General features: G+C 51.2%; 1 protein-coding gene across 1 annotated transcript; it reads right to left on the bottom strand.

Moving 5' to 3' along the window:
• Positions 1–3,653: 3,653 nt before the first annotated feature.
• Positions 3,654–46,430, bottom strand: LOC137775880 (collagen alpha-1(I) chain). The gene is made up of 19 exons (XM_068561994.1): positions 46,414–46,430; positions 45,540–45,714; positions 45,243–45,397; positions 41,776–42,771; positions 41,632–41,705; positions 41,457–41,540; positions 41,129–41,252; positions 40,949–41,009; positions 24,093–24,146; positions 23,198–23,420; positions 22,603–22,738; positions 21,986–22,057; positions 20,985–21,046; positions 12,288–12,465; positions 11,917–12,035; positions 11,709–11,856; positions 11,271–11,574; positions 6,345–6,369; positions 3,654–3,778 (listed from the first exon to the last, which is right to left on the bottom strand). The coding sequence occupies exons 1-19, from the start codon at positions 46,428–46,430 to the stop codon at positions 3,654–3,656; spliced, it is 3,132 nt and encodes a 1,043-aa protein (XP_068418095.1).
• Positions 46,431–61,766: the final 15,336 nt, after the last annotated feature.

Genomic DNA, 61,766 nt, shown 5'->3' with positions numbered 1-61,766 from the left:
GCTGAGTCCTTGCGGCTGGGCCCATTGGTGGGGGTCCTCTAGGACCAGGAGGAGGCTCAGCCTTGTGGGGCACCTGCAGCCCAGCTCCCTCCCCTTGTCCCCCGGTCCCCTGGGGCCTCCTCGAGGTCTGTGCAGCCTTCAGAAGCCACCCCCTGAGGACTCGTTGTGCAGCTGCTCCCGGGGCCCAGGACAGCCCAGGACTCCTCGAGGACCGGCCCTTCAGGGCACTCCTGCCCCACTGCCATCTGCATTCCGCAGACACACATTAATCACCTGCTATGTGAACAGGGCAGAGCGTCTCTGAGCTCTGTTTAGGCCTCCCCGGGATCTGAGAATGTTATTCTGTTACAAGGGCTGTCTACCACCCGACGTGGGTTTCCTGGAACAAACCGTAAAATTGCTCAGGGTCTATTTATAAGGAGGATTATCTTAATTGCAATGCATATGCAGTGATTTTTATTAATAAAAATAAATTTTGCTTAAAAGCAAGAAAATACATTAAACAATATTTAGAATCTTGAATTTATGTGAAGTAGCTGATCTAAAAATAAATGAGAGAAGAAAGTCGGGGTGAATCCTGCAGGGAGGACGGAGTTTTCCCAAGTGGAAAGTTGGGGCGGCCCTCTGCGCCTGGACCCCTCACGTGGGCTGCACACCAGGTGGGCCCTTCTCCTCCCCGGGTCCCTACAGCTTGATCTGACCTAGTGGCCACCTGACCAGGGATCATATCACCTGCTTTCTAGCACGGCTCCCTCGAGGTCCGCTCTGGTCTTCCAGGCCTGGGGAGGGAAGGGGCCCAGAGGCTGTCCAGAGTGGCACTGCCCTCGTCCTTGCCAGGGGCCTCGCTAGGACCTGGGGGCCTTCAGAGGAGGCTTGGGTGGGGGGCCTCGTGTTCAGCAGGACGTGGAGGCGGCCGGTGCCCGTGGCCCTGCCCAAGGAGGACCCAAGACCTCTCCCTTCCAGCCCCTTGGCCTGGGGGTCTCCCAGGCATCCCAGGTCCCTCCCTGCACGCCCAGTGCCTGAGCCTGGGGTCCCGTTCTCCTGGATATGCCCTGGGCCCGCCAGGTTCGGGGGTACAGCAGGGAGGCCGCGTGTGGGCCGGCTGCAGACCGGGCCCCCAGGCCCCTTGGACAGCGTGGTGGGCAGTGGACATTTTCCGCAGCGTCTAAGGCGTCGGTGTTGATTCTCTCGGCCGCTGCCCTGGCGGAGGGGCGCCTGTCTGCGGGGTCGCCGGGTCCCCCATTGCCGGGCGTCCCCAGGTCCCCCGTTGCTGGGAGTCCCCAGCCCTTTCCCTCTGCTGGCGTCATTCCCCATGTGGCCACCGGGTGGCAGGAGCGCTCTTTGCTGGCCGGGCGCCCGGTGCTGTGACCAACCTCAGCCCAAGACTGATTCCTGTGAACCCAAAGTTTGGGAGAAAAGCGTAAAATGCACAACAGGAAAAGTTTCAATAATAATTTTGGTCAGAATTTGGACGTTCCCTTGGATTTTGAAGTGGTGCCCCTTGTTAATTAACGGCGTGTTCAGGAGCAGGAGGGCGGGACCTGGGGCGTCCGGGGCTCTGGGCGGGGGCGGGGGGTGAGGGGGTGCCTCACGGGCTCCGTGGGGTCTTCATACCCGGGGTGGGGGGCGCGTTCCGTGTGTGATTTCTGATCACCCAGGGTGGGCGGGACGCTGTGGACCCGGGAGAGTCCCCGCGCTGGGCCGGTGGGCGGGGCCCAGACCCCAGGGTTGGGGGCCGGCAGGCAGGGCTGCAGAGACTCTGCGGGGCAGTTGGGGGACCCTGGGGGCGGGTGGGTCCTCTGGCCCCCAGGCCCCATCTCTGGAGCCCACCGAGTCGGGCTGAGAAGGCGCGGATGCGGGGCTGAGGGCACAGGGCTCCCCGCCCTGGACCTGGGCGGCAGGAGGCTGACCGCCGGCCCCTCACCACAGCCCCTGGGAAGCCCCCTGCCCCACCCGAGCAACTTCGGGGCCCATCTCAGGGGAGGGGGTCACTACCTGGGTGACGGCTTCTCGTCTCTCCTCCCCCCCAGCACATGGCTCAGGGCCCAGGTCAGAGCAGGGGCGTCCCCTGTGCTTGACGGTGACCGCGGGAGGCTGGCGTGGCGTGGCGTGGGGACGGGGGCTGGCGTGGAGGGGCTCACACCGGCGTAGGTGTCTGGGTGCCCGCCGCCGTCGCCCCGAAGGCGGGTGGTGCTGTGGGCTAGTGAAGATGGGGGCTCAGACCCCCTCGTTCACCATGGTAACAAAACAAGGGCGCAAGATGCTGTCTTGTTCATCTTCTCCTTTGAAAGCACATCTGCAGCCTGGTCACTCTTTAGTGGTGGATGAAACCGTGGTGACCTGTGTTTCCCAGACGAGGACCACAAAGCTCCGGAGCTAGAAGTGAATTTCACTCGGATGAGGGGGCGGAGAGGACCGGGACGGAGAGGATGAGGGCGGCAGCGAGGCCTGAGCAGGAGGCTGGAGGGCGTGGCTGGGGGGCAGAGGCCTAGCTCTTTGCCTGTGTCCCTCTGAGGTTACCGGGGCCTCTGAGGGCAGACGGGACCAGCAAGGAGCAGGCCACGGTGGGGAGGGGCAGCCCTGGGTCAGCAGAGGCAGGAGGAGGCAGGAGGGACCCTCCCTGGGGCCCCTGGAGGGGCGCAGCCCAGCCTGCACCCTGATCTCGGACTCCAGCTCCAGGACTGTGACATGGCCGTCCGCGCCGTCTCGAGCCCCTTCCCTGTTTGTGTGTCGTCACAGCAACCCCAGGAAGCCCCTCAGACCCTGAGCCCCTTGTGAGTGAACCACGGGCCCCGCACCTCTCACTGCCACGCGGGGCGGGAAGCGGGGACCAGACTCGGCCGCTCGCAGCCTGTTCCCCTCAGGGCTTCTGCCTCCACCAGCCTGGGCTCCGGGCAGGGTCTGTCCGGCTCCGGGTACAGGGGGTTCCTGGCCATGTGCCTGTGATTCCTCCCCCATCGGGGGGGGTGATGCCAGGTGACACATGACTGTGGCCACAGGCTGTGTCCTTGAAGATAACAAGGCCTGGGGCTGCCCCCCATGACCCCTCACCCTGCGAGCCCAAACGTGGCCCCGGAACACCTGTGTGTGCAAACTCAGGCCCACCCTGGTTCCCTCCAACCTGACGCTGGGCCCCCCTTTGTCCCCTCCTCCATCCCCACCCCTGCGCTTTCTCAGGACACGTCAGAGGGTGCGTCGGTGCTGAAACTCTTCCCTTCAGGGGGTTCCTGGCTCTGACCCCACCCCGCTCTGGAACTGCTTCTATTCCAGACCCTCCGTCCCATTAACTGTTTTTTCTCCCCCTGCTGCTGCTTGGCCGGAAGTGGCCTTGTTGAGATGGAGGACAAGCTGTGCTGGCCTGAGCTGGTCCCAGGGAGCTGTGCCTCCCTGTCCGGGAAGGGCTCTGAGAGCTCCGGGCGCCCTGGCCTTCCCTTGGGCTCCTCCCCTGGGTGCTGGGGGCAGGCCCTGCCCTCCTGGCCCACCTCCCATGGTGGGAGAACCATCCCCCCAGGGCTGTGCTAGGCCCGTCTGGGTGCCCCAGTGCCGTGGGAGCTGCAGGACGTCATGTGTCTGGGGTCCAGGGCTGCTTATTCCCGGCAAACTGACGAAGAAATCGGCAGGGGGGAAGGAGGGACGGAGGAGGCGTCCTGGCCTCACGCGCTCAGCCCCCCGTGCTCCTGTGGAGCCCTTTGGGTGGCCCTGCATTCGGAAGGTGCTGCATTGCCCACTGGCCTCCTGCCTCCGCACCTCTGGCACCGGCTCTGGATGGGTCCTGGGCCTGTGCGGGGGTGGGGGGGGGGTGGGGGTGGGGGCAGCGGGGCCCCGGGGATACCTGGGAACGCAGGTAAGTTTTTGCCCCGGTATCCCTGACCCCTGGGCAGCCTGTCCTGGAGAAGCACCAGCGAAGGGCAGAACCCAAGGGACCTCAGCGATGTCTGGTCCAACTTCAGACGCAGCGCAGGGCCCCTGGGCCTCCGAAGCACGGCCGGGGTTGGGGGCTCTGGCCTCCTGGGACAGCGCTGCCTGGCGGGGCCTGAACTGCTGCTGGAAACCTGCCTTCCGGGCTTAGCTTGGCCCCAGAGGGAGTGCCCTGCTCCCTCGGCCTTTGCCCTCCCTGCCACGGGCTGGGTTTATGATGCCCAGAAAATCTAAGTGCCTCTATGTACACACACAGGCCTGTTTCCTATTCTCACCACAAACCACCCCAAACTCCATAACCTGGTCACAGCGCTTTATTCTCACCCAGGCCCTGTGCATCCGCTGACCTTGGCTGACCTTGGTTTTGGGCCACAGCTGGGGCCTCTCATCCTCCTGCAATCACACCCCCATCTGCCCAGCTGCTCCGGCCAGAGGCCCCGGGGTCTTCACAGCTCCCTGACCAGCACTGCTCACTAGGGCCGGCTCCAAACCATCCAGAAACAGCTCCTTCCCTGCTGCTCGCTACCTCCCAGCTCAAGTGACACTCTGGCGCCCTCCCCGCTTCCATCCTGTCCGTGCAGGACACTCGAGGGGCCTCCCCTCTGCGTGAGTCCTCCGAGACCGCACGCTGCCTGGGACCCTGACGTTCAGACCCCGTGGCCGGCCCTTGACCCCCACCCAGTCCATCCCTGCCTCTCCCTCCCCGTCAGGCCTCGCTGGCCTGTATGTGGGCCCAGCGGGTTCCATGGGTGTATTTCTTCTGTGTCTCCTGTCCTTGGACGGTGTTCCCGGGCTCTCGGCATGGCTAGTTCTCACTGTTCAGACCTCTGCTTGGACTTCGCCCAGAGCGCTTTGTTACACGGCTTTCTTTTCTTTTCTTTTTTGTTTTTTTAACATATATATACGTTCTTTTTTAAAATATTCTTTTCCACGATGGTTTATCCCAGGAGACTGGCTCTGGTCCCCTGTGCTGTACAGTAGGACCTTGCAGTTTATCCATGCTGCATGTAATAGTTTGCACCTGCTGACCCCAAATTCCCGGTCCATCCCCGCCCACCCCCTCCCCCCGCCCCCCAGCAACCACAAGTGTGACCTCTATGTCTCGTTACATGACTTTCTTCAACTCTCTCCCTGCACAGAGGTTGTCCTGTTTCCTTGTACAGGGACTTTGAGCTCCAGGAGGGCTGGACGCCGTCCCTCTGGTTTCCTGCTGCATCCGCAGGACTTAGAATGGCCCGGGCACCAGGTGGTCTTTGATACATGGCAACTCTTAGTGAAGACGTTCTTCCTGCAGACCCCAGAAGACACCCGCCAGCCAGACACCAAACCCAGGCCGCCCCCAGGGCCCTCCTGGCAGCAGCTGGGTGCGGTCAGAGGTGGGTGGAGGGCAGTGTGAGGGCTGCAGACAGCCTGGCAGTCAGCGTTCAGGACGTGTGAGAGGTGCTATGGTGAGTTCTGGGGGGGCAGATGTGGCCCTGGTGCCCTGTTCTCTCCACACAGCCACGCTGCCTCTTTTAGAAAGGAACAGATGTCAGTCATTTACACAATAGTATGAATTTATCACCAGTGATAAGCTTGCATTTCCTTTAAAAAGTTAATGAAATATTTCAGATATATAGAAAAACAGAGAAAATAATCTAATAGACTCACACGTCCACCACCCAGATCGGCAGGTGTTAATGCTTTGTCACGTTGCATCACTTGCCCGCTGCTTCACTTTGACGGAGGTGAGCATTAGAGGCGAGACCACGGCCCGGCCCTTCCTCAGCTGGTTTCTCCTGCGGTAGCTGCTCTCCCGAATGTTTGCCCTGCTGACGTGGGGATCAATCCGTCAACAATACATGATGTCGTTTTGGGTGCTATAAATATTTGCATAAATGGGATCATATTGCGCGATTCCTTTCTCACCTTTTTCCCTACTCAGCATGACGTTTTGGGATTCATTCACGTTAATAAATGCGTCTCTAGTTGATTCATTTAACTGCTGCACGGAAGAGCAAGCTGGTTTACACACTCACTCCTGTGCTGAGGTGATTTACGCCTCCAGCCTCGGCTCCCGGCTGCCTGCGCCCTTGGGGGCTTCTCCTCGGAGGCGGCTGGCACTTTCCCCAGCATTTCTAGGAATTTGAATTTCGAGCTGGGTGTGGCATCCTGTCTACCATCTCACCAGAGTGGGAACTCTCCATCTGACCCGCCAATGTGAAATTTGTTCCAGAATGTTCTAGCTTGAAGGACTTTGCATTGCACTCACCAGATTACGGGAGCTCTGATAAGCTCTGAGCAGATGCAGGCAAGTATCTGGAGGGGGGCTTGCAACCCGTCCACTCCCAGAAGTCGAGGTCAGCCTGGCTTCCTGCAGGAGCTGAGGCAGCAGCTTGGCCTCGGTAAGTAAATACAGGTTAAGTTATTGGACGGAGATAACCTACCGTCCAGCAGCGAGAGGGTGAAGGTCTGACGGGAGGAGGTGGGGAGGGCTGACAGGGGAGGCTGTGGATGGAGCTTGGAAGGACCCAGCAGGGTGTGAGGACAAAGGGGTGCTGAGGACCCCACATTCCAGACGTGGTCCACTTGGTGGGTGGAGGAGGTTTTACAGACAGCGAGCCTGGGCAGAGAGTTATTTGGGGGTTTACATGGATTTCAAAGAACCAAAGGGTGGGGTGTCCAAGAGGCAGCTACGTGTACAGGCGGGTGGTCTGGGCTAGAGACAGGCATTCAAAACGTGACAATAATAGGAGTTCCACTTCCAAGGTGGGAGTTCAAGGAGCGCCACAGACTCATAGACTGCCTCCCAGCAAAGCAAGAAAAGCTTGTAAAAACCATTTAAAGTTTCTTGAAATTGTCCTCAGGGCCTACAGCAAATGAAGAAATATTTATTCAAGAAAATTTACTAAGACTTGGTAAGAATTCCAAGAGCTGTGGCATCTGAGCCGTGACCGCCTCGCTTTCTCCCTCCGCCAGCTCAGTCTGATGGAAGCCCCACTCCAGGCAGGTAAAGCCATTCTACCCTAACCCTTCCCCCAGCCCCCAAAGGTTACAGCATCTCACCAGCCCCCCAGCATTCCTCACCCACTCCAGGTCCAAGAGGTCCTGCACTGCATTCCTGGTGAGTGTGGCCAGGAGGTCGGAGGTCCCCTTCCCCCCTCAGGTGGAGGCTCTACCCAGGTGTGGTGGGCTGACCCACGGGGACCTGACCACCCTGGCCCCAGCTCTTTATCAAGCAGAGATTCCTGACCAGGAGAAGTAAGCCTGACGACCGCAGGCCATGCCTTGCCCAGAGTGGTGGCTCAGAGACTCTGTCCAGGGGGAGAGGTGGTCCCTAGAGAAGAGGGCACCAAAGGCTCCCCTAGGGAACCTACTTCATTTGAAACAGAGTGTGTGGAAGTTCAAGCCTCTGGAAAAAAGCAATAGCTCTTCTTAATTGACAGCACTCGCTACCCCATGGAACACTAGAAAGGACCACGGAAATATACAGCTGAGAAGAGCCCCCCTGGGCCAGAGCAAACCTCAAAGCCTGGCCTCAGCATCAGCCCTGCCTGGATTTAGTTCGTTTACCTGCTGAGTAACTTATGTTCCAGCAGTGAAAATAACGGAATATCAGCTGGTGATCAGTGGAGCCGAACAGGCTGGGTGTGATGCCAAATGAGGCAGAAGCCTGACAGAGAGACAGGGAAAGACGCGGCAGGTGGAAGCCTGTCATCCAGGTGACTGCACGTCCCCAAGGCCGAGCCACCTGACAGTGACACCAAAGGCTTCATCCGGTGGGAAACAGACTTCACTAAAGTAACCCAGCCTGCCCATCTGAAAATCAATAGAATAAAAGACAGAAAGCACATGATCATCTCAATAGATGCAGAAAAACATTTGGCAAAATTCAAACCCCTTCATGATAAAAACAGTTAAACTAGGAATGAAGGGGAAGTCCTTCAACCTGATAAAGGTGTCTATGGAAAAGGCAGAGTTTGTGTAACACCTGATGGTGAGAGACTGAATGCTTTCCCCTAAGACCAGGAAAAAGACAGGGATGTCCACTCATAGCCTTTCCAACATCACACTGGAGGTTCTAGCCAGGGCATTAGGAAAAGAAAAAAAAGAAAAGAAAAGAAAAGAAAGGCATCAGTATTGGAAAGGAAGAAGTAAAACTATTACCATTTGCTGATGACATGATTTTGTATATGAAAATTCAAGGACTCTACTGAAAACTATTGGGGCCCATAAACAAGTTCAGAAAGTTTGCAGGTTACAAGATTCATATACAAAAATAAATTGTATTTCTATACAGTAGCACCGAGCAAACTGAAAATGAAATTAGGAAAATGATTACACTTAACAATAGCGTCAAAATAATAAAATACTTAGGAATAAGTTTAACAAAAGAAGAGCAAACTTGCCCGCTGAAAACTACAAAACATTGTTGAAAGAAATTAAATTAGATCTAAATAAATGGAAAGAAACCCATGTTCATGGATCAGAAGATTTAATATTGTTAAGATGGTAATACTCCCCAAATTGATCTCCAGATTAATTGTTATCCCCATCAAAATCTAAGCTGACTTCTTTGTAGAAATAGGAAAGTCTTTCTAAAATTCATATGGAATCTCAAGGGACTCTGAATAGGGTAAACCAATCTTGAAAAAAGAAGAACGAAGCTGGAGGACGCATACTTCTTGATTTCAAAACTTACTACAAAGCTGCAGTGATGAAGACAGTGTGGTACTGCCATAAGGATAGACACATAGATCAGTGGAGTAGAATAGAAAGCCCCCAAATAAAACCTTACACTGGAAGTCAACTGATTTTTGACGAGGGTGCTAAGACCATTCGTTTTGGGGGAAAAGAATCATTTTTTCAACTAATAGGGTTGGAGCAACTGGATATGCACATGCAAAAGAATAAATTTGGATCCCTACCTCAGACTATATGCAAAAATTAAATCAAATGGATCAAGGATCCAGTTGTAAGAGCTAAAACTATAAAACTCTTAGAAGGAAACATAGGTATAAATCATCATGACCTTGGATTAGGTAATGGTTTCTTAACTATGACACCAAAAGCACAAGCAACAAAGGAAAAAATAAATAAGTCGGACTTCATCAAAACTGAAAAATTTGGGCATCGAAGGACACTGTCAATAAAACAAAAAGACAACCCAGAGAATTAGAGAAAATATTTGCAAATCATATATGTGCTAATGATTTGTATCTAGAATATATAAGAATTATAAAAGGTGCTATTACAACTCAATAATAAATGATAAATTTAATTGACAAATGAGCAAAGGATCTGAAAGACAGTTCTCCAAAGAAGATATATAAATGGCCAATAAGCACATGAAAAGATGCTCAACATCATTAGTCATCAGGAAAATGCAAATCAAAACCACAAATAGATACCACCTCATACCCAATAGGATGGATAGCATCTAAAGGACAGATGATTAAAATTATTGGTGAGGATGTGGTGAAGTTGGAACTCTCATGCCTTGCTGGTCAGAATGACAAATGGTGCAGCCACTTTGGAAAACAGTTTAGCAGTTCCTCAAATGGTTAAACGTAGAGTTACCAGATAACTCAGGAATTCTACTCCTAGGTATATAGTCCAAGAAGAGTGGAAACATATGTCCACACAAAAACTTGTACATAAATGTTTATAGCAGCATTGTTTGTAATAGCCCAAAATTGGAAACAATCCAAATGTCTGTCAAAGGATAAATAAACAAAATGTGGTGTATCCATATAATGAAATATTATTCAACCATAAAAAGTACTGAAATATTGACACATACTGCAATATGGATGAACCTTGAGAATAATATGCTAAGTGAAAGAAGCCAGTCTCAAAGGACCATGTGTTGTATGAGTCCATTTATATGAACTGTCCAGAATAGACACATTGATAGAGATAGAAAGTAGATCACTGGTTGCCAGGGGCTGGGGGAGTGGGGCTTTGGGGGTGATAAAAATACTCTAAAATCGATGGTGGTGGTAGATGCAGAATTCCATAAATATACTAAAAGGTATTGAATTGTACACTTTAAATGGGTGAGTTGAATAATATGTGAATTTTATTTCTATAAAGCCATTACATATAAAAAATGGTAACTATAAAAAAGCTCCTTTAACCAACCACCCCACTGGGAGGCGGGGCAGGAGGGCACAGATCCGAAGGGGAATCAGACTCTGGGCCCCGAAGATTCAAGGCGGTGCTGATGTCCACAGGCGCCACACACGTACCATCTTTCCTGCGCGCGGGCCAAGTTATCATTTTTATGGAGTTGCTTTTCCAATTACGGCCATATTTATAATTAGTTTGGAAGCCATTAAATGTCTTATTACTCTTCTTCTTTTAGGTCAAAATCCTCTGCTAATTACTAACCATAATTTTAAAGACAGAAGGGCTGAAGTTGGGAGTAGCGGTGCGTCTCTCTCTGACTCCTGCACATACATATTGTTGATTTTCATGAGCCTGGCGATGAGGCCATGCATATGCATGATCTGTGCGTTCTCTTCTCTCTTGGCAGGGACGCTGGCCTCTCACCCCAGGGCCAAAGATAGAAGCGGACAGCCCGGTCCCCATGGGGCTGTTGTGCGGAAGGACCAGGGTCTCAGGATTCCCAGTGCCATGGGGACTCCGGGGGCTCACGGGTGAGCCTATGACCTCTTGCCTCTGAGCAAAGGGTGCGACTCCTTCTGGCCTCAGCCAGGAGAGGTGGGACTCGGGGGCCTACACCTGAGTCACACCTGCACGGTGGGTGCCGCCCTGGGGGCTGGGCACGGCCGGGCAGGGGCTGCCTGGCCCTGACGGAGGGGAGGGCGTGGGCATCCTGGCTTGGAGGACAGAAGCCGGGGCCAAGGAGGCCTGTGCAGTCTGTTCTGGGAGGGGTTCCAGGCCTGGAGCTGGCAGTGAGGCTGGGGTGCTGGGCGTGGTTGGGTGAGGTCCATGGAGAGGGGCCAGACCAAGCCCACCGGGACTCTCCCCAACGTTTCTTCCTTTAGGCTCCTTTGAGTTATTAAGAAAATACTGAAAGCTGCCCTTAGTGGGCCTGGTCAGAGCCAATTCCTGCTCCTCCGGGAAAGGAGGGCCCTGGGTGGGGCAGTGGTCTGCAGCGACTTCTTTGTGCAGCGGGTGGGCCCCAGACCCCCTCCCCGCCCTGAACACTGGTTGATGCTCTCCTGACGCACTGCCTTGTGTCATCGGAAGATGCACAAGCGCCTGTCGTCTCCTCAGTCAACTCGGCCCTTTCACTCGGGGATCTAAAATGCTCTACGATTTTGTGCATTTGGCAAAATCATTTTTATATGAAAAACAAAAGATGGCCCAGTCACTCACTGGGGACGTGGTGCCTGGGGACTTACTGTCCCCGTGACAGTCCCCGTGCTGGGAAGGTGCTGGGTGGGAGGGGCTCCGGCCTCGGTGCCGGGTCGCCAGGTCTGGGGGCTGGACCCCGGCAGAGTGGGAAAGCCCACCCTCGGCCCGAGGGGGTCATGCGGGGAGTGTTCCGTGGGAGCCCTGCCCTGGGCCGGTGACTCCCCATTGTTGGCGGGGCCATCGGGGGTCTGCCCCTCTGTGTCCTTTTTCTCAGTTGGGCCTTTTCCGTGTGGTGTCCTGGGGCCAGAGCTGCTCGACCTCGTGGCTCTCAGCCGCGGCTGAGACAGACGTCTGTGAAACAGACAGAGGACAGGACGTGGTGATGAAGGGTCACTGCAGGAGGCCCTGGGGCGCAGCGGGCGGCAGGCGGCAGCGTGGTGCCCTCGTCCCCTCCAACAGCAGTGGGTGGTCTGCCGTCCCCTCACCTCCCATGGTGACGGCAGCCTGTCTGTCCTCCCCAGGCCACGGGGTCAGTGGAGACTCCTGTGGGGCAGAGGACCTTGCCTGGCCTTGGGCTCTGGCCGCGCTCGGAGGCGAAGATGACGGTCCCCACCCCACGCAGGTGGTCGTGGCCTGAGCGTGGCACACACTCAGTTGGGTCCCCATCTGCCACTGAGAAGGGGCCTGTCTCACCTGGCAGGAAGGTGTCGACTGAGCCCTGGGCCCTGTGGGGATGCTCAAGAAGAATTCCACTTAGGGGCGCGCGCTGATGTGCCCTGAGGGCGGGACCCTGAGGCAGGGTCGGGTCTGTTCTGCTGGCGGGAGGGTAAACAGCAGGGGACCCTGGGCGTCCTGCAAGGGTGGGTCTGACTCTGGGCAGAGAGGCGGGAGGTTGGCAACCCCGCCCCTTCTCCAGTCTCAGGCTCTCACCTGGCAGAGCCCCAGCTGTCTCTGTCCACTGGGGAGGATGGTCCACCTACGTGCCCACGGGCCCAGCAGGCCCCTGAGTCCCGGCCCCACTTACTGAGGGAGCCCAGAGTCCAGAGCGTGGTCTCCTTCTTCACGCTTCCAGGTTGGCTCGGACATTGCTGCCTCCGGGAAGTCTTCCTAGGCTGGTGCCTTCCTTGGGGCTCTGCCGGCCCCTGTCCTGGGTGTGGGGTCTGCAGCAGGCACCGGAGAGGGCACCTCCGCTCTCAGGCAGCTGCCATCCAGCGGGAGAGATGGACAGTGTGGGTGCAGCTCCTGGGGTGGGAAACACACAAGGCAGGGGCTGGGGGCGGAGCTGCTGTGGGAGCAAGGAAGGCTCTCCTGCAACCTGGTGACGGAGGGCCTGATCATCCAGCTGGCGGGGTGGGGCGGTGGGAGATCTGCTTTCCCAGTTGCGTGTGACCTGGTCACCCTGCCCTGCGCCAGCCCTTAAGGGGGCTGGGGGTCCCTGGTGGGTGGGATAGAAGCCCCTCAGCCCAAGGTAGAACCCTAACTCTGGGGGCTGTAAAACCCTCTGGCATTTGAGGCAAAGAAATTTGTCAACACACAGCCTCTTTTAACAAAACAAGAGATTTCCTCTGAATAATATTTGCAGCTAAAAGTGAACTCAGTTTTTCAGATCTGTAATTGTGCTCGTTTGGAAACCGACTCCCATTTGGCCTCATCCTGTGTTTTATGAAATAAAGACAAAATTGCCAACACATTTCCTTATATTTCCGTTTGGAAGGGGTTATAAATAGCTGGGCTTGGTGGAAGCCAATATGGACACACAGCTGCAAACTATTCCCGTCAACAGCGGCGGAACCTCGGCCCCCGTGTCAGGATGGAGCCAGAGATCAGTGTGACTTTGGGGTGAGGACACCATGGTCTGGATGGGCCCAGGTGGTCCACCTGCCCCTCCAGGCAGAAACCCACGCTTCTTTGTGGTCTAACTTGGATGTGTCTGCCTGAAGTTACAGAGCTGACGGGGAGCTCACCCTTTCACAGGAACGCCTGGTCTACTTCTGGGCAATTCTGTGGTCCAGAAAATGCTTTCTTTCACTGAACTTAAGCCCAGCAAGGCTGCCCAGCACCTCTGCTCCTTCCTTCCATTGCCAGACCCGAGGCCACCGTCCTGGTCCTCCGCTGCCACCTCTTCTCCAGGGTGCTCACTGCTCCTCCTCCCATAGCCTTTCTCTCGCGTGGCTGGAGTCCCCAACTGCCCACCACAACTGGCCCCCCTGCTCAGGCTCTGTCCAGGGCTGCACTGCTCCCGGCCGGAGCTCCAGGCTTGGGCTGGCTCAAGCCTCGGGGGCGCCTTGCCCGAGTGGGAGAGAAGCCAGGGGCCTGGGAGTTTTTGGTAATTTGGTGGCCATGGGCAGAGAGCTGAGCCCCGTCAGTTCCTGGACGGTGCCTCCCGGCCCCTCTGGCCCCTGAGAATGGGGGCTGTGCAGGGCATCTTCCCCATCTGCTCTTGCGGAAGCACGTCCTCCTGCAGCCCGAGTCCATCGATAAACGTTGTTAGCCAGCATTGTGTCACCCGCAGCAGTTTAGCCAGCGTCTCTGCCAGGCTTCCCTCAGCCTGAGCTGGGCTGGTCAGCACCTTGGACAGTGGCCCTCCCGCCTCGGGAACCAGATTCCAGTGGCGGCATGGGTTGCCCCACATGTGCCCTGCTCAGGGCTGGTCACCTCCTTCTCCGGGCCCCCAGGGGCCGGCCCCTCTCAGGACACTCCTCCCTTGGCAGCTCACTTGGACTTAGTCTTTGCCATGAGATTATCAACGGAGGGGCCAAGCCCCTCCTCAGGTGTGTCCTGCAGGCAAGCAGAGCACCCTTTGTGGTGGGAGGTCAGGGATGGACCGCCAGACCTCAGGGGTGTCCCCGGCCCCGACGGCAGAGCCGGGGAGCCTGCCGTGCACACACCTTGCTCCTAGCACCCACCTGCGCGCCCTAACCCTCCCAGGACTGGGTGCTGGACCACCTGGGCCACGCCCCTCCCTCCCTGTCCTGCTCTGCTCCTGGTAACGGCCCACACTCCTCTGGGCAGAAACAGGAGTGGATCTCCCTGCAGCAGCGTGGGCAGCTCCAGGAGAGGCCAGACTTTCTCGATAACGAGGTTGGGTCTTTGAGCGCAGCTGCAGACACATCGAAAGTGTGCAAGGCCCACGTTGCCCAAAGTCACGTGCTTTGAGAATCGTCCCCCCAGGAGGCAGCTCTGGCATCAGTGGAGCAGAGCAGGGGAGTGTAAGCTGCTCAGCAAACGAAGCAGGAAGTGAGCAGTGAGGGCTGCCGGGTGGAGGAGGGAGCCTTCCTCTTGTGTAAACAAGGGTCACAACACCCCCGCCCCCAATTAGTGTGACTTTGATTAAAATGGAATAATTATGAGCAGCGCCATGGAAACTATAGGCTTATCTATGCTAGGAGCGAGGTGTGTGCACGGCAGGCTCCCCGTCGGGGCCGGGGACACCCCTGAGGTCTGGTGGTCCATCCCTGACCTCCCACCACAGGGGGTGCTCTGCTCGCCTGCAGGACACACCTGAGGAGGGGGCTTGGCCCCCCAGTTGACGATCTCATGGCAAAGACTGAGGACGGGATCCCTCCGTCCTGTGAGTCCTCCACCTCCCACGTGGCCCCAGAGGTTGCTCTTGGGTCCCCTCTGCTCCAGGCAGAGCAGGGAGAGCATGGAGGACCGTGTGCAGGAGGCTCTCGAGGACCAGGCTGGAAGCCTTGCGCCCACTCCTACCACCCACGCGCATCTGCCGGAACTCAGGCACACGATGCGCTCTGACTGCAAGGGAGGCCGGAAATGTCGTTTAGATGTGTGTCCAGGCAAAAGAGGAAACAGATTTGGTGACCAGATAGTCAGTTTCTGACACATTGCTTTCTTCTGATTACCGAATAATGGATGCGCCATTTTTCCAATGCGTGAAACCCATGCACCACAATATCTTCCTCACCACCAAGGAGATACTTCAAGATCCCATCTGGTCCCTGCAGCTGGTGCAAAGTCCTTGATCTCTCCCCAGAGAGATATCCATCTTTCTGTCTGTCTACCTATCTATCATTTATCTATCTATCTATCTTTCTGTATCTATCTATCTATCTATCTATCTATCTATCTATCTATCTATCTATCTAATCTATCTTTCTATCTATCATCTATCTATCTTTCTGTATCTATCATCTATCTAGCTATCTATCTGTCTGTCTGTCTATCTATCTATCTATCTATCTATCTATCTATCTATCTATCTATCTATGTATCTATCTATCTATCTATCTATCTATCTATCTATCTATCATCTATCTATCTATCTATGTTATAGAGGCACAGAGATACACAAGACACACAAAGGGAAGACAAATGTATTACTTGGTATTTCTGAATATGAGTAGGAATAAATGGAACAGAAAAATTTTATTTTAAGAAGTAATGAAAGGCTCAACAAAATAGTAAAAAATCAAATTCAGAAACATACGAAAAGGATTATACCCCATGTTCAAGTGGGATTTATCCCTGGAATGCAAGAATGGTTCAATATATGAAAATATACCACATTAACAGAATGAAGAAAAAAAAGAAACACATGACCATTTCAACTGATGCAGACAAAGTAACAAAATTCAACACACTTTCATGATAAAAATACTCAACAGTCATGGTGATCATGTTGTAACGTATATAAAAGTTTTATCACTACGTTATACACCTGAAACTAATATAGCATTGTATGCCAATTATACTTCAATTAAAAAAAAAACCATGAAACAAGAAAACACTCAACAAACTAGGAATAGAATGAAACTACCTCAACATAATAATGGTCATATAAAAAAGCCCACAGCAAACATCATAAATAATGGTGAAACAATAAAAATGTTTCTTGTAGGAACAGGAGCAAGTCAGGATGCCCACTTTTACCACTTCTATTCAACATGGTACTGAAGTACCAGCAAGAGCAATTAGGGGAAAAAAAAGAAATAAAAGCTGTTCAAGTTGGAAAGGAAGATGTAAAATCATTTCTGTTTGCAAGTGACATGATCTTACATGTAGAAAACTGTAAAGATTCCACAAAAACTCTTTTAGAATTAAGAAATAAACTCAGCAAGTTGCAGGATACAAAATCAGCCACAAAAATCGGTTGCATTTCTATACCTCAACAACGAACAATCCAAAAGGAAGTTAGCAATTCCATTTATGATAGCATCAAAAAGATTAAAATACTTATGAATTAACTTAACCAAAGAGGTGAAAGACTCATGCATTGAAATCTACAAAATGTTGCTGAGAGAAATTAACAAAGACATAAGTAGAAAGACATCCGTGTCCATGTCTTGGAAGACTGAATATTGTTAAGAGGTCAATACTATCAAAAATGATCTACAAATTTGATGCAACCTCTGTTAAAATCCTGGTGTTATTTTTTTGCTGAAATAGAACAATTCACCCTAAAATTCATATAGGATCTGGAGGCCCAGAATAGCTAAAACAATCTGGAAAAAGAAGAACAAATTTGGAGGACTCACACTTCCTGTTTTCAAAGTTACTACAAAGCTGCAGTAATCAAACAGCGTGGCATGAAGACCAACAAACAGACCTATGGACTAGAATGGACAGCCCAGACATAAATGCTCTTGGCAAGTATGGCCAAAAGATTTCCAACAAGGGTGCCAAGACCATTCAATAGGGAAAGGGAAATGTTTTCAACAAATGGTGCTGGGAAAACTGGATATCCATGTGCAGAAGAATGAAGTTGGACCCTTAACTAACACCATATACAAAAATGAACTCAAAATGGGTCAAATACCTGAACACAAGAGCTAAAACCATAAAAGTCTTAGAAGAAAACAAAGGGGAAAAGCTTCATGACAGTGGGTTGGCAATGATTTCTTGGATATGACACCAACAGCATAGGCAACAGAATAACAAATAGGTAAATTAGACTTCCTCAAAATTAAATAGTGCTCTTTTGTGCATCAAAGGACCCTATCAACAGAGTGAAAGACAACCCATGGACTAGGAGAAAATATTTGCAAATCATATATCAGATGAGGTTCTAATATCCAGAATAAACAAAGAATTCCTACAACTCATCAACAAAAAACAAACAACCTGATAAAAAAAGGGCAAAATACTTGAAAGGATATTTCTCCAAAGAAGATACAAGTCACTAATCATTAGGGAAATGCAAATCAAAGCCACATGAATAAAAAAGAAAAAAAGAAAAAGAATAAAAGCCACATGTGAACCCACCTCACACCCATCACGATGACTACTATAAAAAACAGAATACAGCGAAGTTTGGTGAGGATGTGGAGAAACTGGAAACTTTGTGCACTGCTGGTGGGAATGTAAATGGTGCAGGCACTGTGGAAAACAGTATGGTGGTTCCTCAAAAATTAAACGCGGAATTACCATATGATCCAGCGATTCCACTCCTGGGTACGTACCCCAGAGAACTGAATGCAGGGACTTGAACAGATGTTTGTACACCACGTTCAGCAGCATGGTTGACAATAGTCAAAGGTGGAAACAACTCAAGTGTCCACGGGCAAGTGAATGGATAACAAAACTTGGTCCCTACATACAAGGGAACATTATTCAACCTTAAAAAGGAAGGGAATTCTGACACCTGCTACAACATGGTTGAACCCTGAAAACATTATGCCCAGTGAAATAAACCAGTCACAAAAGGACAAATATTATATGATCCCACTTATATAAGGGCCCTAGAGTAGTCAAATTTATAAAGACAGAAAGTAGAAGGGGATTGACAGGGGCTGGGGGAGGGGGATGGAGAGTGAGTGTGTAATGGGGACAGAGTTTCAGATTAGGAAGCTGAGAAAGTTCTGGAGACGGATGGTGATGATGGTTTGGACAACAAGGTGAATGTAATTAATGCCCCTGAACTTACACTGAAAAATGGTTAAGATGGTACATTTCATGTTATGTACATTTTACCACAATAAAGAAAATGTAATGGAAGGAAAATGTTACTTGAATTCAAAGACTGAAAGGACCCAGAATGATCAACACGGGACAACAAGTCAGCAAAATCCAGTCGAGCAGGGCTGTTCCAGCAGGAGCTGGGGATGAAGGGATGGAGGCGGGCAAGGGTCCAGTTCACTGGAGAGCTGAGGTGCTGTGATGCAACAGAATGCAGGTGGTGGAAACCTAGCAGCGAAATCAATGGCTGTCTCAGTGACACTCAGGAGGTGGGCAGAGAAGTAGGGAGTTTCCTCAAATTCAGCGCCAGTGAGTAACTATATGTGCTTAGAATTAAAACCATGCAATTTAAAAGCGCTCCAACCTTTTAATATATTTTTGTAATTTCTACTCCCCCGCCCTGGTTTGGTGGGATTTTTTTTAAAGGAACTTTGGAGAAGGAATAACATATTTCAGCAATCTCCTCACTTTCACTTAAAAAAAAATCTGTTTATTTCAAGTAAAATATAAAACTCTTAATGGAAGTTAGCATTTGTTGTGTGAAGCCGCTTCTACAGTCAATTCTGTCCATTTGCTGGTTCACTCTCCTTCCCGTGGACAGTTTGAGGGGGGCTGAGTGGTATTCACCAGGGATTGCGGGGCAAGATTTTAAATTTTAATTCTTTCCTTTCATTTTGTATTGCCTTAACTTTTTATAATGAGCATGTACTATTTTAAAAACCTAGTTAGCCTATTTTTAGAAATTAGGGTAACCACTAGAAATTGGATAGATAACTTTCCAAAGGGAGAAACAGAACAGAGAAAGCGCCATCCAGCAATGCGCGGGAAAAGTGAAGTTGGGCAAAAGTGGAAATAGGACGCCCGGGAGGGAGAAAGGGCTGGGCCGCGGCACACGTGGGCCTCCAAAGTACAGCGGCGGGCTGGACATTTTCTACTTAAAGACAGAGGCTCTCACACCGAGTAAAGAAATGATTCCAGCCCTACCGTGATTATGAGAGACAACCTCAAAGAAGGTGAAACAGAAAAAATAAAACATATACCAGGCGACTGTCAACAAATAAAGCAAACATACTAATATTAATATTAGACAAAATGAAATTCAAGACAAAGTGCATTAAACAAGACAAAAGTGTCCTTTTTGTTGTTTTTTCAAAAGTACAACTCACGAAGGATGTGTAATTGAGAAAACTGGTGACTACGTGTATTAGAGTCTCTGCACACAGGTCCCCGCCCCAAACCAAACACCAGCAGCAAACAACCACCCATCAGAGCAGAGGTGCGGAGTATGAGCCCTCCTCCTGGGGCCGTGCCCTCCCAGGACAGAGCATTAGGTAGGGGGCTGCTGGGAAGTCTCAGGAGGAGGGTCCCAGTGGAGGCACGTGGTGTTGATGCTGTAGAAAAATACGGCACTTAACTTACTTTATGAAACTGGCACAACCCTGATACCCAGAGCGGAGAAAAAAAAAAAAGTTCTATCTCATTGAAGACACAAGTAAAATCCTAAATAAAACATTAGTAAGTCAAATCTAGCAGGGTACTACAACATTCAGTACTAGTAAATCAATGGATAACATTAAATATTAAGTGAAAATATAGAAACAGAGGTTAATAAATCATTCAATAAAAATTCTAAGTTTCATCCCTGATGAAAAACAGTTCGCATGGTGGGCACAGCCGGGAATCTCTTTAATTCGGCACACGGTGTATGCCAGCGCCTGTGGCGAACCTCACGTGCTAGAGGGATGGGCGCTCTGTGTGCACGTGGCTGGTGGTGTGGGTGCAGTGAGACAGTGGGGGCTGGAGGTTGGGGTGCAGGAGGGATGGGCAGAACACTGGCTGTGAGAAAGCAGCTGCAGATCGCCAACAGGGGCTCATGGGTGCCTGTGATGTGAAATCCACCACCACGATAGAGCCAAGGCCACGTTCCCGGCTGCCCCCAGCCCAGGACCAAGCGTGGCAGGGATCTCAGTGGGCCTGCCCCTGGGGCAGAGGCTCCTCTGGTGCCTGGTTTGCCCTGAGGGCTCCTGCCAGCCAGAGAGTCCTCAGATCTGCACCCTCACTCCTCCCTCACCGGGGCTCCCCCGGGGAACCTCTCGCTTCTGTAGTTCACTGTCGGCGTCTCATTCCTGGAAGATGCAGACTAACCCGGGGAGCGCTGTCCTTCACAAGGACGGGAGGACGGAAGAGGACCGAGCTGGTGGCAAAGCTCGAGCTGGGGACGCACGGTCCGAGGCCCTTCGGTCAGCTGCCCAGGGGCTTGGATGTTGGTCTGGAGTTTGCAGGAACCGATGGGGTCTTCCTGTGCAGAGACGTGGTCTCTTTGACGTGGCTCTGTTTTCTTGATCAGTCTTCATTTGAGTAGGTGACCACCAGATGGACTTAAAAAAATATCAATTGGGCACGTATTTTCCACAAAGATTGGGCTTTTTAGGGCTTTATTTATTTGGTTTTGAATTACGGTAAAAATATACATGAGGTTTACCATTTTAACCATTTTTAGGTGTACAGCTCAGGGGCATTAAGTACATTCCCATTGCTGTGTGATCATCACCTCCATCATCTCCAGAACTTTTCCATCTTCCCAAAGTAGAGCTCTGGGTCGAAGGGACCTTTTGTGCCCATGGCCCCGTGGGGAGAGTGTGTGCCTGTGTGGAGAGCCATGGGGAGTGGCCCATGTACCCATGGCCCCGTGGGGAAAGCCGCTTTCTTTTCCGTGTCTATTCCTCACCTCCGGTTCACACCACAGCCCGTCCTTCCAAATTCCTCCCTGTGGAACGAATTCCTCCAGGTGGACTGTCCCCACGGTGTCTACACGGTCGCTTGTTTTCCACGCCCAACCACAGCCTTACGTGCCACCCAGGCCCCGGGGGGCGGGGAGGGAGACTGCCTCCAGAACTGCCTCCGGACAGATCTGGGCAGAAGAGGCCACCAGAGGCCGAGTCCCGGAGTGTTCGCTGCCCCAGAGAGAGGCAGAGGCGGGACTCCCCCAGACCTGGGAACTTCGTGAGCAGTCATCCTTCTGCAAGCACCCGGGATGCTTGTAGAAGTTAGCATGACGGCCAGCAGATGCTGGGACAGGCTCTTGTCCCCGGGTGCAAAGGTTTTCCCCGTAACGTACCCAGCTGGCCTCTTAAAGTAGTTCTATTCTTCAAACAGGAAAAACTGCAGGTACTTTTATGCCTTTTTCCTGGGAAGCACCTGACTGAAAGGTGGTAGATATTGCCTCTCGATATGCCGTTTCTCATTAAAATGTTTTCTTCTTGCTTTTGTTCTCAAGCCCACAATGTTAAACACACAAATTAAAAATCTTTATTGACATTTAATATAAAAGCTCTCGACTGTGAAGCTGAAACGAATACTGTGGGTTAATTTAGCATATATTCCTGCAAATGGCTCTTAGGAGAAACACATCTGCAATAGTGATTTAGGAGGTGCGACTCGGAAGGACCATCTAATGAAATCTGATAAGAGGAAAATGTAAGGCCTGCTGATTGTGTGTGAGCCTGGAAATTAAACTGAAGTGCGGGGTTACTGATCACCCATCAGAAAGAAGGAATCACTTACTCTCTACAACACTGAGACTATTTAGGTTTTGCTGTCTTGGCTTTAAAGGACATCTCTGTGGACAGATCTAAGGCTGGCATGGAACATCGTGCGTCTTCGGTGGGAAGAGGTGTCAGTAGATCAGTCTGTTAGAGCGCGAGGCCCTTGCTTCAGGCAAATGGGATATTTACAAGGAGAGTGGGGAGGACTCAGTGTCTGTTTTCCAGCAGCTGTTTCCTGTTCACAAGCTTTACCTTTGAACAGCCAGCTCTCCCAAGGGTGGGGGGAAACCCTCGACAGACCTCACTGTGGGTGCCTCAGGGATGGGGAGCAGGGCAGATGGCCGCTGTCCTCCAGCAGCTTGAGCCAGACACCTGGTCTGGGGGGAGGCATGAGGGCCATTCTGATCTCGCAGGGCAGGGAGTGGAGCTCTGGGCTCAACGCAGCTGCACGCTGTGGGTTCTGATGGAGATGATGACCCCGATGGAGGGGTCCCAGGATCCACGCTCTGTGCCATCACTTTGCAGGCCCTCACCAAAAGCTACGGAGTCTATTGCCCACTCCTTCATCCAGGCCGGCCTTGCCACCTGCTTTAGTGCAATGACTGAGCACCAGCTCTGAGGTCGGGCCAGCCTGCCGGAGGACCAGGGTCCAGTTGTCCTGGTCGAGGCCTCCTCAGACCAGCCTGTAGCCCGCCGAGCCCCAACGTGGGACAGAGCCAGCTATGGTCAGCAGAACTGTGTGTCCCAGCTCACAGCTGATCCTACACACATGGGCAAACCTACCTGAGACCAGAACAGCCTGCTGACCCATTAACTCGTGAGCAACTATGCACATTTCAAGCCGCTGAGTTTGGGTGTTCGTTTTGCAGCGACAAAAAATGATACAACCCCCGGCCCAGGGGATCCGGGTCTGCAGAGTCACACACGGCCCAGGTGCACCAGGAGGGGGCAGGGCAGGGGCTGGTCTGGTCCTGGGGGCAGGCTGGGTGGCTCACACCCGCTGCTCTCTCCACTGGGTGGCCCCCCGGGCTCCACCTCCGCTGGTGTAGACAGAAGGGCTAGGAAGTGAGCGAGAACCTTACTGGCGCCTGAGTATCAGCGAGATTCCCCTCACGCCCTGGCAGCGGAGGGGAGAGCCGGAAACTGCAATCTGGAAATGTAATTATATCTTTGGAAGACATGTACGCTCTTTAGAATGATTTTATTTAAAAAGCCCTCAAAAAATACAGCCTGTTTTTTTCCTATCTTGTGATTAATTCAAACCAAATAAAAGGAACCGGTGAACCTCACTAAGAGCCTACGGGGAGTTTTCATTTGCAATATCTGTAAACCTTGAAGTCTCAATTTGTGTCAAATAAGCTCCTACAGGTACAGTCCTGGGTTCCAGCACTGCGTGTCACATTTTGTTCCATTTAAGTAAATTACACACGCGGCCACTGCAGCGTTATTCCAGCTTCTAATCAAATCGCCAATCTGTGGAGCGCCGGGCTGCGTGTCCCCGGGGGCAGGCCGCTCACACTGACAGGCGAGTCGCGCAGATGAGGCGCCCTCGGTCCCCAGGGCGAGGTCAGGACGTAAACACAGCTGTGAAGGAGGGGGGCTGGCCCCCGCCCCAGGCGGCCGGAGCTCCTCAGCTCTTTGTGGGGCTCGGCATTTCTTCCCTCTCACATGCCAGGTTTGCACTCCCGCCTCTAGAAGCAGCGGAGGTGGGCTGTGTGCGATGGCCGGCAGGGAGCAGTCCTGTGGGGAAGGAGCGCTCATCCTGTGGGGCTCTGCCCGGGGGCGCATCCGAGCACCGAGGCTGTCCCCCTGCCTGGACACGGGCACACGTGTGTGTCATGTGACACGTGCCTGAGTATGTGTATGGGTGCATGTGTACACATGTGTATGTGCTCGTGTGGCATGTGTATGTCTTTGTGGGTGTATGTGTGCATGTGTCAGCTGTATGCATGCATGTGTGTGTATATTGTGTGCATACATGTTATGTGTCAGTATATATGTCTGTGTCTCTGTGTGTACGTGTGTAGATTTATATATGTATGTATGTGTTTATACGGGAGTATGTGCATGTGTGTGTGTGTGTGTGCATGTGCATGTGTCTACGTGTGTGTGTGTGCATGCATCTAATGCCCGCGAGTGTGTGCCCGTGTGCCCATGTGTGCATCTGACATCAGTGTTATTATCTCCCACTCACCCTGTGTCCACCTGGGGGCCTCATCCTGTCTGGGTCCAGTCACGAGTCCACACAGGTGGCCAGCACGCCATCCTTCTCTCCTGACCTGGGGTCTCTTCTCCTTCCCCGCCCCCCCATCATACTGGCCCCAGCCATGTGGCGCTGTAGGGCCCCATATGCCCCCAAGCTCCCCATGGCCACTTCTTCCCTGGGGACCCTGCCCTGGAACGAGGGCCCACCTGCTTGAGCCAGGGCTCCCCAGGTGCTGGAGAGAGGGTGGCGGAGGGCTGCATCTGGAGGGAGCACAGGAAGCAGGGTCGGCCCCTCCGGCCGGGAGCACACTTCCCTCCTCAGCTGTCTCTAACCAAAGGTGGGTGTAGCTCAGAGTGAGGGAGATACAGGTGGATGGAGGGAGGGAGTGAGGGAGACCCAGGGATTCGCCCGTGAGCAGTGACAGAGTCGCAGGTTCAGACCCGTGCCCTGTGGGCAGAGCGAGCTGGGGCTTGGCAGCCTGGACGTGAGGACCTGGGCTCAGCAACTTAACGGGATGCATTTAAATCCACCCTCTGTCCGTCCCTTCAGGTGGCATGGACAGGTTGCCCAGAGCCCGTGCGCTGATGCCTCTATAAACCACGGATGCCAAATCCTTGCCTCACACACGAATTCTTTGGTAAAATTAGAAACTTGAAGCAGAGGGCTCCTGGACGCCTGGGAAAATAAAGTGATGTGGGTCCACCATGCCTCCTCCTTGTGCAGCCCTGGGCCACTGTGGGCTGGCTCAGTGCCTCCTGTCCGTGCCCGTCGGGCCAAGGGCTGAGAGGGGGACGAGTCAGGGAGGAAGGGCAGTGGATGATAGCACACTGTGTGGCCACAGCTGGCTGACTGCCCCCCAGCACCAGGCTGCAGAGGCGGGACCTCACTGGCCAGGCTGCCCCTGGAGCTCCGGGATCCTTGGGTTTCTTCAGGGTGCCAACACGACTTTCCAGGGCCCTGGACACTTTTGCCTTCATGAACCTCTTGATCAATTTTCTTCTTTTAAGGTTCTTGGAGAATAGAGGACTATATTTTTGATGTTGTATCTGAGAAACGTTTGCCATATTCAAAGACAGCTTTTGATTTTCTCAATTGTTTTTCTTTTTTGTATCATTGATCTCCTCTCTGGTCTTTAGTCTTTTATCCTGCATACTTTTAATTCAATATATTGTCTTTTGTCCCCCTACTTTTTTTTTTTAACATCTTTATTGGAGTGTAATTGCTTTACAATGTTGTGTTAGTTTCTGCTGCATAACAAAGTGAATCAGCTATACATATATGTATATCCCCGTATCTCCTCCCTCTTGCGTCTCCCTCCCACCTTCCCTATCCCACTCCTTTAGGTGGTCACAAAGCACCGAGCTGATCTCCCTGTGCTATGCAGCTGCTTCCCACTAGCTATCTATTTTACATTTGGTAGTGTATATATGTCCATGCCACACTCTCACTTCGTCCCAGCTTACCCTTCCCCCTCCCCGCATCCTCAAGTCCATTCTCTACATCTGTGCCTTTATTCCTGTCCTGCCCCTACGTTCTTCAGAATCTTTTTTTTTTTTTTTTTTTTTTTTTTTTAGATTCCATATATATGTGTTAGCATTCGGTATTTCTTTTTCTCCTTCTGACTTACTTCACTCTGTATGACAGACTCTAGGTCCATCCACCTCACTACAAATAACTCAATTTCGTTTCTTTTTATGGCTGAGTAATATTCTATTGTATATTTGTGTCACATCTTCTTTATCCATTCATCTGTCAATGGACACTTAGGTTGCTTCCATGTCCTGGCTATTGTAAATAGTGCTGCAATGAACATTTTGGTACCTGACTCTTTTTGAATTACAGTTTTCTCAGGGTATATGCCCAGTAGTGGAATTGCTGGGTCATATGGTAGCTCTATTTTTAGTTTTTTAAGGAACCTCCATACTGTTCTCCATAGTGGCTGTATCAATTTATATTCCCACCAACAGTGCAAGCGGGTTCGGTTTTCTCCACAACTCCTCCAGCACTTATTGTTTGTAGATTTTGTGATGATGGCCATTCTGACTGGTGTGAGGTGATACCTCATTGGAGTTTTGATTTGCATTTCTCTAATGATTAGTGATGTTGAGCATCCTTTCATGTGTTTCTTGGCAATCTGTGTATCTTCTTTGGAGAAATGTCTATTTAGGTCTTCTGCCCATTTTTGGATTGGGTTGTTTGTTTTTTTGATATTGAGCTGCATGAACTGCTTGTATATTTTGGAGATTAATCATTTGTCAGTTCCTTCGTTTGCAAATATTTTCTCCCACTCTGAGGGTTGTCTTTTTGTCTTGTTTATGGTTTCCTTTTCTGTGTAAAAGCTTTTAAGTTTCATTAGGTCCCATTTGTTCATTTTTGTTTTTATTTCCATTTCTCCAGGAGGTGGGTCAAAAAGGATCTTGCTGTGATTTAAGTCAAAGATTGTTCTGCCTATGTTTTCCTCTAAGAGTTTTATAGTGTCTGGCCTTACATTTAGGTCTTTAATCCATTTTGAGTTTATTTTTGTGTATGATGTTAGGAAGGGTTCTAATTTCATTATTTTACATGTAGCTGTCCAGTTTTCCCAGCACCACTTATTGAAGAGGCTGTCTTTTTTTCATTGTATGTTCTTGAATTCTTTATCAAAGATAAAGTGACCATATGTGCGTGGGTTTCTCTCTGGGCTCTCTATCCTGTTCCATTGATCTATATTTCTGTTTTTGTGCCAGTACCATACTGTCTTGATTACTGTCATTTTGTAGTATAGTCTGAAGTTAGGGAACCTGATTCCTCCAGCTCTGTTTTTCTTTCTCAAGATTGCTTTGGCTATTCGGGGTCTTTTGTGTTTCCATACAAACTGTGAAATTTTTTGTTCTAGTCCTGTGAAAAATGCCATTGGTACTTTGATAGGGATTGCATTGAATCTGTAGATTGCTTTGGGTAGTACAGTCATTTTCACAATGTTGACTCTTCCCATCCAAGAACATGGTATATCTCTCCATCTGTTTGTATCGTCTTTAATTTCTTTCATCAGTGTCTTATAGTTTTCGGCATACAGGTCTTTTGTCTCCTTAGGTAGGTTTATTCCTAGGTATTTTATTCTTTTTGTTGCAATGGTAAATGGGAGTGTTTCCTTAATTTCTCTTTCAGATTTTTTGTCATTAGTGTATAGGAATGTAAGAGATTTCTGTGCATTAATTTTGTATCCTGCTACTTTACCAAATTCATTGATTAGCTTTAGTGGTTTTCTGGTAGCATCTTTAGGATTCTCTATATATAGTATCATGTCATCTGCAAACAGTGACAGTTTCACTTCTTCTTTTCCAATTTGGATTCCTCTTATTTCTTTTTCTTCTCTGATTACTGTGGCTAAAACTTCCAAAACTATGTTGAATAACAGTGGTGAGACTGGCCAACCTTGTCTTGTTCCTGATCTTAGAGGAAATATTTTCAGCTTTTCACCATTGAGAACGATGTTGGCTGTGGGTTTGTCATATATGGCCTTTATTATGTTGAGTTAGGTTCCCTCTATGCCTACTTTCTGGAGAATTTTTATCATAAATGGGTGTTGAATTTTGTCAAAAGTTTTTCTGCATCTACTGAGATGATCATATGGTTTTTATCCTTCAATTTGTTAATATGGCGTATCCCATTGATTGATTTGCATATATTGAAAAATCCTTGCATTCCTGGGGTAAACCCCACTTGATCATGGTGTATGATTCTTTTAATGTGCTGTTGGATTCTGCTTGCTAGTATTTTGTTGAGGATTTTTGCATCTATGTTCATCAGTGATATTGACCTGTAGTTATCTTTTTTTGTGACATCTTTGTCTGGTTTTGGTATCAGGGTGAAGGTGGCCTTGTAGAATGAGTTTGGGAATGTTCCTCCCTCTGCTATATTTTGGAAGTTTGAGAAGGATGGGTTTAGCTCTTCTCTAAATGTTTGATAGAATTCACCTGGGAAGCCATCTGGTCCTGGACTTTTGTTTGTTGGAAGATTTTTTTTTTTTTTTAAAGAAATTCACGTTCTTTTATTTATTTATTTATTTATTTATTTATTTATTTATTTATTTATTTATGACTGTGTTGAGTCTTCGTTTCTGTGCGAGGGCTTTCTCTAGTTGCGGCAAGTGGGGACCACTCTTCATCGCGGTGCGCGGGCCTCTCACCATCGCGGCCTCTCTTGTTGCGGAGCACAGGCTCCAGACGCGCAGGCTCAGTAATTGTGGCTCACGGGCCCAGTTGCTCCGTGGCATGTGGGATCTTCCCAGACCAGGGCTCGAACCCGTGTCCCCTGCATTGGCAGGCAGATTCTCAACCACTGCGCCACCAGGGAAGCCCTGTTGGAAGATTTTTAATCATGGTTTCAATTTCAGTGCTTGTGATTGGTCTGTTCATATTTTCTATTTCTTTCTGGTTCAGTTTTGGAAGGTTGTGCCTTTCTAAGAATTTGTCCATTTCTTCCAGGGTGTCCATTTTATTAGCATATAGTTGCTTGTAGTAATCTCTCATGATCCTTTGTATTTCTGTAGTGTCAGCTGTTACTTCTCCTTTTTCATTTCTAACTCTGTTGATTTGAGTCTTCCCCCTTTTTTGCTTGATGGGTCTGGCTAATGGTTTATCAATTTTGTTTATCTTCTCAAAGAACCAGCTTTTAGTTTTATTGATCTTTGCTATTGTTTCCTTCACTTCTTTTTCACTTATTTCTGATCTGGTCTTTATGATTTCTTTCCTCCTGCCAACTTTGGGTTTTTTTTTGTTCTTCTTTCTCTAATTGCTTTAGGTGTAAGGTTAGGTTGTTTATTTGAGATGTTTCTTGTTTCTTGAGGTAGGATTGTATTGCTATAAACTTCCCTCTTAGAACTGCTTTTGCTGCATCCCATAGGTTTTGGGTCATTGTGTTTTCATTGTCATTTGTCTCTACGTATTTGTTAATTTCCTCTTTGATTTCTTCAGTGATCTCTTGGTTATTTAGTAGTGTATTGTTTAGCCTCCATGTGTTTGTATTTTTTACAGTTTTTTTCCTGTAATTGATATCTAGTCTCATAGCATTGTGGTCGGAAAAGATACTTGCTTTGATTTCAATTTTCTTAAATTAACCAAGGTTTGATTTGTGACCCAAGATATGATCTATCCTGGAGAATGTTCCGTGAGCACTTGAGAAGAAAGTGTAATCTGTTGTTTTTGGATGGAATGCCTATAAATATCAATTAAGTCCATCTTGTCTAATGTGTCATTTAAAGCTCGTGTTTCCTTATTTATTTTCACTTTGGATGATCTGTCCATTGGTGCAAGTGGGGTGTTAAAGTCCCCTAATATGATGGTATTACTGTCAATTTCCCCTTTTGTTGCTGTTAGCATTTGCCTTATGTATCGAAGTGCTCCTTTGTTGGGTGCATAAATATTTACAATTGTTATATCTTTTTCTTGGATTGATCCCTTGATCATTATGAAGTGTTCTTTGTCTCTTGTAATAGTCTTTATTTTAAAGTCTGTTTTGTCTGATATGAGAATTGCTACTCCAGCTTTCTTTTGATTTCCATTTGCATGGAATATCTATTTCCATCCCCTCACTTTTAGTCTGTATGTGTCCCTAGGTCTGAAGTGGGTCTCTTGTAGACAGCATATATATGGGTCTTGTTTTTGTATCCATTCAGCCAGTCTATGTCTTTTGGTTGGAGCATTTATTCCTTTTACATTTAAGGTAGTTATCGATATGTATGTTCCTATTACCATTTTCTTAATTGTTTTGGGTTTGTTATTGTAGGTCTTTTCCTTCTCTTGTGTTTCCTGCCTAGAGAAGTTCCTTTAACATTTGTTGTAAAGCTGGTTTGGTGGTGCTGAATTCTCTTAAGTTTTGCTTGTCTGTAAAGGTTTTAATTTCTCTGTCAAATCTGAATAAGATCCTTGCTGGGTAGAGTAATCTTGGTTGTAAGTTTTTCCCTTTCATCACTTTAAATATGTCCTGTCACTCCCTTCTGGCTTGCAGAGTTTCTGCTGAAAGATCAGCTGTTAACCTTATGGGGATCCCCTTGTATGTTATTTGTTGCTTTTCCCTTGCTGCTTTTAATATTTTTTCTTTGTATTTCATTTTTGTCAGTTTGATTAATATGTGTCTTGGCATGTTTCTCTTTGGATTTATCCTGTATGGGACTCTCTGTGCTTCCTGGACTTGATTGACAATTTCCTTTCCTATGTTAGGGAAGTTTTCAACTATAATCTCTTCAAATATTTTCTAAGACCCTTTATTTTTCTCTTTTTCTTTTGGGACCCCTATAATTCGAATGTTGGTGCGTTTAGTGTTTTCCCAGAGGTCTCTGAGACTGCCCTCAATTCTTTTCATTCTTTTTTCTTTATTCTGCTCTGTGGCAGTTATTTCCACTATTTTATCTTCCAGGTCACTTATCTGTTCTTCTGCCTCAGTTATTCTGCTATTGACTCCTTCTAGAGAATTTTAAATTTCATTTACTGTGCTGTTCATCACTGTTTGTTTGCTCTTTAGTTCTTCTAGGTCCTTGTTAAACGTTTCTTGTATTTTCTCCATTCTATTTCCAAGATTTTGGATTGTCTTTACTATCATTACTCTGAATTCTTTTTCAGGTAGACTGCTTATTTCCTCTTCATTTGTTTGGTCTGGTGGGTTTTTACCTTGCTCCTTCGTCTGTTGCATATTTTTCTGTCTTCTCATTTTGTTTAACTTGCTGTGTTTGGGGTCTCCACAGCCTCCCACAGCCTGTTTTTGTAGGCTGTACATTCGTAGTTCCCGTTGTTTTTGGTTTTTGCCCCCAGTGGGTTAGATTGGTCAGTGGCTTGTGTAGGCTTCCTGGTGGAGGGGATTGGTGCCTGTGATCTGGTGGGTGGGACTGCATCTTGTCTTTCTGGTGGGCAGGACCACATCTGGTGGTGTGTTTTGGGGTGTCTGTGAACTTAGTATAATTTTAGGCAGCCTCTCTGCTGATGGGCGGGGTTGTGTTTCTGTCTTGCTAGTTGTTTGCCGTGGGGCATCCAGCACTGGAGCTTGCTGGCCTTTGGGTGGAGCTGGGTCTTAGTGTTGAGATGGAGATCTCTGGGAGATCTCTCATCAATTTATATTATGTGGGGCCAGGAGGTCTCTGGTGGTCCAATGTCCTGGCCTTGGCTCTCCTACCTTGGAGGCTCAGGCCTGACACCTGGCCGGAGCACCAAGACCCTGTCAGCCACTTGGCTCAGAAGAAAAGGAAGAAAAGAAAGGAAGAAAAATAAAATAAAATAAAATAATAATAAAAAAAGAAGAGAGCAACCAACCAATAAACAAATACACCAATGATAACAAGCACTAAAAACTAAACTAAGATAAACATAAAAATCAGAAACAAATCAGTTGCAGACAGCAAACCCCAAGTCTCCAGTTGCTCCCAAAGTCCACCCCCTCAATTTTTGGAACATTCATTGTCTATTCAAGTATTCCACAGATACAGGGTTCATGAAGTTGATTGTGGGGATTTAATCTGATGTTCCTGAGGCTGCATGGAGAAATTTCCCTTTCTCTTCTTTGTTTGCACAGCTCCTGGGGTTCAGCTTTGGTTTTGGTCCCACCTCTGAGTGTAGGTCACCCTCAGGCATCTGTTCTCTGCCCAGACAGGAGGGGGTTAAAGAAGCAGCTGATTAGGAGGCTCTGCCTCACTCATGCCGGGGAGAGGGAGAGATACGGTAGTCAAATTGGAATGCGGGGTGAGCCTGCGGCAGCAGAGGCCAGTGTGATGTTGCAACAGCCTGAGGCCCTCCATGTGTTTTCCTGGGGAAGTTGTCCCTGGATCTTGGGACCCTGGAAGTGGCGTGCTGCACAGGCTCCCAGGGGAGGGGGGTAGTGTGTGGGTAGTGACCTGTGCTTGCACACAGGGTTCTTGGTGGCAGCGGCAGCAACGTTTGTGTTTCATGCCCGTCTCAAGGGTCTGAGCTGATAGCTGCAGCTCATGCCTGTCTCTGAAGCTCATTTAGGTGGTGCTCTGCCTTCTGTGGGCAGACAGGGAAGGAATCCCCTCTCCTTGCGCACCCCGAAACAATGGTCTCTTGCCTCTTAGGCAGGTCCAGACTTTTTCCCGGACTCCCTCCTGGCTAACTGTGGCACACTAGCCCCCTTCAGGCTGTGTTCATGCAGCCAACCCCAGCCCTCTCTCTGGGATCTGACCTCCGAAGCCTGAGCCTCAGCTCCCAGCCCCCGCCCACCCCGGTGGGTGAGCAGACAAGCATCTCAGGCTGGTGAGTGCTGGTCGGCACCGATCCTCTGTACGGGAATCTCTCTGCTTTGCCCTCTGCACTCCTGTTACTGTGCTCTCCTCCACGGCTCCAAAGCTTCCCTCCCACCCACCCCCCGTCTCCACCAGTGAAGGGGCTTCCTAGTGTATGGAAACTTTCCTCCTTCTCAGTTCCCTCCCAGAGGTGCAGGACCTGTCCCTAATCTTTTGTCTCTGTTTTTTCTTTTTTCTTTTGCCCTACCCAGGTACGTGGGGATTTTCTTGCCTTTTGGGAAGTCTGAGGTCTTCTTCCAGCATTCAGTAGGCGTTCTGTACGAGTTGTTCCACATGTAGATGTATTTTTGATGTATTTGTGGGAAGGAAGTTGATCTCCACGTCTTTCTCCTCCGCCATCTTGAAGGTCCCCCCTACTTTCTTAAGGTGAAAGCTGAGGTCATCGATTTGAATGAACTTTCCCCTAAATACTGCTTTAGCTTCATCCATGAATTTTGATATGGTGTGCTTTCATTTTCATTCAGTTCAAAATACTCTTCTTTGATGAGTTATTTAGAAGTGTGTTACTTGGTTTCCAAACACGTGAGGATTTTCTAGATAAGTTTCTGCTCCTGACTTCTGATTTAATCTCATTGTGGTCATAGAACATACTTGGTGTGATTTGAGTCTTTTTGAATGTATTGGGGCCTGTTTTATGGCCCAGAACATTCCACACTCACTGGAAAGAATGTGTGTTCTGCGGCTGTTGGGCAGAGTGTTCTGGCAATGTTATTTAGGGTAAGGTGTCTGACAGTGTGTTCAAGTGTTCCACGTTTTTACTGATTTTGGTCTACTTATCCTCTCAATTATTGTGAAGGGGGCGTAGAAATTTACCATACATGTGAATTTGTCTATTTATTCACCTACTGCTTCAGGTGTTTTAAAAGTCTGCTGTTGGGAATTCCCTGGCAGTCCAGTAGTTAGGACTCTGTGCTTCTACTGCAGGGGGCACAGGTTCTATTCCTGGTCAGGGAACTAAGATACTGCAAGCCGCGTGGTGTGGCCAAAAAAAAAAAAAGTTCTGCTGTTAGGTGTATAGGATGGATGAACTCATGTCTGTCATTATGGAATGACCCTACTTATCCTTTGTAAACCATTGTTCCGTCTTGTATGTGAACCTGAAATTCAGAGGGTGAAACTTGCCTGGAGCCACACAGGGGCTGGAGACAAGCCCGCTCTAAAGCCAGGGCCCCTCATGCTGAGGCCTAAAGCTCTGGTGGGAACCAGCGTCTCACTGTCCCAAGACCCTGAGTCTGGCCCCGGCAAGGCCAAGCCTGGTGGGCAGGGCAGGGTCCGAGGGTCCAGACGCGTGAGTCCACTGCTGGATGTCAGGTTATCCACACGTGTGGCCATGTCTTGAATCTGTGTTCCAAATAAGCTAGGGCCACAAAGGCGGTGTTGGGTGTGTATGTGAATCACATTTGATGGAGTCATGGCTCATTGACCATTCAGCCCAGGAGCCAAGGAGCGTGTTGAAAGCAGCTGCCACGTGCCTGGGACCCTGCCAAGGGCTGCTGCAGGCTGGTGTCAGCACTGCAGCTTGGGGGGCCCCGGGCAGAGAGCCGGAAAACTTCTCTTCCAAATTCACCAAGTTCTTGATTAAAAATGCCTGGGAAAGGCCTTAGGTGTCTTTTCAATGATCCAAGCTCCAGCTTCTTCATCAGAAAGTGGTTCTCACAAGACTGTCATGAAATTTAGAAGTCGTAAGTGCGAAGGTGATACGGAAACCAGGACACACTCTGCACGGTGAGGGGCTATTTCTCCAGTCACTTAGAAGTTGACTAAGCGGACGCACATGAAGAGGTCAGACACGGGAGCCTCCACATGCCACAGGCAGGGCCGCTGCAGAGGAGTGTCCTGGTTCTGGAGCGACTTGGTTGGGGAGCTTTCTGTTCGGAGAGGTTGCCTCATGGCCCATTTCCCACCAGCTGGTTCCAGCAGGCCCATAGCCTGTCTTGACCTCCTGTAAGCACTTTGCGGTCTCATGTCCAGTTGGTTCGGGGAGGTGGGCGGTGTCTGCAGCCCCTGTAGCTCTTGGGCCCAACCACGGGGCCAGGTCAGAGGGAGGCCACGCTGGGAGCCCACAGTGATGCTTCATGGGCACCAACCACGTGCCAGGCCTGAAATCCCCCATCAGCACTCAGGGGGCATAGAATTGTTCCCACTTTACCCTCGAGGAAGCTGGCGCTTAGGGAGGATAAGTAACTTCCCAGAAAGCAGTGTGTGGTCAGGATTGGGACAGAGGCCGGACGCTGCAGGAATCACCTGGGGACGTGGTGGTCAGGGGTAGTCGTATGGTCATGTGACCGAGGAGGGGCGTGTCCAAGAGCCCGGCCTCATCAATGTCAGAGGGCACAAGAGGGATGGGCGTAGAGCCCCTCACCCAGCAGGTTCCCCGACACTCAGCAAACTCACCTCCGCCCTGTCCCTGGCTTTGCTCGGCCTGCAGCGTTGTCGCCTCTCGTCCTGCGGGGGCCCTGCACACGTGGGCTCATCTTCACTCCCCTCTGTGCCCAGCACGATGCTCTGCTAAGTGACCGAGCCTCTGCCGAGGACTCAGTTTCTAGCGGGAGAGCGGCAGGCGTGGTACTCCGTCTCCAACTGGGGCAGCTTTAAAAGTCTGGGGCGTCTGTCCCACCAGACAACCCCGTCTGTCTGCATGGCTCCTCCTCTCCTCGTGTCCAACTGGAACTTGGCAATTGGAAACCTGACAGCGTCTCACAGTGACGGCTTGCGGGGATGGGAGGGGATGTCAGGCTCCCGGCCTCCCTCCGCGGGGCCTGAGAAGTGGCTTATCCTCGGGAGCATAATGAGAGGTGACACCTGTTTCTGACGTGTCTGCATCCCAGATTGCCATCGGAGCAGGCAGAGAGCTATTTGCCGAAGGTGAAAATGTCATTTAAACTGTGATCCGTTCAGATTTCTCGACCAGATGCCTCTTCCAAAGAAGTCTATGCAGCGGGAAACGCTGCAGGAGGACGTGGGGTGTGATTGCCTTGTGGACTCGCGGCACACTTCCCAGAAGTTCAAGCTCCGTGTCAGGGAGTTTGATGTGATAAAGATGCACAGTCAGACATTGCTGGAGGCTCGGCCCTAGTGTAGACGCTGCGGGGCCCAGAGCCCAGCATCACTCCTGGTTCTGAGGCCCCAGCCCCGTGTGCTCAGACTCTGGGAGGGGCCAGGCAGGTGAGAGGCGGATGCCCTGGGGCAGCTCCGCGCCCGTGAGGACTGGCCGGCGATCCGCGAGAGGCCAGTACCGCCTGTGGCCACAGGTCGCTCTCTCCCTCGGAGCCGGGGCCACGCCTGCTGGCCCTCCCTCACGGTGGCGCCAGGTACATAGCTGAGCTGGGACACTGCTCTGGGGAGTTGGGGGGGTCGATGTGCAGAGCCGTGGCCCACTTCCCACCCTCCCCAGAGGGAAAAACCCTCCCCCCACTGTCGGTATTCCGTCCACGGCCCCTCCTCCCCAGCCACTGTGGATGCACCAAGACGGCCCCTGACCCAGGATGGCTGGTTTGAGCCTCTCCTGGGGATTCAAGTGAAAACCTTTCTATTATTGGAAATTTCAAACATATTTATACATATTTGAAAGGGGAGGCTATCATATACTAAGCTCTCATGTGTCCCCCTCGCCCTGCCCAGCTTCAAGAATAATCCCCCATGGGTCCCCACCGCCTGCCACGGACAGTCTGGTTTTATCAAGTGTCTGCCCACCGCCACGCCCTCCCGCACTGGAAAACTTTGAAGCCGACCTCAGATCACTTCCGTCCCGGGCTTCGGAGGGTTGAGAGAAAGGTGTCTTGACCAGCACCGTCCAGTCGAAATATGAGAGCTGTGGACATTATCTCACATTGAAAAGTAGAAACGAAAAAGCTAAAATCAATTCTAACAGCGTATTTTATTTCACCCAACAGATCTGAAATACCACTCTAATGTGTAATCAACATGAATTATTAATGGGATATTTTACATGCTTTTCCACACTAAGTCTTTGACATCTGGTAAGGATGTGACACGTATGACATATTCAGAGGCTGAATTTTCATTGGACAAACTTGATCTGTATTTGTGTTTCATAAAACTTACAGCTAAGAAGGTAAATTCACATACTCATGTGGTTCCAAATATGCATAAAAGTTTTCCAGTAACTGAAGTGAGCACAAAAATCGTTTTCCCTTTATATTCACATCCACATTGACCAAAACTGGCACCTTTTAAAACAGAATCGATTCTGCTTGGAAGTAAAAGCGTATCAGCGTAAAACCCTGTCTGTCCAAGTCAAGTTCCTTGCTAGTGAATTTGCTTTGTTTCAGCCCCTCGGCCACACGGGCCATGGTTCCAGTGCTCAGTGACCACAGAGGCCAGCGGCTGCCGTGTGGACCGGGCAGGCCTGGAGCCGCCGGCAAGGCTGGGGGCCCACGTGTGACCTGAGCACAGAATGCAGGCCGGGAGTGTCCCTGCACGGCCCCTGACTCGGCGGTCATCGAGGGAGACACGCATGCACCAGGCCAGCAGGAGTGTCCACTCCAGTGCTCGGAAAGTGTCCATTACTATTGTTGTGCAATTAACACTACGCCCCCCTCCCATCAGAGAAAGAGTCCCTTGGGCCGCCTTGCACACAGTAGCCACTTAATAAGCTCTTGCTGACGGGCTGCACCATCGCTGGCAATTGCAGACTTAACTGGGCCGGGTACCTGCTCCGTCACCACCATGGGGTGGTCCTGACATCGCTCCCATGGACAGTTAGCCACAGGGCACTGTCATATGCCCACCTGCCTCTGGTCCTTCCCCACGTCCTGTCTTGCTTCCTGAAAACCTTGTGTGTCCAGGTGCTGGGGGTGCGAGCTGGAGGCGTGGTGTCAGCCTGGCAACAGGTTTTGGGGACACCTCAGGACCAACAAAGGAGGGTGGACGCAGGAGTGCCCAGGGGAGCTGGTCCTGGAGGAGGAAGGGCGAGTTTGTGAGGATGAGACCAGATTGCGTGAGCGAGCGTCTTGGGGGCAACTCCGGAGGGTGGCTCGGGCCATTTTGCCAAATGCCATGGAGGTTCTGCAGGATTCTGGGTTTATCCTCTGGGCAATGAAGGTTTGTTCAGCCGGGGAGTAGCCGGGTCCTATTTGTGCCTTGAGAACGACACCGTAGGGGCGTGTGGTTTGGTGATGGGGGTGCTGAGAGGTGAGGAGGGTCAAGGCTGTGAGTGCAGCGTTGTCAGTGGGAACGGGCACTGTCAGAGGAGACCCGCAGGACCTGCCGACCGATGCCCGGGGTGAGGGGGGAGGAGGGCCAGGTGCCAGGCTCAGGTGGCCCTGGGAGCCTCCCTGGGGTTTAGAGAACATCTTGCCTCCCTGTTTTCCATCCTGATCCCCCTGGGTTTCACCTGTTCCTCCAGGTCGGTCAGCGGATGGTGCCCTGCTGTCAGCGTCTGACTTGAGCTGGAGGAAGGTGTTTTGATCCCCCAGGAACATTTTCACACGTGGAAGCTCTTCAGGTCTTCAGCAATGTGGTAAATTACATGGACCGATTTTCAAATGTGAAACCAAATTTGCCTTCCTGGAACAAACCCCACATGCTCATGAGGCATTTCTCATTTTACGCCGTTGCTAGGTTTGGCTTGCTAGTATTTCGTTTTGGAGTTTCCATTTAAGTAAGAATTCCACAAGTAAGAATGGTTTTTAAAAATAACGTCTTGGTCATATTTACGTATCAAAGCTACGCCAGCTTCAGAAGTGAGCTGGGAGATTTCTATCCTTTTTAGTCTCTGGAGGAGTTTGTATAAGATTGACGTTGTTTCTTCCTTAATATTTTGTGGAATTCACTGGTGAAGCCCGTTGGAAATTTTTCCTTGAGGAAAGGTTTTAAGTTATGGATTCAATGTATTTAATAGGTACAGGACCACCTACATTTTCCTTTTCTTCTTGTGTCAGCTTTGGTGAGTTATCTAGGACATTTTCCACTGCATTTCAATTTTAAAATTCATTGGCGTGGCATTTTTTATAATAGGGCTGTAACCAGAGAAATGGTCCTGGTTCTTGGTCCAAGGTGTGCTGGGGACACATCACTGTTTCTTCCCAAACCCCTAGACCTTAGTCCCTCACCATCTGTTTTTGATTCGTTTTGGTGGCAGCTGCAACTCCCAGGTGGGCTCCTGGTGACCCCCTGAGGGATGGCTGGACCGCTCTGGTACACCCTTGCCTGCTGGTGCCTGTGAGGAGAAGGCAGATGTGCCCTGCCTTCCCCAGGCCCTCCTGGATGAAGCGATGAAGGGTCAGTCCACTGAGGGTAGATCAAGGCACTGCCTGGGCTGAGCTCAGGCCTGGGCCCTGGGGACCCAGAGGTGGACACACAGATGGGGTCCCTGTCCTCCCTGTGGGGAGACAGTCACTGGACAAGGAAGCACATTCTTGTCACTTGCACAGTGAAAAGTGACATAAAGAAAAGCCAGCCTGGTCAGGTGATGGAGGGAGGCTGGTGTCCTCAGGGCACGATGGCGGGCGAGCCCCTCTGACCCAGCGTGCCTCCCCCCTCCCGCGTGCAGCACGCCGTCCAGGTGCTCTGATTTCTGCACCGCGAAGATGATCCTAACATGAGAGCAATGCTTGGAATTCAAAGAAAAATATCATGAAACTAGAGAAAAGACCAATGTAAACAAAAAAGACAAAACCAACTTATTCTAACAGAGTTCATACCTAAAACTACTCAAATGAGTGGCTAAAAAAATAGCCAAGACCCCAGTAGGACAGTGGCAAGAGATGAGAGACCCTCCACAGGGAGGGAAATTCTGACCATGAAAAAAGCCCCCCAAACAAGCTGCTTTCTCTGCAAGGCCCAGGCCAGTTCTGCAGGTCCCAGAAAAGTGGACTTTGGGTCCCAGAGTCACAGACCCAGTCATTGCGAGAAAGTGTGTTTGTTTCACTTTGTTTTGTGTCCTCAGGACTTTTAGCTGGTACTTCTGACTTATTTTCATAGTTCAAATCATTTTCCTTGAGCACACGGTATTTCATATAAGATCCATAAGATTTATCCTTCCGGAGTCATTTACCCTATGGGCCCGTGCTTGCAGATTGAGCTAAAAGTAGGTTTGTTAAGCAGGTCCTAAAACATCCAGTGGCCACTCTGTTTAGAGGTCTGCCCTTCTTAATAGGACTTATTCCTTTAACAGAGCACCGCCGCAGGTGCTCAGAAAACATCCATTCATTCACATCTGCTCAGTGAGGGCCCTGGGGCCCCAGGTGCCAGGGCTGAGCCACGTTGGGGACAGAGCAGGGCTCGGGCACCTGGGTCTGGGGGCTTGGGTGGGGAGGGGGTGAATTCTGCAGCGCTATGCTCAAAAGTGCCCAGATGATGGGAAGTCCTGGATCTTGTAATACTGACCAATACAAGCAATTTTTTTTGGCCTCAATTAAAAAAATATATAATATAGTATAACATTATGCAAGCGATGTGTGCTTATGTAAGAGAATTTGAAAAATACTTAAAAATAGAAAGGATTAAAAAAGTTGTTTGTAGATCCAGCCACAAAAGATAGTTTTTGTTATAATTTGGTCTATTTCATCCTGGTATTTTCTTCTATGAACATTTTTTTAAACATAGACTTAATTGTGTTCTGAAGACATTGTGTAATTTTTAATATTTTGTCATTAGCCTGGCCATGCTATTTTACCTGCTATAGGACATTGTGTATATATGTCTTCAAGTGGATGGATATATAATTATTTACCGAATTCTTTAGTGCTGGTATTGAGGCTATTTCCGAGTTTTCATTTCATAAACGATACTTCAATGGGTTTCTTCAAGCCCAAGGGTTGTCCCCCTGTAGTTTGGATCTTTTATTTAAAAAAGGGGATTAATGGGCACATAAACATGTTTGATTTATGTGGTCAAATTATGCGCCCAGGAGTGGTACCCAGAGCATCGCTTCTGCTCTTGGCAGGTGCTTGGGCATCCCCACTGGCACCACCCCAGCAGCTCTGGGCACCTGCCAGGTGGGACGCATCACCTGTACCCAGGTGCCTCACTGGGTGAGGTCGGCTGCGTCACCGCACGGTCTTGAGATGGGCTCCCCTCTCTCTACCTCACCCTGGACCTTTCTTTTGCTGTTTCTGAGCCGAGAACAAGCTTTCCTCCTCGAGGTCCGACGTTCCTCTGTCTTCTGTTTTCTCTTATTTTCCCCGTAGCGTCTTCATTGTCTTGGGCCACCTGCTGAAGCGCTGGAGGGGATGCTGTGATAAGGCCCCCTGAGGTTGCTGCTTCCAGACAGCCCTCCACTAGAGGTCCAGGGAATAGACGAGCCCTCTTTCCCCGAACTTTCCAGTCTCCACCCGCTGAGTGTCCTCTGTCAGATTAGCGACTTGGAATCTGCTTGTTGTTCGAAATTAGGGCCGAGTGTTCTTAGATTCACTTAAAAACATTCTGGAAATACAGCGAAGTAGGAACACTGGAGCAAAGAGCTGAAGGGATGCAGGGGCCTCGGGGGAACGAAGCGTCTTGACCTGGATGCGGTTTCGATGGGCCTCTGCCGGTCCATCAGGTGGATGCCTGGGCTTCAGCTGGATTTACGATCAGGGGAAGGAAGTCCCTTCCCATTCTTCCTTTTCTCAAAGACCCGCTTTCCTCCGACTGGGCTGGTAGCCCGTCACCCTGAGGACTCTCACCGCCCAGCCCCGAGGCTTAGGTCCGGGCTCTGGGCGGAGCTGCCCCCGTCTGTGCAGGGGGACCTGGGGGCCCTGCACCTGTGCCCAAGACAGGGGGTGGACAGCCCCCTCCGCTTGCTCTTAGCAACCCCGGCGCCTGGCTTACCACTGAGCTGACGGCTGCAGCGCTCAGGACAGGGCCGATGACCCCTGGAGGAGATGCAGACCTGCAGTGAGGGGGATCCTAGGGTCAGGGGCTCTGTCGGGAGGACCCCAGGCCGCCCGCTGCCCCACGGCTCGGCCCGAGCCTCCTTCTCTTCCTGCCCCCCTGGAGCTCAGGGCCCGCCTAACGTGGCCCACGACGCAGAGGTGGGGCGAGTGCAGCCTGGGGACCCTGTCTCTCTGCAGCCCTCCCCCATCCTGCCCCAGAGTTGGGAGTGTGGAGCGCCTGCCTGGTGGGGACCCGGGGCCTGTGGGTGCGCAGGAGGGTGGGGTGTGGGCGGCCGGAAGGAGCGGCCAGAGCTGGGTGCTGCTGGTTCACAGGAGGGAGCGGCCGTGGGGAAACCACCGGGTGGGTGGGCTCTGCTCTGTGCATCTTTGTCCCTCCCCCCCACCACCAAGTGGCTTGTAACCCCGTGGCCTGGAGGTCCCCACTGCGGGTGTTTCCAGGTCACCTCCCGAGTGGACGCGGCAGGGCCTGACTGTCCGTGTGCCGCTCAGGACGTGCTCAGCTCCAGCCTGGGCGCACACCTGGCTTGCTGCTCCGGGGGAAGGGCTGGCGGGGCCTGCAGGCTGGAGTCCTGGGCACTGGGGATGCCGGGGAGGGCCTTGCTTCCCCTCTAAGCTCACCTCCGGGAGCACGTGTAAAGGAATCCTCCAGTCCTCTCCCCTCGTTGGTGCCGAAGACAGACTCGGGATTGACCCTGCAAGATGAGGGTTGGTGTGTGACAGATGCGACTAGCGGCCTGGCCACTCAGGACGTGAGCTTGCCACCGAAGGGATCCCTCCCCCACTCCGTGTCGGCCAGGCTCCTCGTGGCTGGAGCTGCCAGGCACCTTTGTCTCCGGCTTCGGGGCAGGGATCTGGCTGGGGGTCCAGAGGACGTGGCCGGTGCAGAGGCGGGGCCCTGGCCATGGCCTGGAGCAGAAGCTGGGGCCAGGCTCAAGGTCAGGGGCGCACACGACCGAATGCTGGGGTGCAGCCTCAGACAGCGGAGCCGTGAGATGGTTCAGGGGAGGAGCGTCCGTCGGCGGTGGCGCGGGGCGTGTGAGGGCAGGAGGGAGAGGAGGCCGGAGCCCAGGGCCCGGGCAGCAGCGGCGGCCTGTGGGAGCATGTGGGCAGCGTCGAGGGTCTTTCTGGGCAGTGATCAGAGTGCTCCCACCTCCTCTGAGGCCCCTCGACCCTGCTGTGGGCCCAGCGCGGCCAGCACCGGGGCCTGGAGACGCGCTCTGGCTGCTTGTGTGGAGCCGCGTGGAGGCGGACGGGTAGCGTGCCCAGCAGCCCCCCGCGGAGCAGGGCCGCTCACCACGCCGCGCTGGGCGGCAGGGGCCTCGGAGCTGCGCGCTCCCCCGGGACCCACAACAGGCATGCGGACCGCCCGCGTTGACAGAGAAGACAAGCAGTTCACTTACGGGCCAAGGGACCCGCGAGCGAGAAGGGAGGCCCGCAGTCGCGCTGGGGACGTGGACACAGGTGAGGGCGGAGTCGCCCGTCGCCGAGCATCTATTCTGTCCCAACACCGCAGCGGCCCGCGGCCCCTTCAGCACAGTGGGCGGGCTGCGACCTGATGCCACCTTTCCTGGGCCGGGTGACGGGCAGTGGGCGGGGCTCAGCTGCCCTTCAGGGATGGCCTGGACCTGGGATGGCGGCCTCCGGGGAGGAGTGGGAGGTGGGGAGGAGGCCGTGGGCACGAGGGTGAGGCCCGTCCGTGGTGTCCAGTCGCCGGCCCGCGTGGCCTCCTCCCACCGTCGCAGGAAGGCCAGGTGGGTCCTGGCTCGGGGGCCCTAAGGGACCGTCACCCGGGCTCTCCCCTCTCCTTGGGGCCCCAGGCGGCACAATTGTATCCCCTTCCAAACCCGTGCCTGACACACGACACCCCCTGCAGCCCCTGCCACGGCGCCCTCCAAAGGCGGCTCTGCCAGCTCCTTGTCAGGGCTTCACTGGTTAAAATAAGTAAATAAGTAAAGACTTCCCCGCACCCTGCCCCACTCCCAACCTTGTCTCCTCGGTTTTTTTTTTCGGAAAAATTCAGTATTTTCTATAAGTAATTGATATGTAGGTTAAAAATTGTGTCTAGTTAGACTCAAAACAGAAATCACAATTCTCCATAGAAATACATTTTTGCGCATAAACAAAATAAATCACCGCCTGAAAGAGAGCGGCTGGGATGGGAGGTGAGCATCTGTGGGGAGGAGGCTGGGACAGTGGGATCACCAGGCGCCCAGCCTAGTTACCGTGGCCGTGGTTACATCTCTGCAGTAAGAAGCTGTGGCGGATTACCTGTGAGTGCCGACACAGTGACTCATAAAAGGGCTGCATCTCTTGAGCTACCGGTGGCATTGATTTATCTGGTGACAATCGACCTGTGAGGAGAATTTAGGGGAACGGCTCTCTGCTCCAGGCCCAGCAGAGGGATTTGCCAGAACAAGGGGCTGGCTTGAGCAAGGCCAGGCTGACCCGGCAGCTTGGAGGCAACAGAGGCCACGGATGCCAGCGGACGTGGGTAGTGCCAGGCCGGCTGGCGTGTACCCCAGCCTCCGGGTCACTCCCTCCCTTCCCCAAATACTGTTTTGGGCTCCAGGACCACAGGCCACAAGTCCTGTGACCCCCCGAGCTGCAGAGAGAGCGGGCCCTGGACCAGCCTCAAGAGCTCCGTGAGCTGTTGTATCCACCCCCAACCTCCCAGCCCACTCGCCCTCAGGCCTCCTGCGCTGGCCCCAGAGGAAGCGCCTGGAAGCATCACGGTGCCTCCGACTCCTGGCCTCCCACCCCTCCGGGATGTCACAAGCTCGCGGAGGTCACGGAACTCAGCGTGTGCCTGGCAGCAGTAGGGTGGGGAGGCACCTGTTTTACAAGAAAAGAAAACGCAGCTCTCCTGAGGCTGGAGAAGGATGAAGCAGCCTCTCCATCCCCGGCCCCTCTCGCCGCCCGGGGGGCCGTGCAGACACAGCACCCGCCTTTGCTGCCGTGGGCCCCTAGCTGGGTACTGGCCCGGGAGGATAGGAGAGGGGGTGGGTGAGGCTGTGTGGCATGAAGGCGCGCCCCTTTGGCTTGGGTTCCTGATTTTCTGGTTTTAGTTTGTTTTCAGCAGCAGAAGCCATTCTTCAAAGACAGGGGAGCAGTCCTTTTGGCAAAACAGTGGCAAACCCCAAACGTCTTGCCCCTTGATGGGGGGTGGGGGACCCCAGGCAGAAGGGGCTGCAGAGCATTTGCTCGGCCCTGCTGTCCCTGCCCTGCCCGCTGTTCCCCAGCACGTGGCTCCTGTGGCATCTTCAGGGCCGCAGCCCCGCCAGCATCCTGCATGTCCTGCCAGGAAACGCCACCGACCCCCAGCTGCAGAGCAGGGGTACATGGCGCCACGGAGCGTGCATGCGTGTGTGTGTGTGGGCCACGTGTGCATTCGCGTGTGCATGTGTGTGTTTCCAGAGTCGTGTCCCATGAGCACGTGGGGGTGACTCATATAGGTCCCCACCTGCGCTGCATGTGACTGACAGGTCCGGGGCTCCTGCTCTGGGTGACTGGTGAGCTCGCCCTCCCGGGGCCGCCCACACGATGTCCGGCCAGGACAGTCCCCATGGCCCAGTGCCTCTGCCTAGAGCTCAGGGTTGGGTGGAAAAGGGTGGGACAGGGAGTGGCTGCTCCGGCCTGGCCACCGTCCTCGGGGACCCAGGGGCTCCCTGGGGGGTGTTCTCCAAAGCGTCACTCATCACTTGGGGCTCCCTGCCCTGTGGACGGGGCATCGTGACCCCTGATGCCCGGACACTTTTGCCCCAGTGAGGCCTCTGCTGTGCCTGCCTTGACCGTGGCCTGAGGTCCTGGCCAGGGCGGCTGAGAGCCTGAGTCTGTGGGAGAACGTGGGCTTCCAGACCTCGGTGTGGGGGGACAGAGGGACGCCCCGGGTGCTGGAGTGCAGGGCCTGGGGCTGCCCAGTACCTGCCCTGCCTCTGCCCCGTCCCTCCTCTCCTGCAGTTCTGGGGCCTGCATTAGCATCTCAAAGCCTTCCCCCTGGCTTTTCAAAAGCGCCTCTTCCCACCTGTGAGGGCTGATTCTTTTGTTATCATTTCTGGCCAGAAATCAATTTCTCCTTTAATTGTGCTCACTAATGAAACAGCCTCCTGAAAGCGAAAGCCGCAGCCTCAGAGACTGGCCTTCTGGTGCTAAATGATTAACATTTGCTCTCTTGGGAGGGTGAGCGGGATGGAGATTTGGGATCTTAGTTGGGGGGGCGCGGTCTGTGTGACCCCGGCGGGGATGCCCCAGGGGCCCCGGGCTGGGCTGGGGGCTCGTGGAGGAGGGTGGTCGAGGAGGGGACCTCAGGGAGGAAAGGCGTGATGCCCCCGGGGTCTGGGCCGTCGTGGGATGAGGGCAGAGCCGCCAATGCCTGGGCCCCGGGGTCCTTGGGGGGCACTGAGGAAAGGGGCAGAGGACCAACAGGGCATGCAGGGTCCTGGGAAGATTGTCCCGGCTTTGTGACCCCAGCGCGGCCTGGACCTGCCCTAAATGACCCCAGGCTGCGGGAGTTGGCCCCTCCTCCTGACCTTGGGCAGCGGGAGGGTGAGGACAGGTGATGAGGTGGCCGCGTCCAGCCCTCTGCGTGTGTCCAGAGCTCCGCCGTTGCCAGAGCGTCCCCGGTCACCGCAGCGGAGCCTCGGGATGGTCCCGGGACCCGTGTTGAGCAGCGTCAGGGCCTTGACCCCAGGAGCCCCCCCAGTCCTGACAATCAGAAGTGGCAAGTGTGTCCCGGGGGGCGAGTCCCCGCTCTCTGTGCTCCTCCGGCTGCGTCACCCTCAGCCTGTGGCCACGTGGCCTGCTGACCACCACTCCTGGGTGAGTGGCCTGGGCCCAGCACGGCCCAAGGGTCAGTGTTGTGGTGAGGACTCTGCTGGCTCCGAGCTGGGGGGCCTCACAAATGCACGCAGAGGCACGTACGCACACACACACACAGCACGTGCAGTCACACCTGCACGCTCCAAACACTCCTGCACGCACACACACGTGCACGTGTGTACAAGGCACACCTCAAACACATGACATACAGACACACACCAACACACGTGCACAGACACACAGGTCCGTGTATGCATATGCACATGTAGGGACTAGCACACTCGCACACACACACTTGCACACACACACTTGCACACACAAACATGCACACACACACATGCACCACTAGGGCCCCCGAGCCTCTCTCTGCTCCTCATGGATGGGTCCTGTTACAGACCAGAGAGGGCCAGGGAGACAGTGCCAAGTGGATGTGACGTCCTGCGTGGGTCCCTAACCTGGCCCTGCTGACCCCTCCCAGGGACCTGTCCCATCACCTGCATGTGGCCTGGGGACAGCTCAGATTTAATATTATTTTATTTTACTGCTTGAATGGCTCTACCTTCGGCCACTGGGATCGCCTTTTACGTCTCTGACACCCTCATACCGTCTTTCTTTCTTTCCTTTTTAGCACCTCCTTGCTTCCTGGTTCTACAACAGGCTCCTGACTCATCTGCCCTCTTCCCTGCTGCAGACCTGGAATTGGCCTTTCTCTGAGGGGCCCTGGCTTGTTTCATTAGAGAAGGGATTTAGAAACCAGGGTGTGGGTGCTGGGCTGTCACAGCTCCTGGGCCCTGCAGGGGACCAAGCTGGGAGATCCGTGTGTGGACACTACCCCCGTATACACACGTATCTATGCTTATTTCACTAGGTGTGCGTCTGGGTTTACACGTTAGAATAAACAGGTGTGCAAACTGGTGTCTCTGACTTGAATCCAACTCCGTGGCTCATCCTACCCCTGCCTCACTGTCACCTCCTCTGACAGGGAAGAGCCTGGGTCCCATTTCCTGTAATTTATTTGCTTATTCCATCCACAGTATTCCACAGTTCAGAGCTGCTCGTCTGTAGCCCTCAAGCGCGGTGTTCGCGTCCGGCCCTCCTGTCCTGCAGCGTCCAGCCGGCACCGTCTCCTAAGCGACCGCAGTCAGCGTCCCCACCCCCAGTGAGGTGGCCTCGCTCTGCCACACAGTGGGACTCATCTCCCACGGTCTGCGTTCCTCCTGGGACCCCCTCCTCCGGGTGATTTTTGGATTTGCTGTATTAGTTGCTCAGGCGGCCGGAACAAAACAGCACAGACAGGGCTTAAACAACAGACGTTCGTTCTGGCAGCCTGGAGGCCGGAGTCCAAGCCTGAGAGGTCGGCCGGGCTGGTGTCTGGTGGGGACTCTCTTTCTGGCTTGCAGACGGCAGGCTTCTCACATGTGAGAAAAGCCCGTGAGAAAGAAACAGTGACTGAGTAAACGTGATAAATTTTCCTCCTCCTGAGTCTTAAAAATTTTGCTTTAAAATCATGGTTGAGAGTAAAAATTATAACATTGTCTGAGGGGGTTTTACATCTGTAGATGTAACATACACGAGGATTAAACTAGGAAGAGGAGGGTAAAGGGGCCTGAAGGGCAGGGAGGCAAAAATACTGATTCCCAGTATACCGTGGAAAGGTAAGTATTACAAATTGTAATTCCTAGAGCGACCACTCAAAAAGTTATATAAGGAGATGCAGTCAAAAAGATGATAGATTAAAAAAAATCCACAATGGATAAATTAAAATGAAATACTATTTTTCAGCCATATAAAAGACTGAAATAATGCCATTTGCAGCAACATGGATGGACCTAGAGATTATCATACTAAGTGAAGTAAGTCAGAGAGAGAAAGACAAATATCATATGATATCACTTACACGTGGAATCTAAAAAGGTGATACAAGTAAACTTATTTACAAAACAGAAACAGACTCAGTGACATAGAAAACAAACTTATGGTTACCAAAGGGGAAAAATGGGGGGAGAGGATAAATTAGGAGTCTGGGATTAAAAGATACACACTACTATATATAAAATAGATAACCAACAAGGACTTACTGTATAGCACAGGGAACTATATTCAATATCTTGTAGGAAAAGAATCTGAAAAAGAATGCATATATATATAGATAAAACAATCATTTTCTTTCTGTCTACAAGAAACTAACTTCAAATGGAATGGCATAGGTAGGCTGAAAGGATGAGAGACAAAGAAAGAGGGACATTGTGTAAAATGAACAGCTCACATCACAGGAGATACATAATAACCCTAAATGTGTACGTACCTAATGACAGAGGTTCAAAACATCAACGAACATCATCAATCCACTGGGTCTGATTAGCACTCTTTTCAAGAGTGTGTGGGACATTCACCAAGATGTACCCTTTTCTGGTCATAAAACAAACCTTAACACATTTGAAAGAATTGTAATTAAACAATGTGTCCTCTGAGCATAATGAAATTAAGCTAGAAACCAGAAACAGAAAGATAGCAGGGGAATTGCCAAATGCTTGGAAATTAAACAACATAATCTAAATAATCCATGGACCAAAAAGGATGTCTCAAAGGAAATTAAAAAAAATACTTCCAACTGACAAAAATGAAAATACAACGTACCAAAATTTGTAGAATCTGGCTGGAGTGTGTGCTTAAAGGGAAATTTACAACACAAATTCTTATATTAGAACAGAATAAAGATCTGAAGTCAGTATTATATCCTTCCAACTTAAAAAGCTAGTAAAAGAAGAACGAAACAAACCCAAAGCCAGCAGAAGGAAAGAAATAACAAAGAGCAAAAATGAATAAAATCAGAAAAAAATGGAGAAAATTAATAAAACTCAAAACTGTATCTTTGAAAAGATAAAATTGATAAAGTTTTAGTAAGACTGACAAGGAAAAAAAAAAGAAGACACAAATTACAAATATCAGAAGTGAAAGAGTGGGTGTCACTACAGACCCCACAGATATGAAAAGAACCATAAATGCTGTAACTTAGATGAACTGGACAAACCACAAATTACCAAAACTCATCAAAGATGAAATAAATAATAGTTCTGTGACTATTAAAGAAATTGAATTTGTAGTTGAAAATCCTCCTGAAAAAGGAATCTCCAGGCTGAGAAGCTTTCACGGGCAAACACTACCAAATATTTGCAGAAGAAATAATACCAGTTCTATACAATTTCTTAAAGAAAACAGAAGACCAGGGAACTTCCCAAATCACCCAATGAGGCCAGTATTATCTTTTTACCAGAACCAGAGGAAAAATTAAAGAAAATTACAGACCAATATCTCTCATGGTCTTAGATGCAAAAATCCTCAACAAAATATTAGTAAATTGTATCCAAATATATCTATATTTATATCTATATCTTTATTTATAGCTATGTCTGTGTCTATGTCTTTATATCTTGCAACCATGTGATATTTTTCCTGAGTAAGCAGGTTCAATACTAAAAAATCAGTCTATGCAATCCACCGTGTTATCAGGCTGAAGAAGAAAAAAACACATGATCCCGTTAATTGATATAGAAAAAGCAACATTCTAAATGATAAAAATTTTAGAATAGAAAATAACATCTTCAACTGGATAAAGGAAATTTACAAAACCCCTTCAGCTGACTGATACTTAATGGTGAGACTGATGCTTTCTCTCTAAAATCAGGCTCAAGGCAAGAATGTCCATTGTCACTACTCTTACTCAACATCATATGGAAGTCCTAGCCAGAGCACTAAGGTGGGGGTGGGGGGGGGGTAAGGGCGGGGAGAGAGAGAGAGAGAGAGGACATACATTGGAAAAGAAGTCTAGGTGTTCACCCCATTCACAGATGAAATGTCCATGTAGAAAATCCCAAGGAATCTACAAAACAACTTCCTCAGTAAATGAGTTTAGCAAAGTTGTGGGATACATGATCCACATAAAGGCACAATTAGAAACAAAAAATTAAAAAAAAACTCACAATAGCTACCAAAATGAAATATTTAGATATAAATATTAAAAAATAGTATGCTGAAAACTACAAAATTCTGTTGAAAGGAATCAAAGATCTAAACAAATGGAAAGACATACCAAGTTTATGTATATAAATTTCAAAGGAGCAAAGATGACAATTCTAAATAATCTGTAGATTGAACACAATACCAATCAAAGTCTGTAGCAGGAGTTTTGCAGATATAGAGGTAAGTTAATTCTAAAATCTGTATGGAAAAACAAAGATATCAGTATGTCTAAACCAACTCCAAAAAAGAAGAATAAATCATTCTACCTGATTGTATGACTTACTACAAATCTACAGTAATCAAGAGAGTGTGGAATTAGTGATGGGACAGAAACACAGATCCATGGAACAGAATGAAGAGTCCAGAAAAAGATCCACACAAATACGGGCGTTGAGTTTTGGCAAAGATGAAAGAGCAATTCAAGTTTGCAATGGATAGTTTTCAACAAATGGTGCTGGATCAGCTGTACGTCCGTGACAGAAAAGGGAACATCAGTGTGAAGGTTACACTATCAGTGAACTTGGATGTAAATGTAAAATGTAAAACCAGAAAACTCTGAGTAGAAAACTTAGGAAGAGAGATTTATGACTTGCTGTTTGGCAAAGAGTTCTTAAATGTAGTGCCAAAAGTACAAGACTTAGAAAAAATCTGTAAGTGGGCTCTCATCGAGATTAAGAACGTTTACTCTGTAAAATACACTGTAAGAGAATGAAAAGATAGGGAGCAAACATATGCAAGCAAAGTATCTGACAAGCGCCTCATATCCAGAATAGATAAAGAATTTTAAGGACTCAACAATTAAGAAAGCAAACAATACAGTTAAAACATGGGCAAAAGACTTGAATAGACACCTCACCAAAAAAGATACAGAGAAGGCAAATTCTCTATGGCTAATTATTAGCCATAGAGAAATGCAAATTAAAACACTGATGAGATAGCATTACATACCTCTCAGAATGGTTAAAATAAAAGTCACTGACAGTGCCGGGTGCTGGTGTTGCCCCGGAGCAACTGGGGCTCTCAGACGTTGCTGGTCCACCATTCTGGAAAACTATTTGGCATTTAAAAGATAAAGCTAAACATGCATTTACCATATGATCCAGCAGTAAAGAATAAGAGAAACAAAAACATATGTTCACACACTTGTGGTTGCCAAGGAGAGGGGGGTGGGGGAGGGATGGGTTGGGAGGTTGGAGTTATCATATATAGGATAGATAAACAACAAGGTCCTACTGTGTGGTACAGGAAACTATATTCAGTATCCTATGATAAACCCTAATGGAAAAGAATATGAAAAAAGAATATATATATGTATAAATGAATCACTTTGCTGTACAGCAGAAATTAACACAACACTGTAAAACAACTATATTTCAATAAAAAATATGTTCACACACAAACCTGTACATGAATGTTTATAGCAACTATTTGTAGTTGCCAAGAGGTAAAAACAACTCAAAGTCCTTCCCCAGATGAATGGGGAACCACCACGCTACAGCCACACAACCAAATGTCCTTCTGCAGAAAGAATGTGCCCCTGACACATCTAACAGGAATGGTGCTGAGTCAGCAGACCCAGGCTCAAAGGGTTACAAGTTCTTGAATACACAAAACCACAGTGATGGAGAACAGATCAGTGGTTGTTGGGCTATGGGTGTGGGGAGTGGCTGACTATAAAGAGAGAGGAATGAGCATTTGGAGGGGGGATGGATTTATGTTCATAAATGAAATGGAGTATCACAGGACCACAATTCTAAAAATACCCCAGTGGGTCAGTATCCTGATGGGGGTGGTGTCCAAATGCATCTACAGATATGTTAAAATTCATAGAGCTTTTCACAAACATAGTCACCTGTACTGTATACTAATTAAAAAAATGAAATCAAATTAAAAATAAATGGAAAAAGAAAAAAAGGAAAATTTTAAGGTTTAACGGCAATGAATATGTGTCGACATGTTGAAGGTACACCACCAAGTACACCACCCCCCCAGAGGAACTTTTATACCTTTAACTACACTTATTGGAAATAAGAAAATTTAAAAATAAACCATTCAATTCAAGAAGTTTGAAAAAGAGCCACAGAGAACCTCACAAGAGCCTTGTTTCCTTGTTTTCCAAGGAAACAAGGAAGGAGAGATTAATAAAGAAACAGGCAGAACTCAGTGAAGCAAGGTTCCCAGCCACATCTCCTGCAACAACAGAGAAAAGGCAAAAACCAAGCTGTTTATGGAAAGATGGGGAAACGGACTGATGCTGTCAAGACCACAGGAAAGGAGAGAAGGTGCAAATAAAATGCGGAATGAAATCGAGTGAAATTATTATAGGCCAAAAAAACAATTAAAAATAATAAAAGGGTTTTAGGAGCAATGCATGCTGATGAATTAAAATCCAGATTAAAAAACACAGATTTCTAGAAAATAAGCAATGTATAAATTTGGGCAAAAAGAAGCAAGAATCTGTGGAGTCACTGACTAGTAGGCAATGAAATGGTAATGAAACTTCTCTCCTCTCAGAAAAACTCCACCTCTCTTACACGGCACTGAGCAATAGGACAAGAAAAAAAAAATAAGAGACACACATATTGGAAATAAATAAATAAAACTGCCACTATTTTCAGAAGACATGATTGTCTATATAGAACATTCCAAGGAATCTACAAAACCAAAATAAAACAGAACAAATGAGTTCAGCAAGGTGGCAGGATGGCAAATCAGCATACAAAATGCAGTGGTATTTCTACATACTAACAATAAACATGAGGAAGCTGAAATTTGACACACAGTACCATTTACAATTGATCCAAAGAAAATAAAATACTTAGGTATAAATCAACCAAAACATGTCCAGGCTCTATATGCTAAAAATTACAAAATGCTTGTGAAAGAAAAAAAAGAGTGAAATAAATGGAGAGACATACCATGTCATGGACCGGAGGACTCCGCATAGAAGAGGTATCAATCCACACGCCCCGATCTGTAGATTTAATGCAATTCTTCTCAAAGTCCCAGCAAGATTCCTTTTTGTAGACATAGACAATCTCACTCTGAAATGTATCCGGAAAGGCGCAGGACCTAGAATAGCTAAAACTTTGAAAAGGGAGAAGAAAGTGGGAAAAATCACTCTACCTGATGTTAAGGCTTGTCATATAGCTGCAGTCACCAGGATAGCGGGGCATTTGTGGAGGGATAGAAACACAGATGGATGGGATGGAATAGAGGGCCCTGAAATACACCCCTACAAACAGGCCCGGTGGGCTTGGACAATGGCACATGAGCAATTCAGGGGAGGACAGCCCTGAATTTTCAACAGGTGGGATGGATGTCCATAGACAAAGATAATGAGCCTTGACCTAGAAAACATCACACCTTATATAAAACTAACTCAAAGTGGATCACAGATTTAAATATAAAACATAACCATAAGACTTTCAGAAAAGTACATAGGAGAAAATCTTTGGGACCTGGGGGTAGAGGAAGAGTCCCTTGACTTGACACCAAGGCATGATCCATTAAAGGAGAAACTGATAAACTGGGCCTCTTTAAAATTAACGACTTTTGCTTCACAGGGTGACCCTGTGAAGAGAATGAAGATAAGCTATAGACGAATAAAACAATTGCAAGCCACACGTCTGACAAAGGACTGCAAAAAGAATATATAAAGAACCCTCAAAACTCAGCATTAAAAAAACAAACAATCCAATTAGAAAATGGGTAAAGACATGAACAGACATTTCACTGAAGTGGGTATACAGATGGCAAATAAGCACAGGAATAGACTCCCAACATTCTTAGGAAAATGCAAATTGAAATTACAATGAGGTCACCACACACTTATCAGGATGGCTTAAAAAATAGTGATAACACCAAATGCTAGAGAGGATGCTAGAGAAAATAGATCACTCATATGCTGCTAAATGGTACAGGACTCTGGGGAAGGCTATGGCAGGTTTTTTCGTTTTTTTTGCAAAACTAAACATGTAACTACCATATGTCCCAGCAGCTGCACTTTTGGGCATTTATCCCAGAGAAATGAACTTACATTCACACAAAAACTTGTTCACAAATGCTCTGTGCAATTTTATTTATAGTAAAACTGGAAACAATGAGAATGTCCTTCAAGCAGCAAATGGTTAAACTGTGGTTATTGTGGAGTATTACTCAGCAATCAATAGGAATGAACTTTGCTCACAGAGGCAGCAACTTAGGTGGATCTCAAGGGAAATACGGTGTGTGAAAAATGACAGTCTCAAAAGATGACATATTGCACAGAAATCCCATTTATAAAGCATTCTTGAAATGACAAAATGAGAGATGGAGAACAGATTAATCATTGCCCAGGTACAGAGGGGAGAGGGAGGGAGTTGGTTGTTTCTGTATCCTGACCGTGGTGGTGCGCACACAAACCTACACTTGTGACAAAACTGCATAAACTACACACATACACGTACACACAAATGAGCGCATGTAAAACTGGGGAAATGTGAATAAGGTCAATGGGTTGTGTCAGTGTTGATTTCCTGGTGTGATGTTGTACTGTAGTTAAGCACCTCTACCCCCTAGTACCATGGGAGGAACTGGGTGAAAGGTGCAAGGGAACTCTTTATGATCTCTTACAACTGAATACTAATCTATAAGTATCTCAAAATAAAAAGTTAAACAAGAAAACAAAACCTTCATGGTTTGACTGGTGAGATCCACCAAACTTTCAAGCAATAGCTAGTGTCAATCTCACACAGGTTGTTCAGAAAGTATAAAAAGAGCCATAGCTGCCCTACTCAATTTATATGGGTCAGGGGATCTGGCGTAAGTTACAAATAGGTTAGGTTAATAAAAGAGTAGAAATTTGCAAACCCATTTCATTGATGAGCATAAACACAAAAACTCCTAAATAAAATATGAGCTCGCCCACACTGACAGATAATACAACATAATCCATCATTAGGGAGCTGGGTTTATCAGGGATGCAAGGATGGTTCAACATCAGATAAGGCATCCTTGCAACTCCCCACAATAGACCACACGTGAGCAATCACACAACGACCTCAGTGTGCAGTTACCACCTTTAACAGGGTTCCCCACTTATTCACGATACTTTGTTCACAGATGCTGAGGATTTAATTGTTTTCCACATGAAACTGCTGACAGAGTGAAAGAGTTGGCACATTTCACGTTCCTTTTGGGGAAGGGTCTGGCCTTGTGCATTTTCTTGGACGCTTGGATGTCCTAAACCCCACTTGCTGCTCAGAAGAGAACCTGGCGCTTTTTTATTCTCTGTCACGCTGGTCTGGTCAGCGGACACGGAAGGAAGGCAGCTTGTTGTTTCCAGTCTGCTACTGCGATGTTCTGCTAAGCGCCTCTTCAGATTCAGTGGACGTAGCTGAGCTCACACGGAGGGTCTCAGACCACGCTGTGAGGCTCGCTTGCAGCCCGCAGTTCTGGGGAGGCGAAGGGGTTGATCCAGGCCGGGGAGGGGCGGTGGCCCAGGACGGCCTTCAGGTTCATCCACGGGGACGCGCGGCGCGGCCCGGCCCGGCCGTCTCCCTTCGTGGCTGCTCGGTTCTGGTTCGGTCGGTGAGGATGCTGTGCGTTTGGATCGTGACATCACGGCGGCCAAGAGGAAGCCATTCAGCGCCACCGTGAAGAGGAAGACGAGCGAGCCCTGGGGCTTCACGGTGCTCTGCAGGTCCCACTCCCCGTGTGCATAGGCGCGCGGGGCCGGGACGCAGCAGCAGCAAGTGCAGCCCGGCCAGCGCCGTGCGGAGCGTGAACGCCACGAAGAGCTTCCGGTTGTCCTCGCCCACGCAGCTGTTGACCCACGGGCAGTGAGGGTCCATCCTGCGGATGCAGCGCTGGCACACGCCGCGGTGGTGCGCGCCGAACGGCTGGATGGCAGAGCCGGCAGCGGGCGCCGCGGGGCGCGGTGCCGGGCTCGGGCGGGGTGCCCACGGGCAGGGCGCCGGGGTCGGTGAGCACGGTCCGCGCGTGGGCCGCCAGCGCCAGGAAGGCCAGCAGGTGGACGAGCCAGCCGTGCACCGCGCCGTGGGCTGGGCGCCGGGCGGGGAGGAGCCAGGCGCTCGGCAGCATGGCGCCCTCGCTCGGCACCAGCAGCCACGTGGCCGCGGCGCACACGAGGCCCAAGGCGTCCAGCACGAACCACACGCGTGGCGCGCGGGGCGCGGGGCCCGAGTTCGGCGGTGCCAGGCCGGCGGGTCCCCGGGTCCTTGAGCCTCCATCCTCCCTCCCGCGCTCCACCTTGCTCTGCCCCGACACCCCCGCAGTGTTCTAGAATGTACCCTCAGGCGGGGCTTTGTGAACACAGAAAGGGGGGCTCCGCTTCACCCAGAAGAGCCCCTTCCCGGCCGTGACTTTTCTGTTTGGGGCAGCAGGGCACTGGGCTTGGAGGAGGCATTGGGGTGGGAGCCTGGTGTTGCAGGTGGCCCGTTTAAGGTCCTTGCAGAACACCTGCAGGAGGAGGGATCACCGCAGTGCTTCCTGAGTGAGTGAGTGTGTGTGTGTGTGTGTGTGTGTGTGTGTTGGGGGGGCGGGCGCTTCTCACACATTAACTCTTGAATTCTCACACCTCTGACAGCACAAACGTTTACTACCCCGTTTTTAGATGGAAAACCGAGGCTTGGAGAAGTAAGTAGATGGTCTGTAGGTGACAGGTCAGGATTCCAGCCCGCCGGTGGTCCGAGCTGGCTCTTCCCTGCCCCTAGAGGAGCGTGGACAGAGGTGATGGCAGGGGTCTGCCCTCGGCCCTGCTCCGCCTCCTGAGCTGAGGTTGCCCGGGACTGAGTGCTCACCAACCCGGGAACAACGAGGTTGAAGGATCGACTGGGGATGAGCCCACGCCAGCATTCGGGAGGGACAGCTCTAGGGTTAGTCTAAGAAGTGGATCCTCAGTAAAGACAGCTGCACAGAGGCCAGCACTTCTGTCCCCAAAACACCCACAGCCAACAGCAGGGCAAGGGCGATGTGGCCTCGCAGCAGAGCTCACGAGAGGACAGCGGGCGGGTCTGAGCTGCTGGCGTCTGTGAGCTGAAGCGAGGACGTGGCTGCCCGTGAAGGGAGTGCGCTGCCAGGTTGCAGTAATGAGAGCGTCGCACACATGCGACGGAGGGGACCTGACTTGTGTGTGCAGCGCCGTGAGCAGCGTTCCCAGTGTGAGGGGCTCGTAGGGCAGAGTGGCTCAGACGCAGCGATTCTGAGCAGGAGGGAAAGGCAGAGCTGGTGGCCGTCTCTGGCGTGGACACGGGTGGACTTGTTTGCTGCACTTGCAGGGCTGGAGACCGGCCAAGGAGGGATGGAGAGAGGGAGGTCAGGGCCCCACGGAGCGGGATGTTTCTGATGACGGAGGGGGCGTCCCTGGGGAAGTGAGCTCTCTGTCTTGAGAGGAATTCTACCATCTTCTGGGCGTACTGAGGACTTGTCACATCAGATGATGAGTCGGGTAGGATGATACTGGTGGTCTCACCCAACTCCGGGAACTCTGAGGTCACTGGGTCCCACTCCTTTGACGGACGCCATGCTGACCGGAGAGGCCCCGGGACCCACACTGTCACACCTGACGCCCAGGCCGTTTGTCGGAGAACCGCTGGGCAGAGGTGGGGTTTGTGCAGCACCTGGACGGCCCAGAGAGGTGGGGGCCCAGCCTAGCTTGCCGGGGAGGGGCTCATGCCCCTGGTCTGTTTGTTCATGTGTTCTGTTTTTAAATAATTACTCGACTTTATTTTTCAGAGCGGTTCTAGGTTCACAGTGAAACTGAGCAGAAGGTACAGAGGTGCCCGGCATCCCCCGGCCCCTCCCCCCGGTCCCTCCCCCCCCCCCCGGCCCCTCCCCCCGCACGCGTGGCTTCCCTCACCAGACAAGACGTTTGTCACAGTCGATGAACCTACGCCGACACGTCATCATCGCCCAGGGTCCACTGTCTACAACACGGTTCACTCTTGGTGTTGGACATTCTGTGGGTTTGGACAAAAGCCCAATGGCAGGGACCCACCATGATAGTATCGTAGAGGGTAGTTTCACTGCTCCAGAAATCCTCTGTGCTCCAGCCCTTGCCCCGACCCCTGGCAACCCCTGGGCTTTTACTGTCTCCGTAGTTTTGCTTCTCCAGAATGTCCTTGAGTTGGAATCATACAGCCTGTAGACTTTTCAGATGAGTTTCTTTCACTCAGGGATATGCATTTAAGTTTCCTCTGTGTCTTTTGATGGCTTGATGGTTGCTGTTTTTTTAAACTGAAAACCAGATGCTGAAAACGTAAAACTAGGTCCAAGCAATCATGGCAGGTGATTTTGGGAAAGAGAGAAGAGGGCTCACGGGAGAAGGCAGGAGAGGCCAAGGCCCTGCCTGGAAGGGTCAGAACTGCATGGGGGGGGGAGGGAGGGGGAGAGAGGGAGGGGGAGGGAGGGGGAGGGAGGGAGGGGGAGGGGGAGGGAGGGGGGAGGGAGAGGGAGGGGGAGGGAGGGGGAGGGAAGGGGAGAGAGGGAGGGGGAGGTGAGGGAGAGAGGTAGGGGGAGGGAGGGGGAGGAAGGGGGAGGGAGGGGGAGAGAGGGAGGGGTAAAGGGAGGGGGAGAGAGGGAGGGAGAGGGAGGGGGTCAGCAAGGCCAGGAGCAGCCTGTTGATGGGAGCGTGGCCCCTCGGTGAGCCCCAGGAGGGCCCGAGTTGAGAGTGGATGGTGCAGGTGTCACCGAGCAGGACCCTACGAGGCCTTCGCAGAACACAGCCCCACCCACGTCCTCCGCCTGGCTTTTGTCTGTAGAGGAACTTTAGTCAAAGAATAAATTGAATCAGAGAAATGAGAAAATACAGAAAGGAAAACAGTCAAGCCAGACAAAAATAATAACACTTTAGCCGTTAAACAAAGTCAAGGACTTTTAGTTCTTCCTGGAGGACTGTAGAGACTATTCTGAGCCCTGTCCTTTGAGCTGTTTTGCAGGTACTCAAGCCCCCACCAGGTGGGAGAAGTCAACTGTCTGCTGCCCACAGCACGTAGACCTCAGACCGGTTGGAACCAGAAGGTTGATGGTGCCGACTCCCGATTACCTCACCACCAGCCAATCAGAAGAACATCCACGAGCTGACCACGCCCTGCTCCTTGAACACGATAAGACTCCTCACTACCCCCTCCAGGGTGGGACACACAGTCTTGAGGGCATTAGCCCACTGGGGGCCCCTTTGCCTGGCAAAGCAGTAAAGCTCTTTCTTTCTACTTCGCCCAAAACTTGGTCTCCGAGATTTAATCCGGCACAGTGTACAGAAGCCAAATTTTGGCAACACAGGGAAGGGGCAGCAAGGGTCCTGAGCAGAGAGGGACGCTGAGGGTGTTTCGGGAAGGCCAGTGGGTCTCTGTGGTCCTGGTGGGTTTCGGGTAAGAAGAGGGGCTGCGGGCAGGGCTCTAGTGCAGAGAGGGATGAAGTTTTGAACGGGGAGCAGAGTGCAGGAAAGGAGCTCCGTAGGTCAGGGGGCACTTTAAAGACCCCAAGTCTTCATTGAGCCGGACTTGGCAAAGGTTTTCCCTGGCTGATCTGGCGGGAAGTAGCATGAAGTTCACACCCACCGGTTCCGGGATACTTAATGTCATGAGGTCTGGAGCCAAACTCGGGTTGGCGGGTGGGATAGGGTCGGTAGGGGCTGCTGGGCCCTCCCAGCCTCGTGGACGATGCCACCTGCGGCCACCACCCAGGGCCTCGGCCTCCCGTCAGCCCCTGGCCAGGGCAAGCCTGGGGTGAGCGCAGGGCGGGCCAGCCTCCCTGCAGCAGGACTTTACCGTGCAAAGCCCACCGTGCATCCGGCCCCCCATAAACCACTCCCCTTCATCCCCTTCAGTTTTGAACAACCTTGAGTCCGGGCCACGATTATGGCTGCGATTTATGACCGACCACCTGGCGGGTGGAACGCACTGGTCTCTGAGTCCGAATCCTCTGCCCACATTAGTCAGTGGCCCCACACCCAGCAGGGCGGTAGGCTATGGACACATTAAATACACACCTCTCAGCTCTAAAGGAGACATTTCCAGTGAAAAATTGAGGCTCCAAGTCCGAGGTCGCTCTGTGGTGCCCGGAGCTGGGGGGACTTTGGGAGGAGACCTGGCAGCCGATCCCGGGTCTGCAAGCGGCCGCTTCTCTCCTGTCTCCACGGCCTGGGCAGTGGTGTCACCACCACCAGGGTGGTGGTCTTCCGCTGACTGGTGTTTTCCTGCTGTTAGCCATGTACCCCGGCCTCTGACACCTTTGTTATGGCACCTCAGTGTCTGTCAAAAGCCAACAGCAGAGGTTTCCAGATCCGAGTGGTAGAGCCTGAGAACCAGCGGTCACCCGTGTCCCCTGCTGCCCCCTTCGGGGCCCGAGCTGGTGCTCCTGCAGAGATGCCCAGGAATGAGCAACCCACTAGCCCGGGGTAACGGTACCTGGTGCCTGGTGAGCCCTCTGCCCCCCCCCCGCCCCCCCCGTCCTGAGCCTCCCCGCACCCCCCCCACTCGTGGCTTCTCTGGTCCCCCCCCGACCCCCTGCGGTGCTGCCCCCCGACTTACGAGCGTCCCGCCAAGGACCCTCTGTGGCTCTTTGGTTTTATACGGGAGTTTTCCACGTGTTGAGCTATTGTCAGTGGCGCTGATTTAAACTGTTTCCGATCGTCGATCGATCTTGTGAACTAATTGGCTATAGGTCCGAGGGGCTCTGGCAGAGGAGCCGGATCCCCAGTGCCCTGTGTAGACCCCTGGCCAGGAGTGGGCTGTAGGCGCTGGTCAGCTGGAGCAGGCAGGGGTCTGTGCGGAAAGGAAACGTAAGATTCGGGGACCCTGAGTAACGACGGCCCAAGGCAGCCTGGGGGCACCGCCAGGCCCAGTCCTTTCCTCCCTCTGCCCACTCGGGGACGGAGCGTGACACGCTGTGGCTGTGGGCACACCCACCCCGGCTGGAAGGACGTCCCCAGGGTGTGTCCAGGCGGGAGAGGGGCCCCAGGAGGCTGGGGAGAGACAGGAGCCTGGGCTTCGTGGGAAACTCCCCGCCCCGCCCCGCCCCCTGTTCTGGATGTGGGGCCAGCCCTGCTCTTCCCCCCACCCTGGGGCGTGGTCAGGGTCCCACTTCAGCCTCTAAGCCTCTACTTCCTCCCAAGCTGGGAGGTTCGCCCACCCTCCCACTGGCCAGGGATCCCGGCCCTGGTGAGACGGGCTCTCCAAGGGGGTTGTCCGCTGGGGTCACTGTCCTCGGAGGCTGGCCTGTCCCCAGGGTGCTGTGACGATAAGGCCGCCGGACGGAGCTGGCGAGGAGCCCCACTGGCTCGGGGGGAGGGCCGCCCTGTTGGGTGACCGTCAGCCAGGTCACTGAGCAGTTACCAGAGCCTCACAGATGTTCCACCAAAACGCCCGCCTTACAGGAGGGGACACTGAGGCACAGTGCGGGGACTTGGGCGCCCCCCCGCCCCGAAGGCCGGGTCCTGGTGGTCGAGGAACCCTGTGTACCATCGTCGTTGGGGAGAAGATGGGGAGGGGTTCTCGTGCTGCCTGCTGACCTCTGGGCCGCGCTCTCAGCTGCAGCTGCCCCGCGGGCGCCCAGGCAGCGGCTTACCCCGCCCAGTGGGGCCCCGCGACTCCAGCTCTGACACAGACAGAAGCGCCCTGTGGGAGTCGGCCGGATCCCCCATCCCCGGCACCGCATTCCTGTCTCTGAGCCAGCGTGGTCCCCGAGTTCCCGATGCCGGGGCCCTACCTCCTCCTCTCGGGATGCAGACCCTCCTCCCTCCAGGGTCCTCAGCATGCCGGCTCCACTGTCTACTGGGCAGCCAAGGTCCTCTCCCCTCCCCACCCGCTAGGACCCCCTCCAGGGTGCCATCCCGCTTGCCGTGGGGGCCCATCCTCACCTTTGCAGTTGCCTGGCAGGCACAGCCGGTGCTGGTCGGGGGCCCGGACACCGGCGTG

This window comes from Eschrichtius robustus, chromosome 13, assembly GCF_028021215.1.
Source record: "Eschrichtius robustus isolate mEscRob2 chromosome 13, mEscRob2.pri, whole genome shotgun sequence".
In the NCBI taxonomy this organism is placed as follows: domain Eukaryota; kingdom Metazoa; phylum Chordata; class Mammalia; order Artiodactyla; family Eschrichtiidae; genus Eschrichtius; species Eschrichtius robustus.
The sequence above is the reverse complement of the archived record's forward strand: the minus strand, read 5'-3'. Positions and strand labels throughout refer to the sequence as shown.

What these genes read in the sequence shown, in the direction of transcription:
- LOC137775880 (XM_068561994.1), bottom strand. An exon ending in GTCCGAGCCAACCTGGAAGC is followed by an intron (nt 12,036 to 12,287) that starts GTGAAGAAGGAG and finishes TCCCGCCAGCAG; the next exon opens with AACAGACCCGACCCTGCCTC. An exon ending in CACCCTCTCGCTGCTGGACG is followed by an intron (nt 3,779 to 6,344) that starts GTAGGTTATCTC and finishes ACCCCCGCACAG; the next exon opens with GCCCAGGACCCATCCAGAGC.